We start from the raw sequence: 72,089 nt of genomic DNA, 5'->3' as shown, positions 1-72,089 counted from the left end.
GCTTTCTTAAAAAATATAATACAAACCGAACCTAGCCGAGTAACTCAGGTTTTTTTTTTGGTCAGGTTCGGCTTGCAGTGAAATAATATTATAAGCCGAACCTGAAAAAAAACTCTGGTTTTTTTTTGTCAGGTTCGGCTTTCATCAAAATAATACTCTAAGCCGAACCTGACAGAAAAACTCTGGATTTTCATCACTCTGTCGGGTTCGGCTTTCCTTGAACTAAAGTTACAAGCCGAACCATCTCCTGTGTTCATGGTTCCAGTTTCTAGAAAACAACACGTTCCATAACCAAAAAGTAAATCATTCAAGTATTTCGTTTTGATGGGTACATGTAATTGCAATTCTAGTCAAAATATCATCCTCATCATACACGAAAATCAAAAGACACAAAATACGCGGATAAATCCATGAAACATTTTTATGGAGATCCTAAACGAATCTCATCCTCTTCACTGACCTCTTTCTCATCCTCTTCACTGACCTCATTCTCATCATCTTCACTGACCTCTTGCTTATCATCTTCATCCTCATCACTTGAAAACATAAATTTCCACTTGGAGGCTGCACATTCAAAGATATCCAAAGATCCATTTCCGTCGCATAATTTGCACACCAATCCATCGCAAAATTATTTTCAAATCTAGGCCAAAAGGCTGCACTCATCAAGGGTGGTAATGGGCAAGCGGGTCTAAGTTTGAGGCCGATAAAATGACAATTTTGAACAAATCCAAGAACAAGTCTTCTATCCTTTACACCTTCATTGCAAGGTTTTGTTGGAGGCGCGTAAAGCTACTACCCGTCCATGAGAAACAATGTACGACGCAATCGAATGTCTCCGCTATTAAAAACCCACAAATGGGCATTGACATCCAATGTTCTTCGGTAATGATAAAATCCCCATGCAAAACGTTCGAATGCAATGTACTCCGCTGCCACCCCTGCATTCCTCTTGCACCTGTTCTCATCATTGTCTTATAGAAATCTTTGTTTTTACGTAGGGTTTGTAACATTCGTTGCCGAATATAGTTAACTTCATTTTCAGGGGGCACGGATTGTTCTCTTCCTTAAAAGGACCAAGTTGTTCGCCGTGACGTGATATCCACAATTTCCATCACCTTGCACGTCGTCCATTGCTACAATATGCTCATGAATTATTGGCGATAGATCTTCCAAGTAGTTATCGTATATAAAATTGATAGGCCTCAAATACTTACCGGACTTATCTCTTCTAGGTCCTCTCATCCTACCAATTTCATGTACGGTCCTTTTCTCCTTTATCTTAGTTTGTGAAGGATACATCTTAGCCTTCCTCTTGACATCCTCTTTACTATCCTTTGCTTGTGCCGAACAATCATTATTATTCACCTCTTTGTTACTTGTTTCGGCTTTTTGAATACTTGGACGACCTCGTTTTTTTGGAACTTTGACTTCTTCCTCCTTCATCAACTTCTCAATTTCCTTTTTTGCCTTTTCAATCCTTGCATCATGGTAGTCAACGCCGGATGGATCCCTCTTATTACCCAATAGTTCCTTGTTGGCTTGTCTAGTTTGAAAATTATTCATTTTCTTACTCTTCCTACCTTTCGGTTCACTCTTCTCCAGCTCCAAAATATTTTCTTGGGTGAAAGGATACATGACCGGCATCATGTTGTCCCATAGGAATTTTTTTGACCTCGGCCCATTCCTATACATCTCCGCCAACTTTTTGCCATTTGTCGTGTCCCATATCTCTAGATCATCTTCGTCGTCTTCGGTTGGGAGAGGATCGAAGCTTAATTGTTTCCAAAAATGATCAATATCCTCAAATGGTATGATACCATCCTTGTACCGAAGTAGGACGTGGCGGCATGAAAGTCCCATAGATGTCTTCATTTTACCAACACACTCTTCCTCCAAGTTGGCGCCTAATGTCTTAATCAAATCCACTTTTTCCATCAACAAGTCGATGCATAGATGTGAGACTCTATAAGTTAATTCCCGTAGCCATTTACTACCATAATTCTTGTGTCTGAACATAAGGTTATGCTCGAAGGCGGCTTTAATTCTCACAACATCACTTTTGAAATATTCATCAATTGCAAAAACCGTGACAAAAGTGTCAACACATCCAAAAAGGTTCTTCTTTAACCGATAATGAGACGACTCTACCATACTTGTGGCTTGGTTGTCGAAGTGTTTGTGCCGATTTGTGAAACAAAACACGAACCTTTCTTTATTAGGTTCCAACACATCTTTGACCAAGTAAGTAATGACATCGGGGTAGACGGTCTTCCAATGCTTAATAAGCATTTTAAAATTTTCTTCGTAGACATCCTCGGTGATTGACCATGCCAAAGCTTCCCATTCGCCTTGGAAATAATCCCACAACATTTCATTATGTTCATATTCTTTCAAGAATTCCTTCTTTTTCTTTACCCGTGTCTCCTCCGGTTGGATTTTAGCAATATTTTCTAATTCCTTCAACTTAAGTGGTTGAATTTTCGATTGGCATTTTTTCCTTACATTACACCATATGTGAAACGTACAAAGAAAATTGAATGCATCCGGAAATACCTTCTTAACACCATACATCAACGATGAATCTTGATCGGAAACGAACACTTTAGGAAGAGCACCCTCCCGGAAGATCAACTTCAATTGTTCTGACGCCCAAACATAACTCTCTTTCTTCTCGTTTTTCAACAAACAAAAATCCACGGTGAATGCATTTGTCGAAGTATGCCCCACAATGTTCATCAAAGGCATCTCATATTTATTAGTCTTGTACGTGCAATCCAATATAATAACTTGTGGGAAGCATAGAGCCAATTAGACGCATTCCGGGGGGGGGGGGGGGGGGGGCGGAAGGCAAGGAAAAGGTGTGTGACTTGACCGAACTCATCCAACTTCTTTTGGCAAGTTTAGTTATTCTTCACCCTTAACCACATTACTTGTTGCATCACCATCCTACCTTGCAAATCGAGTCTTCTAATCTTTTGTCTTGCATTGTAGATAGTTTGCATAGTCGACTTGTTATTCTTGTTGTCCGCCTTCAATTTACTAAGAATCCTAGACGGTGGCAAACGTGCTCGTGTCATTTTATCCACTTCTAGCATCTCACCGGGTTTCAGTCGCGCTACTTTCGCATGTCCGTGCAGGTCTTTGGGACGTGGGTGGTTATGACGACAATCCATATCTTTATTCATTATCCAATATTGATCTTCTTTGTTCAAGGACTTATTCTTGAGGTTGAAAACGATCTTGAAAGGACAATTTATTTTCTTCGTCTTCGTCTTATTCTTTCTCCCGGTCTTCCCAACATATACATTACCCTTTTTAACCTTGCTAGCGCCGGTTCCACTACGCTCGCAAATCATTTCAAACCGATCCCATCGGCTTTGTTGTCCTTTAACTAGTACACAATTTATCTTCATTGCGTGTTCCTCAAGCCAATCCAGAACTTCGGGTTTAGTTTTCCATCTCTGCGTTCATTCCAAAACAAGTAATTAGAAAGGTTCATTCCAAAACTTTGGAATATTCCGACAACAATCCAACAACATTAAGTTAAACAAAAGGTTCTTACATACCAAATCATTTTGGAAGTGATCCTTGGTATCCTCATGAATTATGTCTACTGGATCAGGTTGATCGTCCATGGGTACGATCTACAAAGAATATCACAAGGTCCAAATACTTGAAAGGAAAAATAATAGCATTATTCGGCTCATACGATAATCATAGTATGTGCTGAACCCATTTAAAGGTTTCGGCTTATACGATGTTCTCAATATGTGCCGAACCAATAAAAATATTTCGACCCAAAAATTAAAAATTTATGTTCGGCTCATACGATAATCATATTATATGCCGAACTATGAACATTTAGAGGTTTCGGCTTATACGATATTCTCAATATGTGCCGAATCAATAACAATATTTTAACCCAAAAAATAACAAATTGATGTGCGGCTCATACTATTTGCGAAATATAAGCCGAACCAGTAATTATTTTTTTTCTGGGCTATTCAGGATGTTGTTCGGCTTCTTATGAAACTTTCATATAAGCCGAACCGTTCATCAATTGGTAGATTCGGCTCATAGATGTGAGCCGAACCTCAACCTGTTTCGCCGAACCATGATCCAAAAAACCTAACTTTTGATAATTAAGAGCTATAGAAGTGAGATTAAGCATAGAATAGAAGTGTACCTGTGTATCAAAAGCATTAGGTTCCTCATCAATGTCTTCATCATCAGGATTTGGCTCATAAAAATCATCATCTTGAGTTTGAGCTTGAGTTTGAGTGGGTGTAAAATCATTCTCATAATCTAAGAAATCATCCATTTGGGAATCATTGGTGTAGTTGATGTGTATTTTCCTAGGTTTTTTTAGATGAATTATGACCCTCCTCATCCTCCATTGAATCAAGAATTAAAATTTTCTCACTTTCTCCTTCTCTTTCTCTCCTTCTCAATAAAAACTTTGATTTTTTTTCTCCAAAATTTTTCATCTAAACAACCTTTATAATTCTGAAAATTATCTTAATCATTAAATAAAATATTTAATCACTAATCAATATTACTAAAACTAATACATAAAGGGCAGATTTATCATTAAAAAAAATTTGGGTTAAGGGGTTATCTGAATTTGCTATTTCACAACCTTTTTTTGTCTTTATTCAATATGTCTAGAAAGATTTGAGTATGCCCAAAATCATAGTTGTACTTTTAGCCATAATGTATACGGCCCACCAATCTTCGGGTTCTTTAAATCCAACTGACGTGGAATCCATTAAAATTTGAATGATTTGGGCACTACTCAAAAATGATGGGGGACTACTAAGTGATAAATTATCTACCCTATAATTGTAAGGGATGTCCTAAAGTGTGGAAATGACTAACCTGCCGTTAACCTATATATATTTGACCACCTCCTCCCATCATACCACCTATATATATCACCACCGCCGCTCACCACCACCGACCACCTCGAACCACCATCACGGCCACCTCTATATATAACTTAATTTAAATTATTAATAAAACAAAATCAAAATTATAATAAATCCATTAATTGTCATTCGTTTTTGGTTGAAAAAAAATGAGAAATAATCATCAAAATGAGTTGAAAATGGAAGTTGCGGAGAGAAGTTCGGCTAGGAATTATCTGAAAAACTAGCCGAACTCAACTTTAATGGAGGTTTTTCTTTCAGTGAAAAGTTCGGTTACGTCACAATTTTTTTCTCCTAACCGAACTTTTCTTTGAAAACCTATATATTGAGTTCGGTTACGTCGCAAACTTTTTCATTTTATTTTCCCAGCCGAACTTTTAGTTCGGTTACGTCGCGATTTTTTTCTCCTAACCGAACTTTTCTCTGAAAGAAAAAACTCCATTAAAGCTGAGTTCGGCTACCTGTGTTTTTAGAAACATTAGCGGAAATACACTTTCAGATGAGTTCGACTACCTGTTCTTAAAATGTCGTAGCCGAACTTTGTTAACCAAACCAAAATCAATTTGTAAATTGTTCATTTTTAGGAATATTTTGGCCAATTCAAGCACCATTAACTAAATTTGAAGTATCCGTGAGTACCCAAAACATCATACTCTTGTTGTGGCTCTTAAATAAAAAAATTAACTGTTTTTCTTCCAAAACCCTCATTTTCATTATCATTTTCATCTTCTTCTTCTCCCTCTCGATAATTCATCTATTGAAAAAAATCAAATTATTAATTTAATCTCACTAATCATTAATTAACTTACTAATCATTAATTAACTCACTAATCAATACACTAACTAATTTTATTACCAAGGGCAAGTTTGGTATTAAAAAAAATCTAGATAAGGGGTGACTCAAAATTACTTCAAATATCCACCCAAAAAATGAAGAGTAGTCCCCCTCCATTTTTGAGTAGTGCCCAAAAAATCATTCTAAAATTTAAGGAAAACTAGGTTCAGGCCCAAAAAGTATATTTTTCTTGATGTGAGGCCCAAAATATTTTCCAGTTTCGGTAACACCCAACAATTGTTTGAAATTATGAAAAACGTGTGCATATCTCGGCATGCCTCCTATTTTTTTTTAGGAGCATACTTGGCAAGCAAACTAGAACATAGCATATCTTGAAAATTGTACCTTGGAATTTTACAAAGTTTATCTCATTCGGAAGCTTTTAAAAGAATCTGCACAACTGAATACAAACAACAATATCAAATGTAAGTTTAGTACAAACGACAATATCAAATGTAAGTTTTTTGTAATGAAAAATTAGTTTTAACTAAAAACATATCCTACTTTTTCTCCCCAAAAAGCATGAAAACTACTTTTCTTCTAAAAACTAGCCCCCTCCAAATTCCCTTAAAAGCAAAAAAAAACTAGAGATTTTCAAGACGTGGCAAAAAAAGAAGAAGAGCCACATACTTCTACGATGTGGCCTGCTCCGGTTCTTTTAGGTAAAAATTTGGAAAAATGATTACATATTCATTCTGCAGCCACCATAAAGATGCGTAACACAATATGCAGACACCTGAAAAAATGCATAACATATTATATAGCTATGTTTTGGTTCACGCATCCATTAAACGATATATATATATATTTAAAATATATATATATATATATTTAAAATATAACATTCCAACAAAAAAAAATACATATAACGAATTATGTAGCGACCACAAAGGATGCGTAACTCTGTATTCAACCATATTTTATTTTGTGCATCTAGGATTGGCCATGGTTAATGAACCGTCCAAACTGACATAAAAACCTCACAAAAACAGAGACCGAAAAATCCAGCAACCCAAAAACCCAAAACCGAAAAAACCTATTCTAGGTGGTTGGTAACCAAAGACCCAAAAAAATCAATGAAACAAAAAATCCAAAAGTAAGTAATAAAGAACAGATAAAAACCAAAATAATATATAGCCAACTTACCATCATACTATAATATACTCCCTTCGTACCTATTATATAGGCGGAATTTTGATTTTCATTTGTCCCACTAGATAGGCGGAGTCCTATTTCCAACATGAATTTTCTCCTAAATACCCTCATTTATTGTGTATGAAAAATTGTGTTAACAAATAGTACAAAGGGTAAAATAAGAAAAGGTATGAAAAATGAGGAATTCAAAGCAGTTTTCTTAATCTAAGAGAATTTACCCCCTCCGTCTATATATATATGGTACAAAGGGAGTACATAAACTTCAATAAAAATAACTTCAAATAAATAAAGTTTAATTAAAATCAACGATAATATTGAATCATATAAATATAAACATGTATATTCTTCATTGGGATATGATTTGTTTTAGTTTTTATTTTCTCGACTACATAACAGGTTGTGCATCCATTTAGCAAGTACCTTCATGTAGAGCCAGATCTCTTTCTGGATACGGAAAAAAGGAAAAGAATACTTTGAATATTTAGCAAAGAAACTAGCATAACCACAAAATTTTTAAATCCGCAAACAATAAATAAGGTTCCAAAATCATAACATTTCTATCACACATGTCAAAAACATACGCAATGGAACGAGACTATGTCAACAATGATTGATGATTTGAGTTATTTTCGTTAAAATTCAAGACACTTAAGCAACCATTTGATTGTAGTGCACTAATTAATGATGGTAAACTATTAACATACACAAATGCAAAATAAAAAAACACTACCTATTATATTTTGTATGGATGTAGAGAATGAGCAAGATAATCTAACGTCATCCCAAACCATTTTTATCTTTTTCTTTAATTTTTTATTTATCATAGCATAGTTTGGATAACTTTGCCTATGTAAAGAGTGGTTGGGATTTGTCTTTGGGAAAGATAAATCCATGACCGTGGTTTTCCAGACTAAACCCATTTTCTTCACGTGTGCCTTAAGTTTTAGGGAGACGAACCCGTAACCGTGGGGGCTCAATCGTTCTCTACAACTACCCTAAATCCTTTACCCTCGAATTCTTCGTCTTCCTGCCTTCCATCATAAATATGGAACACGAAGGTTCCGTTTCGTTGGTAACCTTGGGGATGTTCACCACGACTTTGATCTTTAGTTTAGTTATCAGCTCAATCAGATTGCAAAACTCATATCCATCTTACACATATAAAGAAAAATCTCAAAAGTCTTTTCCTGCGAAAACGAATCAAGCAGACGAATACACTATTAGTTGTGTTTTTATATCGGGTCGAATCAAACAAGGAAGAACCTAACTGAAACATTAAAAATTTCAGGAAAGATCGTGAAATCTCCATTATCAACCATTGTGATTCACCCAAGACCTTCATTATTTTTAGGTAACCAGTCCCATCTCAAAATTGAAAAAGAGAGATAGAGAGAGAAATATGGAGACAAAACTGTTTAGTTTCTTCACTGATTTTCAACTAGTTCCATCCTGATAATTACTGAAAAGGTTTACCGTGTATGAGCCAAATGTGGAAATAAGTTGGGTTCTGTCCACGGCTCTGACTATGGAACCTCAAGGAATTAATCCATTTATCTTTATTTGATTTTTGTTTCATCTGGTAATTGAATCCTGATTGAAGTAGTATCATACTATTTTGATTTCAGTAAACGTGGCAAGTTTTGATATCTTTAGGGGTCTTTTTATCCTAGCATTTTTAGGAGCCACTCAAAAGGAATTAGGGGCCACTTTTGTTATTCCCATCTAATGAAGAGTGTTAAGGGGTGTCTTGAAAATATAAATTGTCTATGTTGTCCTTCACCTTTACACTAAATCTAAACCTATATCCTTTAATTTCATATCCCCTCTTCTTCTTTTTTCTACTTATCAAACTTTTTTTTCATAGGTTTTATTTTCCTAGCATTTTTAGGGGCCACTCAAGAAGATTTAGGGGCCAACAATAAAACAAAAAAGGTTACCCAAACGTAAAATGTAGCCAGCCCTTATCTCGCGTAATTCGTAATGGCAAAATTTTTGTTACATAATCAGAAGATATTATAACATTTTTTTCCTCCGAATGCATTCGGTAGACAAAATATTACCCAGCCTTCCGATTGTAGTCGGTGCAGTATTAAAATGATTTTTGTTTCATTTTTTTCATTTCTTTTCATTTTTGGGAAAAACAGAGATTTTTCTGGTTTTGAACTTGCAATAATTGGAAGATACGTCATAAACCTAAACTTCTGAATGTATGTTGGCTAACCTTCTATAATGACCTTTGGAACCACCTAGAGCCATGGCATGGTTGGTTTTGAACTTGTCATATTCGGAAGATATGTGATTTCAATAAACTCCCGAATATACGATGGCCCAAAAATCCGAATTTTGGAAAAACAGAGATTTTTCAGGTTTTGAACTTGCAATAATCGGAAGATACGTCATAAACCTAAACCTCTGAATGAGTGTTGGCTAACTTTCTATAATGTCCCTTGGAAACACCTAGAGTCATGGCATGGTTGGTTTTGAACTTGTCATATTCGGAAGATATGTGATTTCAATAAACTCCCGAATATACGATGGCCCAAAAATCAGAATTCGGGAAAAACATAGATTTTTCTGGTTTTGAACTTGCAATAATCGTAAGATACGTCATAAACCTAAACCTACGAATGAGTGTTGGATAAACTTCTAAAATGGCCCTTGGAACCACCCAGAGCCATGGCATGGTTGGTTTTGAGCTTGTCATAATCGGAGGATAAGTCATTTTCATGAACTCCCGAATATACGATGGACAAAAAATCAGAATTTGGGAAAAACAAAGATTTTTATGGTTTTGAACTTGCAATTATCGGAAGATACGTCATAAACCTAAACCTCCGAGTGTGTGTTGGCTAACCTTCTATAATGGCCCTTGGAACCACCTAGAGCCAGGCATGGTTGGTTATGAACTTGTCATATTCGGAAAAGATGTGATTTCAATAAACTCCCGAATATACGATGGCCCAAAAATCAGAATTTGGGAAAAACTGAGATTTTTCTGGTTTTGAACTTGCAATAATCGGAAGATACGTCATAAACCTAAACCTCTGAATGAGTGTTGGCTAACCTTCTATAATGTCCCTCAGAACCACCTAGAGCCATGGCATGGTTGGTTTTGAACTTGTCATATTCGGAGGATAAGTCATTTTCATGAACTCCCGAATATACAATGGCCCAAAAATCAGAATTTGGGAAAAGCGGAGATTTTTCTGGTTTTGAACTTGCAATAATCAGAAGATACGTCATAAACCTAAACCTCCGAATGTATGTTAGCTAACCTTCTATAATGGCCCTTGGAACCACCTAAAGCCATGGCATGGTTTATTTTGAACTTGTCATATTCGGAGGATAACTCATTTTCATGAACTCCCGAATATACGAGGGCCTAAAAATCAGAATTTGGGAAAAACAGAGATTTTTCTGGTTTTGAACTTGCAATAATCGGAAGATACGTCATTAACCTAAACCTCAGAAGGAGTGTTGGCTAACCTTCTATAATGGCCCTTGGAACCAGCTAGAGCCATGGCATGGTTGGTTTTGAACTTGTCATATTTGGAGGATAAGACATTTTCATGAACTCCCGAATATACGATGGCCCAAAAATCAGAATTTGGGAAAAACGGAGATTTTTCTGGTTTTGAACTTGCAATAATCGGAAGATACCCTAAACCTCGGAATGTGTGTTGGCTAACCTTCTATAATGGCCCTTGGAACCACCTAGAGACATGGCATGGTTGGTTTTGAACTTGTCATATTCGGAGGATAAGTCATTTTCATGAACTCCCGAATATACGATGGCTCAAAAATCAGAATTTGGGAAAAATAGAGATTTTTCTGGTTTTGAACTTGCAATAATCGGAAGATACGTCATAAACCTAAACCTTCGAATGAGTGTTGGCTAACCTTCTGTAATGGCCCTTGGAACCACCTAGAGCCATGGCATGGTTGGTTTTGAACTTGTCATATTCAGAAGATATATGATTTCAATAAACCCCCGAATATACGATGGTCCAAAAATCAGAATTTGGGAAAAACAAAGATTTTTATGGTTTTGAACTTGCAATAATCGGAAGATACGTCATAAACCTAAACCTCCGAATGAGTGTTGGCCAACCTTCTATAATGGCTCTTGGAACCACCTAGAGCCATGACAAGGTTGGTTTTGAACTTGTCATATTCGGAAGATATGTGATTTCAATAAACTCCCGAATATACGATGGCCCAAAAATCAGAATTCGGGAAAAACATAGATTTTTCTGGTTTTGAACTTGCAATAATCGGAAGATATGTCATAAATCTAAACCTACGAATGAGTGTTGGCTAACCTTATATAATGTCCGTTAGAACCACCTAAAGCCATGGCATGGTTGGTTTTGAACCTGTCATATTCGGAGGATAAGTCATTTTCATGAACTCCCGAATATATAATGGCCCAAAAATCAGAATTTGGGAAAAACATAGATAATTCTGGTTTTGAACTTGCAATAATCGAAAGACACGTTATAAACCTAAACCTACGAATGAGTGTTGGATAACCTTCTATAATGCCCTTTGGAACCAGCTAGAGCCATGGCATGGTTGGTTTTGAACTTGTCATTTTCGGAGGATAAGTCATTTTCATGAACTCCCGAATATACAATGGCCCAAAAATCAGAATTTGGGAAAAGCGGAGATTTTTTTGGTTTTGAACTTGCAATAATTTGAAGATACGTCATAAACATAAACCTCTAAATGAGTGTTGGATAACCTTCTATAATGGCCCTTGGAACCACCTAGAGCCATGGCATGGTTGGTTTTGAACTTGTCATATTCAGAGGATAAGTCATTTTCATGAACTCCCGAATATACGATGGCCCAAAAATCAGAATTTGGGAAAAACGAAGATTTTTCTGGTTTTGAACTTGCAATAATCGGAAGATACGTCATAAACCTAAACCTCCGAATGAGTGTTGGCTAACCTTCTGTAATGGCCCTTGGAACCACCTAGAGCCATGGCATGGTTGGTTTTGAACTTGTCATATTCGGAAGATATATGATTTCAATAAACCCCCGAATATACGATGGTCCAAAAATCAGAATTTGGGAAAAAAATAAGATTTTTATGGTTTTGAACATGCAATAATCGGAAGATAGTCATAAACCTAAACCTCCGAATGAGTGTTGGCTAACCTTCTATAATGGCTTTTGGAACCACCTAGAGCCATGGCATGGTTGGTTTTGAACTTGTCATATTCGGAAGATATGTGATTTCAATAAACTCCCGAATATACGATGGCCCAAAAATCATAATTCGGGAAAAACATAGATTTTTATGGTTTTGAACTTGTAATAATCGGAAGATAAGTCATAAACCTAAACCTACGAATGAGTGTTGGCTAACCTTCTATAATGTCCCTTGGAACCACCTAGAGCCATGGCATGGTTGGTTTTGAACTTGTCATATTCAGAAGATATGTGATTTAAATAAACTCCCGAATATGCGATGGCCCAAAAATCAGAATTCGGGAAAAACATAGATTTTTCTGGTTTTGAACTTGCAATAATCGAAAGACACGTCATAAACCTAAACCTATGAAAGTGTTGGATAACCTTCTATAATGGCCCTTGGAACCACCTAGAGCCATGGAATGGTTGGTTTTGAACTTGTCATATTCGGAGGATAAGTCATTTTCATGAACTCCTGAATATACAATGGCCCAAAAATCAGAATTCGGGAAAAGCGGAGATTTTTCTGGTTTTGAACTTGCAATAATTGGAAGATACGTCATAAACATAAACCTCTGAATGAGTGTTGGCTAACCTTTTATAATGGCCCTTGGAACCACCTAGAGCCATGACATGGTTGGTTTTGAACTTGTCATATTCGGAGGATAAGTCATTTTCATGAACTCCCGAATATACGATGGCCCAAAAATCAGAATTTGGGAAAAACAGAGATTTTTCTGGTTTTGAACTTGCAATAATCGGAAGATACCCTAAACCTCTGAGTGTGTGTTGGATAACCTTCTATACTGGCCCTTGGAACCACCTAGAGCCATGGCATGGTTAGTTTTGAACTTGTCATATTCGGAGGATAAGTCATTTTCATGAACTCCCGAATATACGATGGCCCAAAAATCAGAATTTGGGAAAAACGGAGATTTTTCTGGTTTTGAACTTGCAATAATCGGAAGATTCGTCATAAACCTAAACCTCCGAATGAGTGTTGGCCAACCTTCTGTAATGGCCCTTGGAACCACCTAGAGCCATGGCATGGTTGGTTTTGAACTTGTCATATTCGGAAGATATATGATTTCAATAAACCCCAGAATATACGATGGTCCAAAAATCAGAATTTGGGAAAAACAAAGATTTTTATGGTTTTGAACTTGCAATAATCGGAAGATACGTCATAAACCTAAACCTCCGAATGAGTGTTGGCTAAACTTCTATAATGGACCTTGGAACCACCTAGATCCATGACATGGTTGGTTTTTAACTTGTCATATTCGGAAGATATGTGATTTCAATAAACTTCCGAATATACGATGGCTCAAAAATTAGAATTTGGGAAAAACAAATATTTTTATGGTTTTGAACTTGTAATAATCGGAAGATACATCATAAACCTAAACCTCCGAATGAGTGTTGGCTAACCTTCTATAATGGCCCTTGGAACCACCTAGAGCCATGGAATGGTTGGTTTTGAATTTGTCATATTCGGAAGATATGTGATTTCAATAAACTCCCGAATATACGATGTCCCAAAAATCAGAATTCGGGAAAAACATAGATTTTTCTGGTTTTGAACTTGCAATAATCGAAAGACACGTCATAAACCTAAACCTACGAATGAGTGTTGGATAACCTTCTATAATGCCCCTTGGAACCACCTAGAGCCATGGCATGGTTGGTTTTGAACTTGTCATATTCCTAGGATAAGTCATTTTCATGAACTCCCGAATATACGATGGCCCAAAAATCAGAATTTGGGAAAAGCGGAGATTTTTCTGGTTTTAAACTTGCAATAATCGGTAGATACGTCATAAACATAAACCTCTGAATGAGTGTTGGCTAACCTTCTATAATGGACCTTGGAACCACCTAGAGCCATGGCATGGTTGGTTTTGAACTTGTCAAATTCGGAGGATAAGTCATTTTCATGGACTACCGAATATACGATGTCCCAAAAATCAGAATTTGAGAAAAACGAAGATTTTTCTGGTTTTGAACTTGCAATAATCGGAAGATACGTCATAAACCTAAACCTTCGAATGAGTGTTGGCTAACCTTCTATAATGACCCTTGGAACCACCTAGAGCCATGTCATGGTTGGTTTTGAACTTGTCATATTCCGAAGATATGTGGTTTCAATAAACTCCCGAATATACGATGATCCAAAAATCAAAATTTGAGAAAAACAAATATTTTTCTTGTTTTGAACTTGCAATAATCGGAAGATATATCGTAAACCTAAACCTCCGAATGAGTGTTGGCTAAACTTCTATAATGGAATTTGGAACCACTAGAGCCATGGCATGGTTGGTTTTGAACTTGTCATATTCGGAAGATATGTGATTTCAATAAACTCCCGAATATACGATGGCCCAAAAATCAGAATTTGGGAAAAACAGAGATTTTTCTGGTTTTGAACTTGCATTAATCGGAAGATACGTCATAAACCTAAACCTCCGAATGTGTGTTGTCTAACCTTCTATAATGGCCCTTGGAACCACCTATAGTCATGGCATGGTTGGTTTTGAACTTGTCATATTCGGAAGATATGTGATTTCATTAAACTCCCGAATATACGATGGCCCAAAAATCAGAATTTGGGAAAAACAGAGATTTTTCTGGTTTTGAACTTGCAATAATCGGAAGTAAATATTGTTATATAAACTTCCGAATGTAAAGTGGCTCAACAATCCAAACCTGCCAAAATCCTTAGGTTTTGGCATTTTGGAACGACCATAATCCTTGGAATTTCGAAATTCTCAACAACTATATTCGGTATTAATTTCAATTTTATGGCTCCCGAATATATTGTTTTCCACATTCGGAAGATATTTAAATTAATAAGTCTCCCGATTGTGCTTCAAAATTCAGAAACCATTGATAAATTCATACACCATTCATAATCCATAAAACTAACCATTCATAATCCATCAAACTAACCATTCACAAACCATAACGTGATTTAAGAACTTAAAATCCGATCCAAACCTTAAAAACGACATAATACAAAACCCAAACTATAAATACAATAAAACGTAAGTTTGTCATTCATTTATTCTTTGATCTGACTTTACGACCGTGACTACCTCCAAGTCCTGCACGAGCACGAGTTTGAGAACCTGCAGCTTCAGCACCTTCAGTTGGAGCGCTCGTAGAAGCTCGAGTTGTTTTACCTGTCTTTGATACTGCCATCTTATCTGTATGCTTCTTCGTGGATTTCACCCCAAATTCTGCTGCATAATCTTCATTATCCATATTATCAACTAGGTCTCTAGCCTTTTTTATCTTCTCAACTGGCACGAGATCTCCGCTCCTCATGCATGCAGTTAACATGTTGGAAACACGCTTGAACCTATTCACCTATTTTTATACATGATGACATAGCATCAAACGGTTATCACATAAGACTTATAACCATAACATCAAAAGTGTTATAAGAATACGTACCAGTCTATCATAATCATTTGGTTTGTCTTTGATGATACATTTATAACTGGACCCCCGCCGAAGTAGTCTTTGATTTAACTTCATGGATAACCAAAGGATGGGATACCTTCCTATACCAACTAATATAGCCTGGAGAATTTTCATCACCTCTAGTGACAGGTCTACCAGTGTTGATAATGAAATCAGTCCTCTTATCCCAGTTATCAAGAACATTAAGTGGGCCTGAGTGAACTATCGTCAGATTGTCACCACTAGAAGAGCACAACTCCTACTCCAATTAGTAGTAATCCCCGAACTCATCCATTGGTTGATGTTGTATATACCAGTGTTGTCGCGTCACCCTAGAGGGGTTGTACATCACATATCCTGTGGGGTGCCACAATGGTCCAAAATAAAGGGACAAGTCCGACCGAACATTTATATGCCCACTATCTCGGTCTTCCTTGTATGGATCAAAGCATACATCCGGGGCCTTCATTTGGTCCAAAATCTCCCTCATGCGAATCAACTGCTGTTCTTTTGATCTAGAACGGTTGTCTTCGAAGATATACTTTGTTCCTCTAGGAGTACCTTTGCGCCACTCCGGGTTCTCTCCGGCCAGCTTCAGAATAGGGAAGTGGTCACAGATCCATGCATATATATATATATAAGAACCATGTATTAGTAAATCATTCTTACAAAACAAATGATTTTGTAACCATCTGACGGTTGTAAAAATGCCATTTAGAGCCATCGACGGCTCTTATTCTTCTCAGACTGAAAAACATAAATCGTGGTTGAGAATCAAGCCCTCTTTTAAACCATAATCTGACGGCTTTTAGAAATTCAAGCATACATTTATTTACCGTTACGAACCAAAAATCATATTCAAAGCGCCATTAACCACTCATTATTCCTCATTCATTAGGAATCAACTCTTATGGTTTTTGAAACGCTCAATCAAATGTTTGAGTATATAAACCACTCATTATTCCTCATTCCCACACGAGTACATCATCGATCCATCTCGACGGAAAGAAGTAATATGCGTTGTCGTTCTTCTTTCTTTTGCAGGTATGTATGAGGTTCCTATGAGTCTCTGACTCATGTACGATTTTGTACATTTTCACCATTTTATTAGTTTTTGTTAACCTTCAATGATGATTTAATCAGGTTTGCCATATTAACTAACCCTCAATGTATTTGTTTAATTGTATGTGTTAGTGTAGATGTTTTTGTTTCTCTAACCCTCATTCGTTTGTTTTCGTTAGTTTTGGGTTCATTTGGTAAGTGAACTTGGGTTTTTGCTTATAGAGATGTAGCATAATACCATTATTAAGTGACTATTTGTGCACTGCAGTGTTTGATAAAATTTTGAAAGATTTTTATAATATATATTGCTAGCAAAGAGGTATCAATTCATAGATCATTTTAGAAGTGCAATCTGTTGATCTATTTTTTTATTTTAGCCAGTGTACAATGTGAAATTTTTTGCCATTTTAATTGTGTGTATCAGCTACTTTTGTTGATTTGTCATTTCACCGTGGAGCTTAGGCGTGAACACTGCTCAATATTATTCGGAAATCTCAATTTGCACAATTGTTCCTCAAGTACAAGGGCTAGGGGGTGAGATTGGATGGACGAACTGATGGAGCGTTATAAGATGACATCTTAGCTTCTTTAGAAAAAGAAGCAGGTACGAGATTTACAAGTTTTATCCATAGATTTATTTTTAGAAAAAGAAGCAGGTACGAGATTTACAAGTTTTATCCATAGATTTATTTTGTTTTTGTTTTTGCTCGGTAAAGAAAGAATTTTATAGAAAGGAGAAAAAAGAACGAAAAATGGTTCATTTGTCCAAATATTTTTAAACATGGTTCAAATGGACGAGTAAAAATTAGTATGGATAAAATGGACACAAAAAAAAAAGCAAGGATGAAACTGGATTCATCCTGACTTAAACTTAAAAAATAATAAGGATGAAACTGGATGCATCCTGGCTATTTTTACATTTTTGTCCATTTAAACAGTATCAAAATCTAAATGTCTTTTTCACCCAGGAATTGTTGGTTTTGGTTTTTTTAACCAATTTTGTGAAAAAAGAATACAAACAATCCAAAAAAACTCCCCCAGATAGACGACCAAGCTTGAACAAGCTTACAAAACGGAAATACATAGTTCAAACAAAAATAAAGAGCTCAAAAGAACCCACAAAGAAGGAACATCAGTGAGAATATAGAAAAAGTGTCCAATCCTTCAAAACAGAACTTACTTCTCGCCCAGTAAAAGCAATCGATTTTGATATCTCTGACAACTTCTTGCTCCCTGAAAAGTTTACTTGAAAAAAATATGGCGTTTCTTGCCTTCCAAATACCCCACATGACTGCCGCAGGAAGTCTTTGACAAAGCTGTTTACATCCATGAAATGTTTGTTCTTCCAACTACTTAATACTTCTTGACTGTACCGGGCACAGAATGTTCGTCTATTGGCACAGATGAAGAAGTAATCCCAAATTTTTCGAACTACATTGCAATGAATAAAGATGTGGTCTACAGTATGAAGGACTGAACTTGACACCTGCTTTGGATGTGCACAGAAGTGTTTATTAATTCCTTCATTAAGAAGTCATTGTTGGGGGGTGGTCGTTCGGTCATGGTAGTATAAGATTTAACTGTCTCGGAAAAAAAAAAGTACGAAGGAATGAACTCCAAAATAGTGATTAATGTATTTTTAAATCTCGAATCTTTGATTTTAGGGCTTTTCACAAAAATATGTCCGTTTTTTTGGTACTTTTCATTTTTAGGTCACTTTTTTTATTTATTGCTAGACTAGGCAAGTTTTGACCAAAAGTGATGGATGGAAAGTTAGCACCGTTAGGTGCACTTAAAAAGACCTAAAAGTCCTTTGAATCGGTTATTTCGACCCAACCAGCTACTATGACTCTTTATACGTCATCACCCAGTGCGTACGTGGCAAGGCCCACGTGACACCGCTTACGTGGCACTCTTATCTTCTTCCTTTGATACTTTCACTTTCAGTTAACGAAAAATAAATGTGGATAACAAGTTATGCAGTACAAAAATAAATGTGGATAACAAGTTATGCAGTAAAAAAAAAAATGCATAACTAGTTATGCAGTACAAAGAAAATGTGCATAACAAGTTATGCAGTACAAAAAAATGTGCATAACCAGTTATGCAGATGCATAACTTGTTATGTGGCACAAAAATAAATGTGCATAACCAGTTATGCAGATGCATAACTAGTTATGTAGTACAAAAAAAATGTGCATAACTAGTTATGCAGTATAAAGAAAATGTGCATAACCAGTTATGCAGATGCGTAAGACATTATGCAGTACAGAACAATGTGCATAACTAGTTATGCAGATGCATAAGACATTATGCAGTACAGAACAATGTGCATAACTAGTTATGCAGATGCATAAGACATTATGCAATACAGAAACCCTAGTTTTATTGAGAAGATTATTCAATATCAACATTATCACCATCACTTGCAGCATCATTATCAACATTATCACCATCACTTCTCTCACTTGCAGTACCCTTAAACTCAAAACACATAGCAGTGTTGATTAGATCCTTCACCTTAATATTTCTGGTTGGAAATATGTCCTGTTGAACCTCTTTAACCACTTTAACCACTTGCTTTCTACAATTAAGAACCACAAAATATATATCAGACAAATTTATGGAAAACCCATCTCAGACAAATTCTAGAACCATAAAAACCCTAGAAATCAATTATCACACAAACCATAAAAAACCCTAGAAATGAATTTCAGTTAATCATTATCAGCAGAACCCAATTTTGAAATTAAGAAACCCTAGAAATTTATCAGTAGAACTTCATTATCAGCAGAACAAATTCGAACTTCATAAAAATTCTATAAACAAAGAAAACCCTAGAAATTCGACAAACCCAAATAAATCAACCTTACAAACAAAACCCATAATAAGTTCATCACTGAAACGTTAAAATCAACAGAGAAACCTCAAAAAACATATTAGTGTTTTTTGTTACCTCTCTGTAGAACGCTTCTTCCTTCTCGTCATCTTCACCGGCAGGAAATGTTCAATTTGTTCTTCGAATCTCAACTAACAAAACACTGTTTCACTGATTTATCTAAAAACCCTCTCTGAAGAACCCTCTCTGAAGAACAAAAGAGAAGAAGAAACTAAATGAATCGATTTCTCAATCCAAGAATCTTCTGTTATTCCTTACACCTTCTCGCGCTGTCGATAATAACAATGAAGAACTATCTTGGCCGTTCAATTCATCCTCGAGATTTCGTGTTACTTAGATTTGGCTCTCAGATAGCAACACGTGGAGATCTTATCGAGATAGGTGGACATCTAAACGTGTGTGACTGACACACACGTGTGAAGGACATTTAAGTAATCTTACCACATGTATGAGATCTCCCTATATAATATTTTGGCGAGATATTGACAAGCCAACGCGATAAATTGACCGAGATGGTTAAAGTGGATGGAATCCGTTTAACTTGCCTAGTTTTGCAAGAAATAAAAAAAGTGGCCTAGAAATGAAAGTGAGGGTCCAGACGAGGCCTACTTCTGCGAGTTGGTCGTAGGAGTTGATGGAGTCTGGCGATAGATTATCAAACCAAGACAATGCCGATCCCTTCAGGCTTGATGGGAAGTATCTACAGAGTACGGCGTCGTTCTGACTCCATCTATCTAAGACACGGTTATAATACCGAATATGTGCAGCGGGATCACTGGATCCGTCATAGCATTCGAATGTCGGGACAGGGCACTTCAGTGGAATAGGGGTGTTGGCCAGGCGATGAGTAAGGGGCGTGGAGTTAGCCTCTCTCATGACCTCTTCTAACCTTCCCACGCCTTGTCTACTTTTTAATTGCCTGATCTCTGCCATCATTTCATCACGCAGCTCTTCCATCGCGCGGTGGTGCCCTACGCTATTCTGCTCGTGATAGCCTGACTCTCCGTCGTTATAATCCGGGTCGGATGCGCTACTTCCCTTAGCCGCGTTTTCATTAGCTGCTACGATGACTCTTCGGTCTCGGTTTGGTTCTGGTGCCTTTGAATTTGCTTCATCGAGTTGTTGGCTTGTCTTTGTGCTTAGGGCAATCCGGTCTTTTAAATCCTGGTTTTCTCTGGCCAGCAGAGCTACAACATCTGCGTAAACCTTCTGGCTCTTCTTCAATTCTTCGAGCTCGGCCATCAATCGATGTGATTGGTTTGACCCCTGATTGGGAGTCCCAGCTCGTGCTACTACGTCCATGGTGCGGCCTTCTTCTATGGTTTGCACTAAAGGTGGGGGAGGTTCAGCTTCGATTGTTGGAATTTCCAAATCGGGACGAGTGCCCATCTGCGGTGTTAGAGCCGCCGACACAGTTTGATTCTGCTCGTTTGTTGATGGCATTCCGAAGGTTGGAGGGTGCATGGGTTGGTGTGTTCTGGATTCATCCACCCTTTCTTTTGGTTGGTGAAATTGATTCGCAGCAAAAGTTTTGCTGGCTTCCGCAGCCTTTAAGGCTGCCGCTTCCGTACTATACTTTGTTGCCGCTGCTCTGAGGGCCGCGGCCGCAACGGAGTTAGCGTTCATAGGCGAAGTGATTTCCGCAGTATCCTGCCTCTGATTGGTCATTTTGGTTTTGTCTCCTTTCTGGTTGCTCCGGGTGATGACCGGGGTTGTCCTTGGTGCTTCCTTTGACGAGGCTTTGGATTTTCCAGCTTCCTGCATCTTTTCCATCGTGGTTCCTTTTGTCGCTTTCTTTCTGCACAAGGGAATTTCAAACAGCGAGAAACAGAAGTGTCCATGCGGATCGGGTTAGTTTACGAAATTCCTTACTCCAAGACAGGAAAAAACTGCCCGAGGGCCACAAAGAATTTTTTTTTTTTTTAAAAGCGGGTTCATTGAAGGTACGCGGAAATGTGAAAGGATTCCCTTGAAAATGCACGTAGATCTTTTTGAAAATTTTCGAAAACCCATCGGAAAGACAGGTCCGTACGAGATCTAAAAAATGGAAATCCATGGATCTAAGCAATAAATCTTTTAACCAGTTTAAATTGCTTCGACAGATACTGCCAGAGCTATCGAAGATAACGGGTGCGTTTTTTAATACGGTAAAGTTAACAAAAGATAAATACTGTTAGATCTAATGAAGTAGAGCAATCATATGCTAATTTAATATGAAATCACAGGATAAGATAAATCTTTTACCGGGACGAAGTCCCTGTTTCTAGCGCCAAATTGTGAACACATAAATCACGCAGGCATCGATATGTTCACAAACAATGTTCGCACTCTAGGTACAGACTCACACGGATAATACAATTGTATTGATTCCTTGGCTCAAAACCTTCGGGTTTATCATAGCCTCATCCAATAACATCGCGAGGGGCGTTTACGCAGGGGAAGATAAAGAAAACGAAGTATAAAAATAAAACCCATGGAGCGTTAGGCGAATATAAGTGCTGAAATGTAAATAAGACTGGGATTTACGTGGTTCAGCACTAAGGCCTACATCCACGAGGTTGTTGTTTCACTATCTACTTGATGGTTACAGAGATAGTCGAGTGACTTTGGAGTTTACATAGGTCTGTATATTGTAAAGGACAAACTTACACTCACAATATTTCTCTCTCCTTCTCTCCCTAATTTTTCCCGATCCCCTCACTCTTGGTGGAGAGGGGGTATTTATAGGGTTAGAGTGTGGGACCCATTTCTGAGGTCCATTGGAACCTTATCTTCTTGTGCTTTGTGTCCATCACGCGGAGGTATTCGTTCATTGCTTGATCACGCAGAGTCATCCTCGTTCGTTCCACGGGCTGATCGACACGTACACTGCTCAGAGTGTTTAATGCGGGTAGTTGAGGCGCTGCTCGTGTCAGACAAGTATCTTCTGCCCCTGTCGCGTCCATGTCAGTTCACCTTCTCTCCACCGTTGATCTTGGCTTCTTTTGGGGATGATATAAAGTAACTCTTCGGGAGTTATTTGGTGCTCCGCAGTACATCGTGTTTTCGGTACATCTTAACTTCTGCCCTTATATTTGTTCGGGCAAGGATCCGACGTCGATGGGATGGGCTTCTTGGCTATGGGTGTGTGTCATCATGTTTTGATGACTTTGTCCGCATGCTCTCCACGTATCTTCCTATATACACGTGTTTGATGATGAAATATGTACACACAATTTGCCCATTTTCTTCGGGCTTGAGTGTTTAGTGGGAGCATTGAAGAAAACAGTCGTTACATATTCTTTCTCTCTCCTAATAACTTCTCCTATATACTTGGGCATGTTTCTTATTCGTGTATTAACTGCTCATTTAATGGGCACGTTTCCCATTCCTCCATTAGCTTTTCTTTCTTTCGAGTATATTAAGGAGGGGAGAAAAATTAATTTCATTCTCCCTGTCAGTCTTCATTCTATGTTCTTCAACCATTAAATTATCTGTCTTAGCATTTATCACGCTCGTTTCTTCTTTGTTTCTGATTTGCTGTCTTCTTTCGGGATTTCGTTTGTGGTGGTAAGGTTTCTTTTCTTTGTTTCTGTTGTTTTAAGTAGTGTTGATTGTAAATTTTCTGCTGTTGATCGTATCGGAGCCTCCCACTTCTGCTGCTGTCGTCCCTTGTTTGTGATGAAGAACATCTTTTGATGCATGTATGCTAGTTTGCCCCTGTTCTTCGTATCAAGTCACGGAGGCCATTGTTTTACTTGTATTGGTTGGACTTTTAAGTTTAGGGTTTTAGGGGATTCAAGCATGTATGCTAGTTTTAGGGTTTCTCTGCTGTGTTGAGATGGACTGGTAATTTTGTTGTATCTTTGGTGATGCCCTCGTGTTTTCTTCTAAATTGTTTTTGTTGTACCTCTTCGCATCCATGTCTGACCGTCCGCGGCTTCCTTATCAAACTACGGCTTCTAGTCTACCGAGATCCCCTCCACACAGAGAGTCTGATACATATCTCACTAGAAGGCCTCTCCTCCTAGGAAAGGGGATCCCTCGAAAAATCCTTCCGGGTCTCGATACAATGCCGATCGTGCGGTTTCTCGTCCTCGTGATGACTCTAGGTGTACGCAGACACCTCATCGTGGTGGCGCCTTCGATGTTCCTCCTCTTCGTTCTGTAGTGCCTGTGCAGCACCCTCTGCCGCCGCCTCCAGTACTTTATTTCAAAGGGAAGAACTCCAAAGGTGGTGTCCCGAGGGCTGAATCGTTTAAGAATCCTTCTTTGAAAAGAAGAGCTTCCGAGGCTTTTGTTGGTTCGTCCGATCCCGCGGAAGAGGATACGCAACGTTTCGGTCAGCAAGAAGAAAGTCACGTTCAAGCACATTGACCTTGAAGTTTTCAAGAAAAAGCATGAGCTTCAAGCCTTCGAGGTTCGTTTCTATGCCCCTGAGGATGATATTACTTACGAGCTCATCTCGAAGTATCAGTTTGATGAGTTTCACCTGTTGACTACGGTTGGAGCCTTCGAGGCGGGTCTTATGCTGCCGTTGTACAAGTCTGGTGATTCATTTTATTACGATGTGCTGGCTGGTCGTGAAGGTTCTTCCACCAATACTCACAGTCGTTCCGTGTCGCAATTATCAGGGAATTATCTCCGTGCACTGAGGAAATGTTATCTGCGGAGTAAGGGGGAGACGACGATGACGTGTTACGTTCCAAATCCCGCTGAGTGGGAATGGTATACTCCTGAAAACTTCAACAACTCCTTTGGTGATTATGTCAATAGTAGGAACCGTAAACCGTGGAGTGTTAGCCTTCGGAACCTCGCTGCTCCTCGGGGCGAAATTCGTCTGTTAAGTGAGGTGAGCGATGCCAAACTGAAGTATGTTCCAGGCACCGAGGGGTCTAGTCAGCGGTAACTTTTTTCCCGCGCGTGAAAGGATCAAGCGTGACCATGATTATGAGTGGCACGCCACTTTTATTGAAATTGGTGGTCCTTGGGCGTACGGTTTGATTCCCGGTCCGCGCGGTTGGCGTCCTTCTGAGAGCAGCAGGCCACGTGAATCTCCTCCTGCTCGTTATGGAGATTTCTGTCCCTGGCGTTTAAATTTCGAAGGCATGAAATTTCCTTATGCCCTCGACGTCGTTGAAGGAGACGAGGAGGAAGGTTCTGGTGTTATACTTCCACCGAAGAGTGCCACTACTGCCAAGGTATGGTTTTTGCAGATTCTGGCCGCGCCCCTCCTTTTTTGAAAATCAAACTGTGTAAAAAAATAACTCTTTTTGTGGAACGTGTGTTGGTTTGCAGGTGTCGAAGAAGAAAAAGATTGGGCCGAAGCAGTCTTCTACCATTGTGACGGGTGAGGCTGAGGTTCATGAAGAAGTTACCAGTCCGGTGAACGAATAGTTTTCCGAGGATGAGGAAATGTCTGATGGGGAAGAACGCACTGATACTTCCCCACCTAATGTCGAGGAAGAGATTGGTGCGGGTTGTGATGGTGTTGTAGTGAGAAATAATACCGTGGTGGTTTATGGCAGTGTTATCGCTGATATGTCTGCTCCTGCTGGTGAGGCTGCGGAAACTCTCCCCACCACTTCTCAAGAGTTCTCCTTTGACAATGCTCTCGATTTTCCTGAAGATTTTTCTTTGCTTTCCCCCAATGATGATTGGGATGTGCTCGGGGGTTCTGGTAAGGAAGACGCTGTTGTTCAGATTGAGGGCACGGATGACCGCAATGCGCATGTTGATGCCGAAACTTGTGCCGATGGGGCAATATCATCAAAGGAAAAGTCTGTGGTTGACTCGCCTGTCGAGGATTTCCCTCATTCGCTGACGTTTGAGGGTGAGATGCCATAATGGATTGGCTCAAGAAAAAGGGTCTGCTGTTTGTCCCCCATCCTGCCCCGGTGGTTGCTGGTGAGAAGGACTCCGATGCTTATACCCGTCGGATGATGGAACTTTCTTCCGAGGCGCGCGTATCTGAGATGTGGGGGAAAAGCTTGAGTGTTCCCGAAGCTACCCTCGTATCAGAGCCTCCCACTTCTGTTGCGGACATTATGGACATATCCGATGGGTACCAATATGGTTATCCCAGCAGCGTGTCTTGGAGGTAAGTCTTCGTACATATCTCTTCGTGACATTGAATCCTTCGGTGTAATAATGTTTGTCGTTTGATGTGTAGATGATGAGGAGTGAGCATTGTAACCATGTGATGTATCAATCTTTAAGCGAAATCTTTGAAGATGGAGGCTAAGCTTCGTCACAGAGAAAAGGAATTATCTGCGGCTGAGGTGGAAATAGAAGAACTGAAGAAAAGCCTTAAGAGAAAAAAAGGCTGGGTGAAGCGGAGGCTGGTCTTCGTTCAGAGCTTGCTGCCGTTCGCGCTGAGTTAGAGCAAACTCGCGGCCAAGTTTCAGCTTTCACAGGTTTGGTTCTTTTTCCTCTTTTACCCCGCAGTTCGTAATTCCTCCATACTACTTAGTTTTCTGTCTGAGTCTCCCCACCCTATCTCCAGTGGGTGGCGTCCCCGAGCTGATATGGCTTCGAAACGAAAGGGCACGGCAAAAATCTCGTATCAAAGAGCTGGTCGAGAAAATTAAGAGCGAAGCCAAAAAGTGGGACGCTCGGGCTGAGGGATGGCGCGCAAGGCATGTTCAAATGGTTGATATGCAGAATCTGTATAACCATGACCGTACTTTGTTCAATGGTACGCTGCTGTGGACACGTGAGAATCTGCGGGAATCCCGTGAGCGCACTTCATTGTTGGAGTCTAGGATACATCTTCTGGAAGAGGAATTACGAAAGGCTCGCTCCCTTCCTTTTCCGGGAGTTAAGGAGAGCATGTTGTCTTACCAGAGAAAGGGACGATGCCAGAGCCGAAGTTGGGGCTAAGCAAAGCCCTTGCTGCGTCTCGCGCTGAAATAGCCCGCCAGGCTGAGTCTGAGAGAAATCTCGAAGTATGTATGTACAGACTTAGCAAAGGGTATCAGAGATAAACAACGAAGTCAACCACCTTCGTCACATGGATTTGATGAAGCAGGTAGAATTAGATGCCAGTCAATTTACTCTCACCAACCAACCCTTCAACTAGATTATAAGAAATTATCCGCGGAATATGACCATCTTGATGAAGCGCGAGATGCGGTTGTTAATGAGTATGAAGAGGCTTCGGCTTGTGTCGAAGGTATAACCCTATTTCATCGAGTGTGATTGTCTTTTCTGTGCTAACTCCCTTGTGTTGTCTTTTTCAGAGCTCGAGGGACAACTCCGCGTTGCAAATGAAAATTTGAAAAGGCTCAATCTTCCTTAGCGCAGCAGGAAGAACAGACTAATCATTTTAAGAGTTTGGCGGCATCCCGCGAGGAGGCCGTTGGTGCTGCTTCTAAAGAAGTGAATCGTCTATCTTCGTTGTTATCCCAAGCCCACAGCGGACGACAGTTATTATGCATAAGGCTCGGTGTCAATTGGCTGAGGAGACAAACAAGATGCTGGAGAAGATTGAGCTTGGCCTTAAGACCGAGCATGGCCTCGTGAAGAGCTATCCGCGTCGTCCAGTACCTGCTCCTTGCCTGGCTCCTCGGGACCCTCATCTGGTGGGAGCGTCCCTTCAACTCTTCGGAACAACCCTGCTGATGGGGCGCATCATCTAAGTAGAGACCGCGGCATCATTATCCTTCCGTTAGATTTTGCTAGTATTTTGTAAAAAGAATATTTTTGATGTGTATTCCTTGTATTGGCCTTGCCGCTTTTTGTAACCAACCTTTATGAAATGGATCATTTTTTTGATATACCTGCAATATCAGTTTGTTGTTTATTTTAAGCATTGTGAGGAAGACACTAAAAACAAAAGAAGAGTTTTTTAAGTGTTTGGGTGCGATACCGAAGGGAGGTACCTTCGTGATCGTCTTGAGACCTGTCACCCCGCTGGCGAACCCTTGGCCAGAGGATTCCCAGACGGTGGGGGCCGAGGCAACGTTCTAGGATATGGGGTTAAAATATTTACATACACCCATTCCGTCGACCCGTTGCCTTAAGATTGGTTGGGTATCTCTTTCTGCTGGGTGCCTTCCCCCTGGTCTTACACTTATGGACACTGATGGGGGAGCCCTGAGAGATTGTAGATTAACTACTTTCCCCAATATTGTTGATAGGTTTTGTTTACTTGAATTTTAGAAAGCTTGTTTGATTGATAGGTTGAGGCCTGCAATTCCTCGTCCAGAGATAGAAACATGTAGAGCGGTCACGCTGCCTTCTTCTTCTGGTCTTCTTCACGCAGATGCAAAGCTGCGTTGCTCCTATGGGTAATATGGTTTAAGCCACTTAGCATTCCAAGGATGCCGGAGGACCTCGCCTTTCAGATTGCGAAGGTAGTAGGAACCGTTTCCCGCAATGTCGTGTATTTAAAAGGTCCTCCCCACGTAGGTGCTAACTTTCCCCATCTCTTTTCTCGTTGATACTGTGGGATTGTTCTCAACACATACTGCCCCTCTACAAAATTTCGAAGCTTTACCTTTTTGTTGTACTCCCTTGCTAGTCTTCGTTGATAATTTTCCATCTTCTGCAATGCTGCTTCCCTTCTTCCTTCTAGATCGTCCAATCTCTCTAACATCATGTCTGTTGTGAGATTTTTCTCCCATGCTTCGGTCTTTGTGGTTGGCATGAGGATCTCTGTTGGGATGACTGCTTCAGCTCCATAAGTGAGGAGAAACGGGGATTCCCCAGTGGCAGATCTTCGTGTTGTTCTGTATGCCCATAACACATTGTGCAACTGTTCACACCATCGCCCCTTATGTTCGTCTAATTGTTTTTTGAGGATAAGGGCGAGGGTCTTGTTAGTGGCTTCCGCTGTCCATTGCTTTGAGGGTATATGGGGGTGGATTTGTTCTTCCTTATTTTGAAAGTATCGAAGAGCATGTCTATGTTTTTCCCCTGTAATTGCTTACCATTATCGGACACGATTTCTGCTGGTATGCCGAACCTGCAAATGATGTTCTGGAATATGAAAGTAAACACATCCACGTCTCTGATCCTGGCTAAGGCTTTAGCTTCCACCCATTTACTGAAGTAGTCCGTGGCTACTATCAAAAATCGTCTTTTCCCTGATCCTTCGACGAAAGGCCCGACGATATCTATGCCCCATTTGCAAATGGCCACGGGCTATCTACAGAATTTAACATTGTTGCCGGCGCGTGTATCTTTTTGGCGAAGCGCTGACATTCTTCACACCGTCGGGACATCTTGCGGCATCCTGTATCATTGTGGGCCAGTAATATCCTTGCGTTTTTGCTTTGTCGGCTAGTGATCTCATGCCGCTATGATTCCCTGCGTCACCATAATGGATGTCGTTTAGAATTCGATGCCCCTCTTTCCGGGATAAGCAACGTAGTAACGGTCCGAGGAAGGATTTCTTGTACAGGACCCCATCCCGAAGATCATATCTTCCTACTTTGGAGAGTATTTTCCTAGCTTGTTTATGTCCGCGGGTAGCTTCCCTTTTCGAGAAACGCATGGATCACCATTCTCCAATCATCTTCGTTGCTGAAGTCTTCGTCTTGATTTGCTCTTGACAGGATATCTTCTTCGTCAAAATCGTTATGGATGTCTTCTCCTACCTGGTCTTCGATATTTTCTTCCACTGTATCTTGATTGGTAGCGAAGGAGAATTGAGATGCAATCGAAGGCTCGTATACCCTTGTTATTTTAATAGCTTCGACGCTTTTATCCTTCAGCATGGATGATATATATGCTAGGGCATCCGCGTGCCTGAGATCCTTCTGCATAAGTGCCGGAACTTGATGTTCGGAATTTGTGATGCCAATGTTTGGACCAAGGCCATGTAAGCTGAGAGGGTGTCATCGTACACATTGTACTCGAGCCCTATTTTCGTATGACAAGCTGCGAATCACTTGTCAGTCTTACATCGGTTACCCCCATTCTATTATTACACGGAGGGCATGTACGACTGCCTCGTATTCGACGATGTTGTTGGTATGCTCTTTGAATTCTAACCTGAGTGCCTGTACAATCCTTTCTCCGGTTGGGGTGGTGATGACAATGCCTATTCCTGCTCCTTCCTTATTTTTGGAACCATCGACGAAGACTTCCCATTGTCTTTGACTCGCGGGTTCGAGGATATCCATTGGATCTTGCTTTCTTCCTCGGCTTCTGGTATTCCCTTAATCTCTTCGTCGTTGTCCAGGGGGAGGTCTGCTAAGAAATCCGCCAAAACTTGGGATTTTCGAGAATGTTGAATTTCATGAATGATGTTGAATTGGTCCAGGTGGGTGTTCCACTTGGCTATTCTGCCCACTTTTCCCGCGCTTTTGAGGACTGCTTCCAGTGGTGCTTTGCATGGGACCCGGATGAAGTGAGTTAGGAAGTAGGTTCTCAGCTTTTGAGTAGCCCATACCAATGCTAGGATAAGTGTTCGATCTTTGTGTAGTTCCTTTCCGCAGAATTGAGGGTCTTACTGACGTAATAGATAGGCTGTTCTATCTTCGTATTGGTTTTGACCAACACTGCGCTGACTGCGTCTTCTGTTGCTGCTATGTATAATGCCAAAACCTCATCAGGATCCGGCTTCTGCAGGATCGGAATTGAAGCTAGGTGTTCTTTGATTTTTTGGAAGGCTTCTTCGCATTCTGCGGTCCATTCAAACTTACTCCCTTTTTTGAGAATATTGAAGAAATGTTTGCATTTGTCCGAGGATCGGGCAATAAATCTGCCCAAGGCTGCGATGGACCCATTGAGTTTCTGCACTTCTTTTAAATTCTTCGGGGATGGCATTTCTACTATGGCCTGAATCTTACTGGGTCTACCTCAATGCCCCTTTTTGTTACCAGATACCCGAGGAATTTCCCCGAGGTGACACCGAAAGTACATTTCTCTGGATTCACTTTCATGTGATTTCTCATTGCTTCGAAGATATCTCTCAGATCCTGGTGGTGATTTTGCGCAGCTTACTTTTGACGAGCATATCGTCAACGTAACTTCTAAGGTACTACCAATCCATGGCCTGAAGATAGCATCGACCATTCTTTGGTATGTTGCCCCTGCGTTTCGAAGTCCGAAGGGCATTCTAGTGTAGCAATAAAGGCCATGGGGGTGTAGAACGCTGTGTGTGGCTGATCTTCTTCTGCCAGGGCTACTTGGTTGTAGCCAGAATGTCCATCCATGAATGACAGTTCTTCATATCCTTCTACGCTTCTACCAGCTGATCTATGCTTGGCAGGGGATAGCTGTCCTTTGGACATGCCTTGTTGAGGTTAGTAAAATCGATGCATATCCTAACCCCTCCATTTTTCTTAGGAACGACGACCATGTTGGAGATCCATGTAGGGTACTTGACTTCCTTGATGAAACCTGCGTCTAGTAGTTTCCGAAGTTCTTTTTCCAGCCTTATGATACTCCGGTGCAACTTTTCTATTTTCTGCCTGAAGGGGTGTGCCTGGTTTGATGCGTAGCTCGTGTTGGATTACTTTGGGTCAATCCCGGCATATCTCCTATTTCCAGGCGAATACATCCGCGTATTCTTTAAGTAATTTGGTTAGAGAATCTTCTCTTTTTCGTCCATTATGGTCCCTACTTTGATCATCTTCGGGTTTTCTTCCGTTCCTATGTTGATTTCTTTTACGGGCTCTACTGGCGTGAACCCGGCTTCGGTCCCCGAGACTGGGACGTTCTTTGATTGCTATTTGGTATGTTTCTGTCCTTCGTTGGCTGCTGAAGTACTTGTCTCTGTGTTTAGGACATTATCATTTTGTCAAACCCCTTCCTGTAGTTTCCTTGAGGAACAGGTCTATGGCCTTCTCTTTCGCGGCTTCTTTATTTTTAATTCTTCGGGTTTTTCGCTGCTCTTCTTGTTCGTTGTTGATACGATCCTGAGTGGCTTGGCACTCTCTTGCAGAGACCCGATCTCCCTTGATTTCCATTACTCCCTCAGGTGTAGGGAATCTGAGATATTGGTAGTAGTTGCCGCCACTCCCTTGAGTTTATGTACCACTTTCGTCCAATAATGGCGTTGTAGGGGGATGGGGCGTACCACGCTGAATCGTGTTTCTACTTTCATGGGTCCGGCGTTAACTGCAACACGATGTCTCCCAATGGCTTGTGGGGCTCCATTGAATCCGTAGATGGTGTAATAAGAGGTCATCAGCTGTTCTTCATGGAGCTTCATTCGTTTGAATGCGTCGTAGAATAGAACGTTCACTGAGCTTCCCCCGTCTATGAGGATCTTTTTAAGGTTACATCCAGCCACTGGTAGTGTGAGGACCAGGGGGTCGTTATGGTCTTCCATATCTTCTTCGATATCTTCAGCATCGAAATAATAGGTGAGTCCATCCACTCTTCGTGCTCGTCCACCTCTATCCCATCGATCTTATACAATTCGCAGCGGTCTCGAACTGCTTCCGTAACCTCTTTCCTATCTGTGCTGTAAGTGAGGGCCCTGCGGCTTCAGAACACGAGATGGTGTTGATTGTGCGGTTCCCTTCTGGAAGTTGGACTGGCTTGGTTCGTTTGGATCTATCCTCGGCGACATCCTTTCGTATGTAATGTTTGAGCTCGCCAGCATCAATAATTTTTGGATCATTATTTTGAGGTTTTTACATTTTTCGGTCTGGTGTCCGTTGAAGCAGTGATATTCACAGTAATCTTTAGACTTCTCGGTTCTGGGGGCTGTTTTCCCTTAGACCATGGCCACTCCATTTTCCCTTCCTTTGATCTCTCGCAGGATCCGAGCATAGCTAGCATTGAGCTTCGTGTAAACTTGATCTTCGAATTTTCGGTCGTCTTTCGTCGTTCATCCCTTCGTTCCTTCCTGTCTTCGTGAGGCCGTTCCACTGAGCAATTCCTTTTGGCCCCATTGGTTTGTTCTGCTGAATTGGTACGGTGAGACCTCTGCGGTACGCCCTCGGGTTTTCACGCTGGATTTCTTCAAGACGAGCGTGCTTTTCAATAATTATTCGAAGATCTCCCTCTGTCTTAGGCACGCTTCCATGAATCTCAACAAATAGTGGACTCATTCGGTCTAATCCCCACTTGTAGCAGTTGATACTTACCACTGGGTCCACACTTCCTATGGCTTGGCAGACTTGTGCCATCTGTTAGTGTATTCCCTCGTGGTTTCCTTGTAGCCAATTGCCAGTGAAAAGAGCTTATCCATTCCGGTGTTAACAGCCTTGTTGTACATGTAAGTTCTTAAGAACTTTTCTGCGAGTTGGTCGTAGGAGTGGATGGAGTCTGGCGGAGATTATCAAACCAAGACAATGCCGATCCCTTCAGGCTTGATGGGAAGTATCTACAGAGTACGGCGTCGTTTGACTCCATCTAAGACACGGTTATAATACCGAATATGTGCAGCGGGATCACTGGATCCGTCATAGCATTCGAATGTCGGGACAGGGCACTTCAGTGGAATAGGGGTGTTGGCCAGGCGATGAGTAGGGGCGTGGAGTTAGCCTCTCTCATGACCTCTTCTAACCTTCCCCCGCCTTGTCTACTTTTTAATTGCCTGATCTCTGCCATCATTTCATCACGCAGCTCTTCCATCGCGCGGTGGTGCCCTACGCTATTCTGCTCGTGATCTGACTCTCCGTCGTTATAATCCGGGTCGGATGCGCTACTTCCCTTAGCCGCGTTTCCATTAGCTGCTACGATGACTCTTCGGTCTCGGTTTGGTTCTGGTGCCTTTGAATTTGCTTCATCGAGTGTTGGCTTTTGTGCTTAGGGCAATCCGGTCTTTTAAATCCTGGTTTTCTCTGGCCAGCAGAGCTACAACATCTGCGTAAACCTTCTGGCTCTTCTTCAATTCTTCGAGCTCGGCCATCAATCGATGTGATTGGTTTGACCCCTGATTGGGAGTCCCAGCTCGTGCTACTACGGCCATGGTGCCGCCTTCTTCTATGGTTTGCACTAAAGGTGGGGGAGGTTCAGCTTCGATTGTTGGCATTTCCAATCGGGCGGAGTGCCCATCTGCGGTGTTAGAGCCGCCGCACAGTTTGATTCTGCTCGTTTGTTGATGGCATTCCGAAGGTTGGAGGGTGCATGGGTTGGTGTGTTCTGGATTCATCCACCCTTTCTTTTGGTTGGTGAAATTGATTCGCAGCAAAAGTTTTGCTGGCTTCCGCAGCCTTTGAGGCTGCCGCTTCCGTACTATACTTTGTTGCCGCTGCTCTGAGGGCCGCGGCCGCAACGGAGTTAGCGTTCATAGGCGAAGTGATTTCCGCAGTATCCTGCCTCTGATTGGTCATTTTGGTTTTGTCTCCTTTCTGGTTGCTCCGGGTGATGACCGGGGTTGTCCTTGGTGCTTCCTTTGACGAGGCTTTGGATTTTCCAGCTTCCTGCATCTTTTCCATCGTGGTTCCTTTTGTCGCTTTCTTTCTGCACAAGGGAATTTCAAACAGCGAGAAACAGAAGTGTCCATGCGGATCGGGTTAGTTTACGAAATTCCTTACTCCAAGACAGGAAAAAACTGCCCGAGGGCCACAAAGAATTTTTTTTTTTTAAAAGCGGGTTCATTGAAGGTACGCGGAAATGTGAAAGGATTCCCTTGAAAATGCACGTAGATCTTTTTGAAAATTTTCGAAAACCCATCGGAAAGACAGGTCCGTACGAGATCTAAAAAATGGAAATCCATGGATCTAAGCAATAAATCTTTTAACCAGTTTAAATTGCTTCGACAGATACTGCCAGAGCTATCGAAGATAACGGGTGCGTTTTTTAATACGGTAAAGTTAACAAAAGATAAATACTGTTAGAGCTAATGAAGTAGAGCAATCATATGCTAATTTAATATGAAATCACAGGATAAGATAAATCTTTTACCGGGACGAAGTCCCTGTTTCTAGCGCCAAATTGTGAACACATAATTCACGCAGGCATCGATATGTTCACAAACAATGTTCGCACTCTAGGTATAGACTCACACGGATAATACAATTGTATTGATTCCTTGGCTCAAAACCTTCGGGTTTATCATAGCCTCATCCAATAACATCGCGAGGGGCGTTTACGCAGGGGAAGATAAAGAAAACGAAGTATAAAAATAAAACCCATGGAGCGTTAGGCGAATATAAGTGCTGAAATGTAAATAAGACTGGGATTTACGTGGTTCAGCACTAAGGCCTACATCCACGGGGTTGTTGTTTCACTATCTACTTGATGGTTACAGAGATAGTCGAGTGACTTTGGAGTTTACATAGGTCTGTATATTGTAAAGGACAAACTTACACTCACAATATTTCTCTCTCCTTCTCTCCCTAATTTTTCCCGATCCCCTCACTCTTGGTGGAGAGGGGGTATTTATAGGGTTAGAGTGTGGGACCCATTTCTGAGGTCCATTGGAACCTTATCTTCTTGTGCTTTGTGTCCATCACGCGGAGGTATTCGTTCATTGCTTGATCACGCAGAGTCATCCTCGTTCGTTCCACGGGCTGATCGACACGTACACTGCTCAGAGTGTTTAATGCGGGCAGTTGAGGCGCTGCTCGTGTCAGACAAGTTTCTTCTGCCCCTGTCGCGTCCATGTCAGTTCACCTTCTCTCCACCGTTGATCTTGGCTTCTTTTGGGGATGATATAAAGTAACTCTTCGGGAGTTATTTGGTGCTCCGCAGTACATCGTGTTTTCGGTACATCTTAACTTCTGCCCTTATATTTGTTCGGGCAAGGATCCGACGTCGATGGGATGGGCTTCTTGGCTATGGGTGTGTGTCATCATGTTTTGATGACTTTGTCCGCATGCTCTCCACGTATCTTCCTATATACACGTGTTTGATGATGAAATATGTACACACGGACAAAGAACAAGGTTTCTTAAGTTCCCTATCAGAAACTGCGAGCATGTTGCTTCAATGAAGAGGGTTTAAATCCCCTCATACACACGGCTAAAATTGAACATGCGGAAGTTGCAAGGATGCTGCTAGAACATGGTGCCCCATGGAATGCTTTATCTCCTTATAATCTCTGTTGACGCCACATTTCCAAGAGAGAAAAAGGACCAAATATTTGTTTATGAAGTTCCCTTATTCCGCTTTGGGCTTAACTTTCAATCTGAGATTTGTGTTTCAGCGCTTGAATCATTTTTGACGTTGAATTAACAAAACTCCTGCGGCTGTGGTTTGTGAGTTACTATAACACTTGGGTGTTTTAGCTCTTATATTTGCTTAGTTAGCATTTGGGTCTTGCATTTCCGCACGACCATTTTAAGGCAATTTAGTTGGTCACAGTGTGAATTGTTACCGAACTTTGTTCTTTTCTGTTGGTTGTGTTCAATGTTTGCATGTTTTAGTTAGGCTAGGTTCATGTCTACTTCCTACGCGCTTGAGTTATTATTATTTCTGTTGTGAGCCTATGCATGATACCTAGGTTCTTGCCATCATTGTAACATTGATACAATGGATGAATTCCAACTTGAATCGTAGCGTGTACATAATAATTTGTGTATTACTTCGGTTTATAATAAGTTTCTCAAGCATAACGCATAATTGGTGAATCTGGTCTTTGTCATTCCTATATAGTGTGCAGTTATGGGTTGTCTTTTAAAACCAGTAGGCAGTACTTACCATAATGCATAATTAGATTCATATAGGAAGTTACCATTATTATTGTGTCAAGCCAACTACATACGCATTTTAGAAAACGACAACCACTGTGGGTGGATATTAAAGAAAGCAGAGAAGAAAAAAAATGAATGTGGGGTAGTCCCCTGTGCATGAGAATGGTGAGTGGTGACCCAAACCTTTCGATTTGGATATAGGAGTCCGGTATGGAAAAAGAACTCAAAGAGCTCCCCCGTGTAATCCGTTAAAATTACTGTAGAATGATTCCTGTAAGATGATTTTCCATGCTTTCTATACCATTTAAATAAAACCATCTTTCCATTTTGTAAAATGATACCTGAAAAAATTTATGTCGGGAGTGTCCCATCCAATACCTGTAGTAGCCAGTATCAAAAATTAATTATACACTGAACAGGACAAGCGTACAAACAAATACGATGAGAAGCTAGCATTCAGCGCTAACGGCACGAGTCATTTTACTACTCTCCATTAGCAGGTTTTTGATGCAACCATTTTAGGGAAATCAAATACCCTGTTTATTTAGTAAATAAAGTTTTTTTTATCAAGGATTCAGGAGGTTGCAACTTGCTAACCATGTGCAATTACTTATAGTCAATCTATTTTCTCATAGTTAAGCTTTGGAGAGTTGCTGTCACCTAATTAATGAAGGACATTTAAATTAAGGACATTGTTGGTTCACCAGGAAGTACCACAGTGAAATATTTTAAATGGCCCCTCAAAGTTCGAAAATTTTATGATTTTGACAAAATCTCATTTTGGGGCCAATTCACATTCGGAAGTTAAATTAACTACCGATTATGATAGTACTAAAATTCGAAAACTGAATATATTCGGAGGTTAAAGTAACACCATTTATTACCGATTATGGTAGTACCAAAGTTCGAAAATTATAGGATTTTGGAAAAATCTCATTTTGGGGCCGATATACATTCGGAAGTTAAATTAACACAATTTACTACCGATTATGTTAGCACCAAAATTCGGAAATGTAAAAAAAAAAAAAAAAACAACTCAAATAATTCTCGTAACACTAACTAAATATATACTAACTACCGAATTCCTATTTAACCTCCGATTATTGAACGACAATTTGGCCATTATGAAAAAAATAAAATAAGGGGTGAACTCAACTTAGGTTTGGGTGACCTTTTTTGTTTTTATTATTGGTCCCTAATTCCTTTTGAGTGGCCCCTAAAAATGCTAGGCTTTTTATGGGTGGTTTGAAGTGGGTATAAGATTGCATTTTGTTTTGAAGGTTTTTGAAATATCAATCATCATCACAAAAAAGGTACAATAAACTACATAATATGAAACCCTTGGTGGTGCTGAATCTCACGATGAAGTTTGGGATGGTCAATTCAAAAATATTAAATGCATTAACTTGATTTTTCAGAAAAAAATATTTCAGGTTCGGACTTTTGATAAGTCTTTAGTTTCAATTGAATCTCAATTCCTGAATTATTAGATGCATTTCATTGGAGCTCATCTAATCCTCTGTTTGTGTGTAAAGTTACGGATTTTATGGAAAATCTATCGAAAATTGAGTTTCTTTGTTAAGTTGATCCGTTATTAGTTGCATTTTAAATTTCAGAATTACTTGATGCATTGTCCTGAAGAGCACCAAATATCGAAGAAAGGGAGGTGCACTTATCGACCGAAGAATCAAATAAGTACGTACAGACGACATTATCGATATACCCATCATTGTTGCATTCATCTTTAATCTGAATTAAAGAAAGTACACCACTTTTGCACATAATTGAATAATAATGTGGTTAAATTTGTATAATTTTTGTTGATAATTGTTTAGTTTCTGACACAGTTAGAGAAAAAATCTCATATAACTAAAATTTAGTTGAAATTATGAACGGCCAAATGAGACCAAATTGTGAAAACTTTGATGATGTTTATGAACTTGCGGAGGCAGCTGAAACTGCGAAAACATAAAGGTGATCTCATTTCCTTAGATTTTCTTTTTCACTGGGCTTTTATCCGATTTTGATTTGTCATCGGGTAATATTTTTAGTACAACCAAGAAAATGGCGGCGAGTAATTCCATACTCGAAAATTTTATTGTGGACTCAATACCTTCATATATGTGTCTTTTAAAAGATGTTTCATGAACTTTTCACTTTGTTTCAGTTTTACATGTTTGCAGGATATATCTGGTTGAAATTGGATTGATGTAATAATCTTCCTAAGAATGTAGTGGGTTCCCGTTGTCTTAAACACTACTGTGGTCATAATCTTTGTACTTTCTTTTGGTTATATAATCCATGTTTTGGCCTTTTGATTCAGATTACGCACACAATACTTGGCGATATTCACATTAAACTGTACCCAGAAGAATGCTCAAAAACTATGGAGAACCTCACCACTGGCTAAAGTAATGGTTATTATTATGATAATCTAATCTTCCTTCTGGATAATTATCAGAGGCTTTATGATACATACTGGAGATCCCCCGGGAGACGGCGATGGTGGGAAGTCTATTTAGGGTAGGGAATTCGAGGATGAATTCTACAAAAGGTGACTCTTATTACTGATTAACAATAGTCTGCTACAAATTTCATTCGGTTTTCTTCTAGGATCATATGATTAGGAGCTTATAACGCTGGAGTTCTCTTTTATTTCCTCCCCGTCTCATATTGTTATCATTATCTGTTCATTCTATAATCAGGTTCTTATTTGTGACGAAGAGCTTACATATGAGAAATGGTTATTTTTTCTAATTTGCATTTAAAGGCATAATAGACCTTTCACACTGTCCATGGATAATTAATGTGCGGTAAGATACTAATGCCGCTCAGTTCTTTGTAACTATTGTAGCAACACCATGGCTGGATAATAAGCATGCAATATTCGATAAAGTTATGAAGGAAATGGGCGTGGTGCAGGTATATTTATTTTTGTATCTTTACTCTTTCCCTAGAACTCTCTTCATGTGTTTGCAATCATCAAGTTAATTAATGATCCATGTATGAAATCTTGATACTTAACCGCATTCAACAAAATAGGACATTTTCACATATTTTTATAAAAATCCCATAACTTCTCAATCTCTCTATTTAATTTTGTTAAATTATCCACCATTGCAAGTTTGTTGACACAGTAGGCATCTTACAGTTTGTTGTTTGAGTTCCTACTTGCGAAATACCCATTGCGATAGTATGTTTTCCATGAAATACGCTTGCTTAAACATTTCCAATTTTGTGACTATCTATTTACAAACTAAAAGTTATCGCAGAAGTAACTTTAATCATATCTATTGTGGGTTCTTGATGGTTTGTCTCTGAAACACAGTATGTGAAAGATTTTAGAAGTTAAGATGTCTTCTAGGTTGTTTCGAAGTTCAAACCCGCCGCAAATTTACGGAATCGCACAGCAACTACAATGTCATGTTCGAAGAACATGTTAATTAAGGTTTAATACTTAAACTTTTGTATTTGCTGGCGTTTTTTCTTTTACTATGTTCTTTACTAGATATGTTAGGACCTGTACTGCCGGTATCTGATTGTTTTCAAAATTTTACTAGATGAATCCGCTGGTCAGCCAGATAACTAAGTGGAGTTATAACTGGATGAACTGAATTTAATCAAGTGGGCTCTTCTTATACCCCCGATAAATAAGTTGTAAAAGTTTATTTGTCAAACATGAACTATAAATCATTTGTGATTGAGGAAACTAAGCGAGCTGCAAAACTAAATCTTTCTCTATGTGTTTATATACAATTTAGTGTGATGTCTTTACTTCCACCTATGTATACGTTTTCTCCTTACAAAGTCATCAATGGACTCATTACCCTTTTTCCAAGATAAAAGTCCTGTAACGGATTCCCTTTGATCGGTGATGTAAATTTTGAGTTAAATGATGCATAGAGTCTTTGTTATTGTTGATCATTTGCTAAGGTGGCATGGATGGCGAACTTTTTCTTTTCTTCTCTAAATAATTTGGTTGTTGGTGTTTTTTTGTTTGTTTTTTGGATTGGGGTAGAATAGTTAAACCATAAACCCGGGGTTTTCTTTGGCATGGTCAAATGAATGTGATTGTTATCACTGCATTAATTTTAGTTTGTTACCGCATCATACTTATGTCAGCTTATATGTGTAGTGCTTAGTAATTTCCAAGCACGGTCTTCTACTTCTACTTGCTTAGACAATGGTATATGATTGTTGGCTTAGCCAAGAACTGTTAACGTTTGACCATATTGGAGATGTGGATGTGCTTTTTGAATATTCTGAGATATTTATAGAAAGAACTCAGTGGTTTGTATATCATTATTGATATCTACAATGAACTTATGTGACTGCCTCATATGCATAACAGTTTCATTCATGTTCTGTACAAGTAGACAAACAGTATAGCATAACTGATTATTTTTCTTGGACGCAATTTTTTGTGTAATGCAGGTTTGTAACATTACAAGTGAAACAACAACTAAGAAGCCAGCTATTGTAGTTTCAACCTTAGCTTTTGTTAAAGAGTTAAGGACACCTTTTGAAGATGTGGTGGAAAAGTTAAGATCATCCAACGAACTAATTCAAAAATTGGTTGCAGCAGCCTGCTCCAGTTTACACACTTTTTTTTTCATTATTTTGAAGGTCACAATCTAACTATTTTGATCGACATTAGTGTATAATGAGTGCTTCTTGCGGGCGCGTGTGGTTCCAAGACGATGTGTAGCGATATATTAGTAGTGGGATGTTTAACTTCATTTTCTTGAAAGTCATGTGTGTTATTACTTACCCTATTTAAAAGGAAAGATCTATCCTCATGATTAATGCATTACCAAAAATAAAGTAAACATGCCCATGCCCTTACAGCCATGTTTCACTTGGAGCCTATGATAGCTTTCATGTTGACGGTATTAATTATCATTTCAACCTACAAGTACGTATAAAAACTTAAAATAGAGTTATAGACATGTTGATTAATTTCTTGAGACATAGCTATACTAGCAGAAAAATTCAAATTGTTTGTCGGCGGTACTCAAATACTGTTAGTTTTTGGATACCAATTTTAGATGGTTTTTTCTTTTTTGCTCGATAAAGATAAATTTATTAGAAAACGAAGGAATGTTAAAACAACAACCAAGTAACCAACCACCAAAGGAAAAAACAAAGGAAGGGAAAGGCCAAGGCCAAAGAACCCAAAGAGCAGAGAAAAAAACAATCAAGGAGGGTTAAAAAACAACTCCCCCAGTTAGAAATTACATCACTAATAACTATCCCTTCCATACAAGGAGAGTAAGCATCCCATTTACTTGTCGATAATTTGATGTCAGTTATCAGATATTCAACTTTCCGATCTTTTTTGTCGAAGGTGTTGTTCCGCTCCAGCCAAATAACCCAAAAAGTTGCCGCATATAGACGACTCTAGATTTCTTTACCACGGGATGATGAACGAGTTGTTGTCCAGTTCACAATAAAGTCTGCATTTTAGATAGTCTTTTTCTTATACTCTCTTATTTCACATCCATTTTGGTGATTATTCCACCCTTTCTTTTGGTATACTGTAGTTGATGTTTGTCATATAGTAAGTTGTTACTAAATAGTGTACATATAAATTAAAATGATCATAGTTTGAATTGGTTTATACTTGATTATATAAACTTGATTCCAGACTGAACAACTTCTAATAATGCTCAACACAACAATCATTGGATCCAGATCTAGAAATAAATGCATGCCCGTGTTGTTACGGCACGAGTTAAGATCTAGTTACATTACATATCATAGACGTTTTCCAAATTTGGACACTAATAAAGATTCACGCTAGATAACAGTATAATTTTAAATGTTGAATAAAAAATATAACTGAAAAGTATAATCAAAATCATGATCCAATTTTTATCATTCGAAAATAGCCTGGAACGGTGATTGTGTCATTGATGTTATTAGGGAATGTTTCGAATCGATTTAGAGAGAAATATAAAACTATTATATATTCAGATACAAGATAGTGGTATCAGTTTTACAAACTGGGAAAACTTTTATATGCCTGAACCCGTATTACATGTACTCGTACACGTAGCGAAGTAGCTATATATATATCGACTTACAGATTTGTGATACGCATATTCTTATGCACATCATATGAAAATCTTTTTAACTCGTGAACCGGATCGGTATGCATACTCATATGAAAACCATTCTTGAACTGTGGTTACGGAACCGGGGTGAGTATCCGAACCAGTACGCAAACTAAATCAGTTACGTGTTCCTGAACTCGGCATCGCTTCCAAACCGGTACGCAAACCGATTTAGTTCTCTGAACTCCGGAACCGGCGACAGTCTTAAGGTTTCCAAACCGGTAAGCAAACCTAAAAAGTTCTGTAAACTCCAGAACTTTGGTTTGGTTAAAAGTTTACAAACCGGTATGTGTACTATGACTAAACCGACTCATGAACGACAATGGTATTTGTACCTTGTACACCTACTAACCATGTCGATTATATTTTGAAGTGTGTTTAAATTATTTATACGAGACAATTAGAATTTGATTAACTATCTAAAAACATTAGACTTATTTGATCACATGTTTGTGACTTAGACTTAATGTCTTATGTGTTCATGAAAATGAAGATTAAGCTTTTAAGTTCAAACCGGCTAGTTTCAACTAACCGTGTTGAACATAGTCTTTGTACACGGTTCGGTTACGGTTTCACCTAACTAGAGTGTATATCTTGCTTACGTAAATAAGACTCAAAGATTCATCTAACGATAAATATTGTTTTCTTTGGTCCAAAGATATCTTAGATTAAACCTAAAGCAACCTATGTTTTGAATTTCTATAAAAGGGTTTAGACACTACTTTTTTGTGTGTCCTAACTAGTTGTATCTAGAGTCGTCCTCTTCCTAACCCTTTTAGGGTTTAGCGACTATAAGGTCTTCATAGGGATTCGTGAAGCCAGGTCCAGTTATCTTTCCTTGCTAACTTGAGTATCCTGATCTTTATTATTTGTAGAGATTTTTCCATTGATCAAGATAGATAGAAATCATCAAAGTTCCTTCTTCTCAAACTTTGTAGATTCCACATGTTTTATACTTGTGAGATGAATAATAATCTAGGCTGCATTTCAGGTTGCATAAATCCGGACTTTGAGGTTAGCTAGACTTTGTCTATTTCTATCGATTTCCACACCTTTGATCAAGCCTTTTTATTATAAAATTAAATCACATATAGGCTTAATCTGTGGGAGGCAAATTTGGTTTAAAGTCTTCAATTGAGTTGAAGCAACTCTTAGTTGGTGTGGCGTCATCAAAGGGAATTAATTGCGCGAAGTCCTGTTGGGATTCAAGAGGCGTAAGGAGCGTGACTGTAACTTAATCGGTCGGATACCTTTTAGGGCTCAACTACATTCCAGTCCGAATTTAATTGGTAGTAGGCTAGTGTCTGTAGCTGCTTAATACAGTTTGATGCTCAATCTGGACTAGGTCCCGAGGTTTTTCTGCATTTGCGGTTTCCTCGTTAACAAAACTTCTGGTGTATGTGTTATTTATTTTCCCCATTATATTGTTTATCTTTATAATTGAAATATCACAGGTTGTACGTTGATCATTCTTAGTAGATACATCCGACCTAGTTTGTTAGATATGATTAGATTGATTCTTGGACAATTGGTGTTTGGCACCGTCCAAGTAAATCTCTTTGTGATTAGGTTCACAGACTTGTTTCTGTAAACATTCTAGCTGCAAGAGAGAGAGAGAGAGAGAAAGAGAGAGATAACTCTAGATATTATTCCTTGATTGAGATTAATTCTCAGAGTTGTATTGAGTTTGTCCCGCGTTTTCATTTACAAATATCAACTCAAGAATAACTCCCAGACAATCATCCTACTTACTAAGGAGGTAATTGTAGCGGAAATCAAACAAGCCGTATTCTCCATAAATTTAGAGAGTGTTCCTGGTCCAGATGGTTATACAAGTAAGTTTTTCAAAGTTTTCTGGGAAAAAACTCACCCTCAATTGATAGCAATGGTTCAAATCTTTTTCAATGATATTAATATGCATCCTCTCATGAATCACACAAACATAACACTCATACCTAAAGTAGATCATCCATCAAAAATTTCAGACCCATAGGGCTATGCAACGTCACATATAAAATCATTGCAAAAATCCTAGTTAATCGAAATAGACCCCTACTCCCTTTCTTAATAAGCCAATTTCAAAGTGCGTTTGTACCATGATGTGATTTTTAATTGAGTTGTAGTAAAAAGTTCGTTGAGACTTGTGAAAGCAAAATATTTTAGATTTAATGAAATTTAAGAACAAACAAGAATTAATTCAAGATTATTAGGAATAACCAAGACACTGATTCCACTATCACACATGAATAAACTATGGCAAATAATCCAAAACTTTAATTATCTTTTAAGTCCCTTATTTCTTAGTTCACAATTAATCAAAAATATTCTCAAATATCAATTGTATTCCCCAAGCATAGACTATCAATTTATTAAACAAAGTATAATCTATCAAATTGAATCACAAGTAATTAAGAAAATTATGTAAACATTTAAAAACTCTGCAAGAGCAGTGATTGAGTAAATTATAATTAAAAATTAGAGAAAATGAAATAGTTACCATTATTCATGCGTGAATAGCTTCCTCATTGCCCTGATTGTGGGAGAATTAGCTCATCATGTTGGAAACACACTCAAAATTCATTTTTATTGCTCAAAGGGTGTTTACAAAGATGATATGGAGAAAAACTATTAAAAACTGGGTTTGCAACAGTTATAAGTGTTACAAACTGACAAGAATGATAGAACAGTATCGTCGCTGATTCTGTAGCTCTCGGCCCACGCCTGAGTGTCGTTTCCATTGTTGAAAAAACGACTGCCTTGGATGGTTTATTCTTCGTGTTCTTCAGATGAGCAGCAGCAGAAAAATATTTCTGGAACTTGATTTTCTCGACTCTATGATGCTCTATAATCTCCCAAACTCTCAGTAACCCCTCTAAGATGCCATAACACGCTTTATATACACAACAACTTCAAAATATCTCGTAATAATGTCTTCAAATTCTCTCACAGCAAAGCCATTACTCGGGAATATTTCCAAAGTTATGGTTTTAAATCCTTCTTTACGTCCTTCACGCGTCTATTGCAACTCAGAGTTCTCCATACACGTGCAGTACACGAATTAGAGTCCCAGCAGCACACGAAATTCATAGCAAGTCCCGTGAAAACTCTCCCACGAACGTGTTTCTCTGATTGCTTGAAACCCACGATGCAGCCAACTCTAATCGAAACCATCGACCATACCATCCCTGTTTGGTCCAAACAGGCCCAAAACAACCAAACCCAGTGATTGATTCTCGCTCAAACTCCTCGGAATTTAAAACAGAGCTTTCTGTTTGAAGATAAACCCGAGATTGTTTTTTTCTTCAACTCCACCATTATAGCCAATTCTGGTCGAAACCATTGATCATAGCATGCCTGTTAAGCTTAAACATGCCTTCCCAAGAAGTTTCAGTCATTGAGTTCTCCATGAATCCACTCCAAAAGCCGAACCCTAATTCTGCAAGTTACTGCCGTAAATTTCCCGCCAAATTTTTTTTTGAAATGTTGAAGATGAAGTGCCCCTATCCTTTTCTGGGGTGCGAATAGCAGATGGGTGCTGAGGACAAATTTGGGTGCTTAGGATGAATTTTGGCTACGCATAACATTGGGTGCCCCTTAGCCAAATCTGGGGTCCATAAAGCAAATGTCCTCCAGGGGTCCAAATAGCACTTTTTGAGCAACTTTTTCCACACAAGTGTATTTCTCCAAAAACACCTACACAAACATAAAAACACCATACTAAGTACAAAATCAAGCACTAGCAATAGAGACACTGAGGACAACTCAGACACAAAAATGTGCCTATCAAATACCCCCAAACTTATTATTTGCTAGTCCTCGAGCAAATCTAATATAAAATGACTACACTTAGCACGTGCAGCAAGCCGTTAAACCGCTAGGTGGCCCTAGCGGCAGAGTGTTGTCTCCGGAGGGTTTACCAAAGGTGTACCCACAAAACCTTTACTCCAGACCTTAGCTATCTACGCAGAACCTTGGAAGGCACTAAAGAATCTCCTTGGTTGGCATACAATCATTGACTGTAGGAGGAAGTACCCTGATGCGAAATTCCAATTGTTGTACACGAGTTTGCACTCAACATACTATAATTCATATATAAGTGTCAGAGCTCTACTCAGATGGTTTCTAGACATCATAACCTGAGTCAACCAATCATATGGAAAAATTAAGAAGATGGATAAAGAGAAAAATAAATGGTTAAAGTGAACGGTGTTTCCCATATCTGTCTGAAGGCCTCTGCCAAGATGATCCTATCCTAATGGACTGAGATACCGGTCTGACTAATATCAACACAGCTGGCAAATACAAGGGAACCAATGGTCGATAAACCTAACTCTAGGTCAACACAACTGGCATATACAAGGGCACCAGTGGTCGACTTTATTGAATTTATTCCAGTTGGTCTAATGGTCTGGTCTCAAACTTCTTTTTTTTTGTTATCTCAATCACCCTATTTCACCCTAGTAATGGTAACAACTTGAGTCGTGTGCCCCACCAAATCACTTAAGAAATAAAAACAAAAGGGATTAGGATTCAACGAGTTATGGCGAAACTACCATGTTTTTTTTTAATTCTAACACCTGAGCTCTGTGCTTTTATGAATAGACTCTTTAGATGTTTCCATCTAATCAGATTGGTTCCTCAACCCCTACAACCAAGATGTTCCCATCCACTTAGATTGGTTAGTGCCAACCTTAATAAGCATAAATTTCTAGGCTCTGGAGTTTATTTATTGCAATTAAAATCTAACAAAAAGTTTCTTCCCCACCCCCAAACTTAAATCTAACATTGTCCTCAATGTTTCTCATGAAAGAGCAATACCAAAAAGCAAAGTAACATGAGGAATCAGTAAAGAGAGAAGTCGGAAAGATAGTACCTGGGTGAAGAGAGAAATAAAAAACTAATATACAACATACAATTGCCTCGATGGTCAATCAAGGGTAAACAGGGTCCTCCAGAGGGACCTCCTCAACATCACCTATAGGAAAGGGCTCTAAAAAGGGTTTCAATCTCTGACCGTTAACCTTCGAAGAACTACTACCATCTGGTGTATCGATCTCAACAGCTCCATGAGGAAAGACAGTGCGAACAATAAAAGGACCCGTCCACCGAGAGCGTAACTTCCCAGGGAAAAGATGCAAGCGGGTATCATACAGAAGAACTTTTTGACCTGGAGAGAATGACTTTCTTAAAATATTCTTATCATGTACAAGTTTCATTTTGTTCTTATACTCCTTCGCACTATCGTAAGCATCTATACGAATCTCTTCCAACTCATTGAGCTGGAGTTTCCTATGGACTCCTGCCTTGTCAAGTGAAAAATTTAGCTGCTTAACAGCCCAATAAGCTCTATGTTCTAACTCAACAGGTAAATGACATACCTTGCCATACACAAGCCGATAAGGCGACATTTCAATGGGGGTCTTAAACGCAGTACGGTAAGCCCATAAGGCATCAGTAAGCCTAGACGACCAGTCTTTCCGATTAGGATTAACTGTTTTCTCTAATATACACTTTATCTCCCTATTGGAAATCTCTACCTGAACACTAGTCTGTGGATGATATGGGGTATCTACCTTATGTGTAATACCATATTTCTTCATCAAAAGCCTAAAAGGTCCATTACAAAAGTGCGTCCCTCCATCACTAATTATAGCTCGCGGTGTACCAAAACGTGTAAGTATATTATTTTTCAAGAACTCAATCATAACCCTATGGTCATTTGTTTTACACGCAACCGCCTCAATCCACTTAGAGACGTAGTCTACAACGACAAGTATGTAAAGGTTACCAAAAGAATTAGGAAACGGATCCATAAAGTCAATACCCCACACATCAAAGACCTCAACAACTAAAATAGAGTTCAAGGGCATCATGTTCCTACGGGAAATGGTTCCTAATTTCTGGCAACGCTCACAAGTAACACAGTGACTATGAGAGTCTTTAAACAACGAAGGCCAATAGAATCCACACTGCAATATCTTAGCAGCAGTCTTCTTATCACAAAAGTGACCCCCACAAGCATGATCATGACAAAAGGAAATAATACTGGACTGGTCACTCTCAGGTATACATCTGCTAATAATCTGTTCTGTACAATACTTAAACAAATAAGGATCATCCCAAAAGAAGTGTTTCACCTCGGCTAAAAACCTAGAACGATCTTGTTTACCCCAATGTTGGGGCATTCGACCAGTAACAAGATAATTCACTATATTCGCATACCAAGGTGCTTGGGTAACAAATAACAGTTGTTTATCAGGAAAACTATCCCTAACAGGAAGAGAATCATTAAAGGTATACACAACAAGCCTAGACAAGTGGTCTGCTACTACATTTTTTACACCTATTTTATCTCTAATGTCTAAGGAAAATTCCTGCAACAATAGGATCCATCTAATCAATCTAGGTTTAGTATCCTTCTTGGAAAGAAGATACTTCAAAGTAGCATGATCAGTAAAGATTATGACCTTAGAACCTAAGAGGTAGGATCTAAACTTGTCTAAGGCAAACACAATAGCTAATAGTTCCTTCTCTGTAGTGGTATAGTTCAACTGGGCATCATTCAGAGTTTTTCTAGCATAGTAAATCACATGAAGTAACTTATTTTCTCGCTGACCTAACACAACACCAGTAGCATAATCTGTAGCATCACACATGATCTCAAAGGGTAGGTTCCAGTTGGGTGCCTGGACAATTGGGGGCGGTAGTGAGTAAATTCTTAAGCTTCTAAAAAGCCTCTAAACAAGCACCATCAAAGACAAACTTAACGTCTTTTGTAAGCAAATTGCAAAGAGCTCTAGAAATTAAGCTAAAATCCTTAATGAATCGACGATAAAAATCTGCATGCCCTAAGAATGACCTAATATCTCTTTTTTGGGACCTGTAAAGTTTTAATAAGGTCAACTTTGGCTCTCTGTACCTCTATACCCTTCGAAGATACGACATGCCCTAGAACAATTCCTGATCGAACCATGAAGTGACATTTCTCCCAATTAAGGACTAAATTCTTTTCCTTACACCTAGTCAAAACTAATGACAAATGATGCAAGCACTCATCGAAAGACGAACCAAACACTGAAAAATCATCCATAAAGACTTCTAAGAACCGTTCTACCATGTCATAAAATATGCTCAACATACAACGCTGAAAGGTCGCAGGGGAATTACATATCCCAAAAGGCATGCGTCTATACACAAAGGTGCCAAAGGGACAGGTGAAAGTAGTTTTCTCTTGGTCTTCTGGGGCAATAACAACCTGATTATAACCGTACTATCCATCTAAAAAGCAATAATGACTACGTCCAACTAATCTCTCTAGTATTTGGTCGATGAAGGGAAGGGGAAAGTGGTCCTTCCTAGTTACCTTGTTCAATTTCCTATAATCAATACAGACACGCCAACCTGTGATCACCCGGGTTGGGATTAACTCATTGTTATCATTCTGGACTGCAGTAATGCCGGATTTCTTGGGAACATCCTGAACGGGGCTGACCCACTTACTGTCTGAAATGGGGTAGATAATGCCTGCATCTAACAGCTTAAGAACCTCGGTTCGAACTACTTATTTCATATTAGGGTTCAGTCGACGTTGCATCTCCCTAGAAGGTTTGGTGTCACTCTCTAAATAGATATGATGCATACAATCAGTAGGACTTATACCCTTAAAGTCTCTATGGTCCACCCTAATGCTTCCTTGTTATTCTGAAGGATGGTCACTAGCCTACTTTCCTGACCACTATCCAAGTCGGATGCTATAACCACAAGTAAAGTTTCAGATGGGCCTAAAAACACATACTTCAGGGAATCTGGTAATGGTTTAAGGTCAAACTTAGGAGGCTTTTCAAACGAAGGAACTAGGGTAGACTCAGAAACGGGTAGAGGTTCGAACTTAGGTTTCCAGCCATTACTAGTGTCTATCAAAGGGGTTGAATCTAACAAAGCATTTACCTCATTAATCACATCGTCATCATCAAAATTAATACCAAAGTGGGCTAGGAATTTTTCTAATGGATCTTCTAACAAAGTGTTTGGTAATGACTCCTCGACTAATGTTCCTATCATGTTCACCTCTTCTATGTTCGAGTCATCTAGTTCAGAGGGTAGCTTACTAATATTAAAAATGTTCAACTCAATAGTCATATTACCAAAAGACAAATTCATAATACCATTTCGACAGTTAATGATCGCATTGTATGTAGCTAAAAACGGGAAACCTAAAATCACTGGTATTTGGTTCTCTGGATCAGGGACAGGTTGGGTATCTAGGATAACAAAATCCACTGGATACATAAACTTGTCGACCTCAATAAGAACGTCCTCGATCACGCCACGAGGAATTTTAACGGACCTATCAGCTAACTGAAGTGTCATCTGGGTAGGTTTCATCTCACCAAGTCCTAGCTTAAGGTACACATGGTATGTCAGTAAGTTCACACTGGCTCCTAAGTCAAGCAAAGCTTTCTCGACACGGTATTTACCTATTGTGCAAGAAATAGTAGGGGACCCTGGGTCTTTATACTTAGGAGTAGTGGTATTCTAAATAATAGAACTCACATGACTAGCTAGGAAGGCTTTCTTCTGGACACTAAGTTTTCGCTTTCGCGTACACATGGCATAAGCGGGAATCTGCTTAATCGCATCTAACAATGGGAGGTTGATAGTGACCTGCTTAGAAACCTCCAATATATCATTAAAGTTGGACTCCCTCTTAGTTGAAACTAGCAGTTAGGGGAACGGGGCTTTGGGAACAAAGTCGGGCTCAGCATGACCCTCATTGGTCTCTTTGGAGACTCTATCAGTCTCCTCATTTTCTGGCTCAGAAGGGTGAACTACAGCGTGTTCACTATCAGGCATGGCAACCTTATTGTCAAATTTCTTTCCACTCCTAAGGGTTGTTATAGAATTCACATGATTGTACGATTTCTCTCCTTTAGGGTTAGGATCAGTTTGACTAGGGAATCTTCCATCTTCTGTTTCACTAAGAAACTTAGCTATTTGGCCGCTTAAAGTTCTAAGTTAGCAAGAGACTGGGAATTATTCTTAAAATTTTGTCTGGTTTCTTCTTGAAAACCACAGTGGTTCTTTGATAACATCTCATGGTTCTTTGCTAACATAGTAAGGGTTTCTTCTAAGGTGGAGATCTTTTTCTCATTCTGAAACTGGGGTTGACCTGAAGAGTTCTTAGCATAACCAAAACCTGGGGGAGGCTGAGAATTACTAGACTGCCCTTGATTCTGACCCTTAGACCAAGAAAAATTAGGATGGTTTCTCCAACCAGGGTTGTAAGTCTCTGAGTATGGGTCAAACTTCTGACGGTTCTCAAACCTAGCATTGTTATAGCCAGCATGGGCTTGCTCTTCACTAACCTGACCTTCCCAAAACGATTTATTGGATTCTACTCCACAACTAGACACTTGAGAGGCTCTAAACCTATCATCAGGTTCAACAAGAGACCTATGTTTAGGATGATTCAATTCTAAAGCTTCTAACCTTCTAGACAAAGCAGCAAACTTAGCATCAGACCCGAAGCTTGTATCTACCACATTGGTGCTACCTCTATTGACCAAGAGTCTTTTTGGGGTTCAACACAAGACTCCCACTGTTGGGATTTTTCAGCAACATCTCCTAAGAAGGTGAAAGCATCATCAGCACTTTTACTAGTGAACTCACCAGGGCACATAGACTCAACCATGGCTTTGGTTGAATAGTCTAAACCATCATAAATAATCTCTACGAGTTTCATCTTATCAAATCCATGGTAAGGACGTTGGGATAGGATATCATTGAATCTCTCTAAAAACCTATAAAGAGACTCTCCCTCTTGTTGCACACTAGCACTAATTTTCTTCCTAATAGACGCAGTTTTATGCTTAGGGTAGAATTTCGTAGAGAAAGCAGCAATAAGTTCCTGCCATGTTTCAATGGATTCAGATGATAGGTTTTTCAGCCATGTCTTGGATTTATCTCTTAAGAAAAAGGGAAACATCTTAAGTTTCAAGACTTCATCAGTAAGGTCTTTTATTCTAATTGTCCCACAAATTTCCTCAAAGTCCCTAATATGAAAATAAGGGTTCTCATCATCTTTCCCTAAGAATATAGGGATCATCTGAAGAATACTAGGTTTTATCTCGAAATTATCCGTAGTAGCTGGCAATTTAATGCACGAAGCTCGGGTGGACCTAGTTGGGAACATGTAATCTTTCAAAGTTGTCATTGCTGGCAAAGTTGAAGTACTAGGGGTATTTTCCTCACGAAGAGACATATTCTCAAAACTGAAGTTTCCAAAAACAGGGCTCTCAAAAGAAGAGTCTTCGAGCTCCCCGCCTTCAAATGAAGAACTACTAGGTTTATCACTAATCAAACGACCTAGAGTGTTTCTTTTCCAAGCCCGCTCTTTAATTGAGTTGTAGTAAAAATTTCGTTGAGACTTGTGAAAGAAAAAGATTTTAGATTTAATGAAACTTAAAACAAACAAGAATTAATTCAAGATTATTAGGAATAACCAAGACACTGATTCCACTATCACACATGAATAAATTATGGAAAATAATCCAAAACTCTAATTATCTTTTTAAGTCCCTTATTTCTTAATTCACAATTAATCAAACATATTCTCAAATATTAATTGTATTCCCCAAGCATAGACTATCAATTGATTAAACAAAGTATAATCTATCAAATAGAATCACAAGTAATTAAGAAAATTATGTAAACATTTAAAAACTCTGCAAGAGCAGTGATTGAGTAAATTATAGTTAAAAATTAGAGAAAATGAAATAGTTACCCATTATTCATGCGTGAATAACTTCCTCATTGCCCTGGTTGTGGGAGAATTAGCTCATCATCATGTTGGAAACACATTCAAAATTCATTTCTATTGCTCAAAGGGTGTTTACAAAAATGATATGGAGAAAAACTATTAAAAAACGGGTTTGCAACAGTTATAAGTGTTACAAACTGAAAATAATGATAGAACAGTATTGTCGTTGATTCTGTAGCTCTCGACCCACGCCTGTGTGTCGTTTCCACTGTTGAAAAAACGACTTCCTTGGATGGTCTGTTCTTTGTGTTCTTCAGATGAGCAGCAGCAGAAAAATATTTCTGGAACTTGATTTTCTCGACTCTGTGATGCTCTATAATCTCCCAAACTCTCAGTAACCCCTCTAAGATTCCAGAACATGCTTTATATACACAACAGCTTCAAAATATCTCGTAATAATGTCTCCAAATTCTCTCACAGCAAAGCCATTACTCGGGAATATATTATTTCCAAAGTTATGGTTTTAAATCCTTCTTTACGCCCTTCACGCGTCTATTGCAACTCAGAGTTCTCCATACATGTGCAGTACACGAATCAGAGTCCCAACAACACACGAAATTCATAGCAAGTCCCTTGAAAACTCTCCCACGAACGTGTTGCTCTTTTTGCTTCAAAGCCACGATGCAGCCAACTCTAATCGAAACCATCGACCATACCATCCCTGTTTGGTCCAAACAGGCCCAAAGCAACCAAACCCAGTGATTGATTCTCGCTCAAACTCCTCGGAATTCAAAACAGAGCTTTCCGTTTGAAGATAAACCCGAGATTCTGTTTTTCTTCAACTCCTCCATTATAGCCAATTCTGGTCGAAACCATTGATCATAGCATGCCTGTTAAGCTTAAACATGCCTTCCCAAGAAGTTTCAGTCATTGAGTCTCCATGAATCCACTCCAAAAGCCGAACTCTAATTCTGCAAGTTACTGCCGCAAATTTCCCGCCAAATTTATTTTTGAAATGTTGAAGATGAAGTGCCCCTATCCTTTTCTGGGGTGCGAATAGCAGATGGGTGCTAAGGAAAAATTTGGGTGTTGAGGATGAATTTGGGCTACGCATAACCTTGGGTGCCCCTTAGCCAAATCTGGGGTCCGTATAGCAAATGTTTTCTAGGGGTCCAAATAACACTTTTTGAGCAACTTTTTCCACACAAGTGTATTTCTCCAAAAACACCTACACAAACATAAAAACACCATACTAAGTACAAAATCAAGAACTATCAATAGAGACACTGAGGACAATTCAGACACAAAAATGTGTCTATCATACCACAAAGATCGATTCACGATAACAAAGAAATCGTTGGAGAGATATTCCACTATATTAGAACCTCAAGCCTCACTAAAGATCCGAAAGTAGCTCTCAAACTGGATATCCTGAAAGCCTACGATAGTTTAGACTTGGGATTCATCAAAACTGCTTTTACAAGGCTTGGATTTCCTACCACCTTTATAGATTACATCATGTTATGCATCACATCTGTTACATACTCGATCAACATAAATGGTACACCTCATGGTTACATCAACCCAACAAGAGGTATCAGACAAGGAGACCCGCTTTCTTCCTATATTTTTATAATATGTGCAGAAATCCTGTCCACAAATTTAGGAAACCTTCAAAACCAAAAGCTGATTCGAGGACTTAACATATCAAAAAAAAAACACCTCTCATTAGTCATCTGATATATGATGATGACCTACTAATCACTTACAAAGCCTCTTCCTAGAGTAACCTCCATCTTAAAAACCCGCTTCACTCTTATGGCACTTTGGCGGGACAGGTAATCAATACTTCCAAATAAGTAATCATTCATCACCCGAGATTGGATCCGATCAACGTGAGTAACCTTCAAAAAAATTTCGAGATGCCAACAACATCAAAACCTTCAACCTATCTACGTGTCCAATTGAAACAAGGAAGATCATCTAATCACGCCTTCACGCCTCTCCTTCAAATTAGCTCGAAAAGCTAAAGGATGGATGACAAAATGTCTAAATCAAGCCGGAAGACTCATCCTTATTAAAACCTCCCTAATCCCCACCTCAAACCACCTTATGCAAACACACCCATCAATGTCCATAAACAAATAGATCTAATCACCAAAAAAATTCTGTGGACATGATTCGTTAATCAAAATACTTCATCTCATTGGTTGGGATAAAGTAAAAAAACCGATATCTGAAGGAGCGCTAGGAAGAAGAAAAAACAGTGATCATAACAAGGATCTTCTCATGAAAAGAATTTGGAACTTGCATGAACAACCTAACTCCATCTGTGGAAGTCTTTTCAATGAGAAATATCTAGATCAACAACCAATTATACACGCCATCGATATTATACCTTCTTTGTCAAACGTTCAATGGAGACTATTGGCATCAATCGTCCCTACCATGCAATAATTGATATATCATCACATTGGAAATGGATTATCAACACCAATAGAAGCCAATTGGATTCCACACTCCCCAAATTTGGACCCAACACAATATTACCCGATCCGAAAGGTAGCTGATCTCATTGATCCAATCTCTAATAATTGGAACCATGAAAAATTAAACACCCTTCCCAATCGTGTAGCCAAAAAATCATAAGCATCCACCTTCCCCAAGATAACCCCAAAGACAAAATAATATGGTCGCACTCAAAATCAGGAAAATACGCTACTTCATCGGGATACGAATATCTAACCCATGGTCAACCTACTCATACCCCCCTCCCCATACTAAATTTCTGTGGAATTTACCGTGTCCACCAAAAATTCAGGTTTTCTTGTGGAAAGCAATCAATGAAGGTCTACCAACCTTCTCACTCATACATCACATCCATTTCACCAACTCTGACATTTTCCCCAGATGTAACGCTGATCCTAAGTTAGCAGTTCACCTTTTAATTCACTGCCCAATAGCGACTACATCTTGGAACACCTTACTCACTCAAATCTAAACCACATCAAACTCCAACCACACCCCCACTTAACTCCTCAGACAACCATTTCCCAGATTTTACAACAATCAGCACCAACATCTGTTATCTCTTCTTTCTGTTTTCTATTATGAACCTTACGGTTGGCCAGGAATGACCTAATATACCGCCAAAAGCAAACATCATCAAATGAAATCTTAGTTTGGTCTCAAAGATAACAACAAGAATATTCTGCAGCGCAAGATTCCTTACCTCCAGTCCTACCATAAAATTTACTGATGCTTAACCACTTGAGAAGCAACAATAGGATTTCAATAATATCAGTAGGATGGTCAACCCCAAACATGAACTGGATTAAGATTAACACAGATGGAGCGGCCAGGGATCATCCGGGTTTCTCCGGTGCAGGTTTCATTTGCAGGAACTCCAACACACAAATTGTTATGGCACTAGCTCAACCACTAGGAATTACGACGGCATTAACTACATAAACTTGGGCTATGCTTTTGGCATCAAGAACAACAACATAAAGGCAATGGCCTAAAGTTGTATTCGAGACGGACTCAGAAAACCTTTTTCGCTTCACCACATCCCCTACTCCCCCACCTTGGCACATCTCAGGGATGATCGAGGAAATAAAAAATAGAATGCAACAGATTGCGTAGGCTGCTACCCAAAACAACTGCAGATAAGGAAATCAAGAAGCAAATGCAAGTCTGATGATATTTTATATAGTGGTAAGAAGGTTGTCGTTCACTCGGACTTGATGAGATTCATTTTAAGAATTAATAAACTATAATAAAAGAAAAATATATACAAAATATTCTCACAAGATGAAGAGAGTTACTGGGACTAGGATTTCGTCGAATTCATAACATAGGGTTCGATTTATTTATTCTCAACAATTAAAGATCAATAGATAAAATTAACATGGACTCAGATTTTGCCAAGGTAAATTCTCAAAAGATTAGTTGTAAATCCTAAGCATGATGTATCAAAACATTTAATCTAAGCATACTTCATCAAATTAAATGACAACCAATTAATTCAAATCATATTTCAATTAAAATTAATGCAAAAGTCTTAAAAATAATTAAATAATTTTACCCATGTATGACACTCGTCTTCCTCCGTCGTCCCGGTGTTGGAGATTAGCTCACCACGTCAAAAACACACTTAAAATATTTATTCATGGCTCAAAAAGTGGTTTACAAATGATGAAAATGTGAGAAAATTACTAAAGCTGTGATTTTCTTTTCTCTCCAAAACTCCCCCCAAATGTGCTCTCTAGCTCTCTATTTATACATACAAATACACATCACTCAAATATATTCTTCCATAACTCCAAAATCTTCTTCTTTTTAATTAAAAATATCTTCAGGAATTTTTCCTTCTATTTATTCTATATATGTCTTTACTAAACCCATATCTTCTTTAATTCGCATAATAAAATCCAAGATAAAATCTTCTAAGGATATCTTTCTTGTTTAATACAAGATAACTTCCTTTTTCTTCAAAACTTCATGTTTGTAAGGAAAGAAGATATTCTTATCTTAAAGATAATAAATCCTTTACCGTTGAAACCAAATTTCCCGCCAATTTTTCTTTTCTAATCAAGGAAGAAGATGGAGCCCCCTTAACCAGTAATGGGGTGCGATTAGTAGTTGACTCCATGGGGTGCCCCTTATTCAAAACTGAGAGTCCGAATAACATGTGTCCTCTTGGTGCCTATACCAACTTTTCGAGCCGAAGTTTCCAAAAATGTTTATTTTCCAAAAATACCTACAAACACATAAACACCATAATAAATAGAAAATCGAGTACCAACAATACTGAAAATTGAGGACAATTCGGTCACAAAAATATGTCTATCAAATACCCCCAAACTTATTATTTGCTAGTCCTCGAGCAAATATAATCTAGAAAAATAAAAATGACTACACTTAGCACTGCAGCAAGTCGTTAAACCGCTAGGTGGCTCTAGCGGCGGAGTGTTGTCTCTGGAGGGTTTACTAGAGGTGTACCCACAAAACCTTTACTCCGGACCCTAGCTATCTACGAAAAACCTTGGAAGTCACTAAATAATCTCCTTGGTTGGCATACTCTCATTGACTACAGGAGGAAATACCCTGCTGCGAAATTCCAACTGATGTACACGAGTTTGCACTCAAGCATACTAAAATTCATATAAGTGACAGAGCTCTACTCAGATAGTTTGTGTACATCATAACCGGAGTCAACCAATCAAATGGAAATATTAAGAAGATGGATGTAGATAAAAACATAGATGGTTTTGATGTTGACTAAGGTGAACCTATTCTAATGGACTGAGATACCGGTCTGACTAATATCAACATAGCTGGCATATACAAGGGAACCAGCGGGTCATAATCCTAACTCTAGGTCAACATAACTGGTATATACAAGGGCTCCAATGATCGAATTTATTGAATTTATTTCGGTTGGTCTGATGGTATGGTCTCATTTTTTTTTTCGTATCTCAATCACTCTATTTTACCCAATCACTTATAAGAAAATAAAAACAGATGGTGAAAAGGATTCAACGAGATATGGCGAAACTACCATGTTTTAAAAAAAAAAATTCTAACACCTGAGCTCTGTGCTTTTATGAATAGACTCTTTAGATGTTTCCATCTAATCAGATTGGTTCCTCAACTCCTATAACCAAGATGCTTCCATCCACTTAGATTGGTTAGTGTCATCCTTAATAAACATAAATTTCTAGGCTCTGGAGTTTGTTTATTGCAACTAAAAAGTTTTCCCATATCCCCAAACTTAAATCTAACATTGTCCTCAATGTTTTAAAGATAAAATTAAAAGCATACGAACAAGGAGAAACCGTTACCATTTGAAGCAAAAGAGTTAAGGAAAGATATTACCATATTGTATGAGATTGGGTTACCTCCCAAGAAGTGCTAAGTTTAACGTCTTCAGCCAGACCAAGAAAGGATCAGTCCACCTTATAGAATAATAAAGTAATAGCTGGAATAACTGCGGATCACCAAAACCAAATAGAGCTATCACAAGTAAACGGAATCTGCAACATGCCAAGAAAATTAACAAATAAAGCACAACCTTGTCTAGTTTCCTGTTTAAGACAACTACATCTAGCTGTGGTTCAGGTTCAGGTTCTATAACAGGGTCTAGATAAAATATTTCCATGGGTTGCATTTCCTCATAAGTTAGATCTGAATGTTCGGGTTCTAGAGTCTGGAAAAACTCAAATAAAAACTTAGAAGCACATAATAATAACCTGAATAACTGGGGATCCTCTAAGTCAATCAGATTTGACTCACACATATGACCACAATGAGAGTAGTGGTGTTCCCTAAACAAATGTGTCGACCCTAATCTCCTAAAGTAATTAGGTTTAGTCTCAAAACTCAATAACTGACACATTTCAAATTCAAGCGTTCCCACAATTGGAATAAAAGTTTTTGGTCGGAAAACAAAATCAATCTGGCCATCATAGCCTGGGTAAACCACATCAACTAAAGGATGGGTTTCTAACAACTGAACTTCTTCCTGGACATTATTAGGTTCCGGAGAGCTAGTATGACGGTAATTTGGCACAATGGTTAAGGCACATATATCAAGTCCCAAGTGAGGGACATTTATAAGAGTTAAAGCACACAGAAAATGATAATCACCCCCAAACTTAGAGTTTTCAGTGTCTCTAGAAAGACTAGTCACAACTTCCCTAATTTCTAGGTCATCAGATTCATGGAAATGGTCAATTGATTCTTCTAAGTCAGGTTCATCCTCACTCATCTCTACGAGTTCACTTTCTTTGTCTAAGACTATTGTTTCTAAATCGCTAGACTCAAAATAAACTCGTTCCTATAAACCTTCGTTGGTTTCGTGAAAAAGAAAAACTACATCGTCTAAAACAGGGATATTTCTAGTCAAATCCTCGTCCTTTTGAATAGGTGAATAATTATTAAAATTATTTGGATTTGTATTAGAAATAATATTATCATTATAAAGCTCAACCGGAGTAACAAATTCCTGATCACTATGCCTACATATTTCGGATTCTTCATCAATATTATGCTCATCATAATCATCACTATATGAAAATGATCGAACCTCATCTAAACAAGTAGTGTTACCAATTATAACCTCGTCATCTTGATTATGTGAATAAAAACTATCCCTATTTTGAAGGGTGGTATTGGGAACACTATATTGGAATTTAAGACTATCTTGAGCAAATTTTTCCACAATCCTATTTGTACTCTCAGTAAATTGCTTGAGGGACTCTTCTAGAGACATCTTAATTTACTGCTCTACGGACTCTTCTGGAAGCGGAATATTATAAGTCTCCTTCATAAATAAGTGAAACTTCTGTGTTGAGTCATTGAAACTCTTGAGAGACTCTTCTAGAGAAATAGGAGGATCGTTTTGCTCGTATAACCCGGGGGTGTGCGAATATTAATTTGGCTCACCATGGTATGAGAAACTTTCAATAGGTTGATGTTCCCAATCACTATTCACACTATGGTCAAAGTAGTAATGTCCATTTTGTTAAGTCGGATATTCGTTGTATTGGCTATTATAATACCATTTCGACGTTCTTAACATAGAATAAAACCCACTGACGGGGGATTTGTGGGTGGATAGAGTCTTACCTTCTGTACCAGACGGGTGATGAACCGTTGAAGTCGACGCAGGCCACCAACTTCAATATCAGTGTACGAATCTGAGGGGCCGAGACAGTATCGTAACTGTCTTCCTTCCCTGCAAAAGTTTTGCTTAAATAAACCCTTCCTTAGAGTTTTAAAAATAATAATGTCCAATGTTCCAAAAATAAAGTTCAAAAGGTCCAAAAATAAAAAAATTACAAAAATTAATTCTCTATTTACAGTTTCTAAAAATAAAATAAAATATCTATATACAAAAAATCTTCTTCTTCACTCCTTTTGGATTCCTCTTTTCTTTCCTTCTTTGGTTTCGCTTTTGTTTTCAGCACTTTCTCTCTTTTTCTTTAGCTCAGCTCCAAATCTGAAAACAAACAAGAAATACCAAAAGGCGTAAAAAAGAACAAAAATAATAAAAATAAAACCTAAAAACAAATCTATAAACAAGCCCGCGTCGGCGGCGCAAAAAATTGTTGATATTTTATATAGTGGTAAGAAGGTTGTCGTTCACTCGGACTTGATGAGATTGATTTTAAGAATTAATAAACTAAAATAAAAGAAAATTATATACAAAATATTGTCACAAGATGAAGAGAGTTACTGGGACTAGGATTTCGTCGAATTCATAACATAGGGTTCGATTTATTTATTCTCAACAATTAAAGCTCAATAAATAAAATTAACATGGACTCTGATTTTGCCAAGGTAAATTCTCAAAAGATTAGTTGTAAATCCTAAGCATGGTGTATCAAAACATTTAAGCTAAGCATACTTCATCAAATTAAATGACAACCAATTAATTCAAATCATATTTCAATTAAAATTAATGCAAAAGTCTTAAAAAAATTGAATAATTTTACCCATGTATGATACTCGTCTTCCTCCGTCGTCTCAGTGTTGGGAATTAGCTCATCACGTCGAAAACACACTTAAAATATTTATTCATGGCTCAAAAAGTGGTTTACAAATGATGAAAATGTGAGAAAATTACTAAAGCTGTGATTTTCTTTTCTCTCCAAAACTCCCCCCAAATGTGCTCTCTAGCTCTCTATTTATACACACAAATACACATCACTCAAATATATTCTTCCATAACTCCAAAATCTTCTTCTTTTTAATTAAAAATATCTTCAGGAATTTTTCCTTCTCTTTATTCTATATATGCCTTTACTAAACCCATATCTTCTTTAATTCGCAGAATAAAATCCAAGATAAAATTTTCTAAGGATATCATTCTTGTTTAATACAAGATAACTTCCTTTTTCTTCAAAACTTCATTTTTGTAAGGCAAGAAGATATTCTTATCTTAAAGATAATAAATCCTTTACCGTTGAAACCAAATTTCCCGCCAATTTTTCTTTTCTAATCAAGGAAGAATATGGAGCCCCCTTAACCAGTAATGGGGTGTGATAGACACATTTTTGTGTCCGATTTGTCTCGATTCTATATATTGTTAGGGCTCATTTTTGTACTTATTATTGTGTTTTACTTATTTGTAGGTATTTTTGGCCAATAAACATTTTTGGGAAAAATTGGTTCGAAAAGTTGTCGGAAAGCACCCGGAGGACACTTGCTATTCGGACCCCCGGTTTAGATAAGGGGCACCCCCAGGACACCCCTTAAGGCAACTGCTAAAGGCACCCCTACTCTGGATAGGGGGCTCCCTTCTTCTTCACGGTTTGAAATTCCAGTAACAACGTACTTCATTGTATTGGGTTCTGGCAATGGTATCTCGGGTTTCTTTGTGGATTTGGGTACATATGGGCCTAGTTGGATGAAACAGGGAAGGTGGTTGGAAGACGAGAAAAAAAAAGATATCAAATCTCCGTAGTTTTGGAAGTTATCAAAAACAATATGGAAGAAAAATATCTACAGAAACATGGAAGTAAACCCGATCCTGTTTGATTCTACATGGAAGTTACGTGGGATTAAAAGGGAAGATATGTATCCCATAAGATTTTATTACGTCACAGAGACAATTTGGGAGGTTTAAAACAATCCAGAAACGTGTAAGGTGAAGCAGCAAAGGAAGGAAAGACCGTGTCTTGTGGAGAAAGAAAAAGGGAAGATTTATCGGGATTTAATAACCCTTTGTGTATATAAATACTATAGGAGAGTATCAAAGGGGTATCGGGAGTTTGGGGGTAGGTTTAGAGGCAGAGAATCACGCTACAGGTGGAGTTGCAGCAGCAACAGAGAATAGGAAGAAGAAGAGTTGCAGACGGCATATAGAAAGTGTCGTTCTCAAGAACCCTAAGTTGAAGGACATAAAGCTGTGAAGGACAGTCGTATTTTAGGGTCTTAAATTTCTGATCCTGTAACAGTTGATTAGTAACGTATATCTTCAGTATTGCAACACCAACTGTAACGGTGATTTCTGTAACATCTATACACCGTTGCAGATTTGTTGTTTTATATATTCTCTTCAATAAAAACACCTTTTGAGCCATGATTTATTATTTTGAACCTGTTTTTGATATGAGGAGCTAAACCCCATTGCTGAGGCGATAGAGGAAGATATTTTTCCAACAAAAAGTGGTACAATCTATTTTATTTAATTAATTGCAATTATTATTATGATTATTTGCCTTGAACTATTATTGAATATGATTTTTATTTGAGTGATTGTGATCTATTTTGATGGAGTATGCTTAGTTTATAGACTCTTGATGCTTCATGCTTGGTATTTACAATTATTGCTTTTGAAAATCTATTTGTTGCAATAGTAAGAATCAAATTGAACAAGAAAATTGCATGAATACAAAGATTGGATTAAATCACCTTAAACTTGGAAAATAGTGGAATCTTAGCCTCAGTGTTCTTTTAATATTGATACCAACTTTGTCAGTGATTGTTATAATTATTAGTGAGTTTCTATTTAGTTTTGAATTTAAGTCTAAAGTTATCCTTCACAAGTTCGAGAATCGAATCACTTTTTACCACTATCTACAAATTACATCAATTTTTGGCGCCGCCGAAGCGGACTTGTTTTTAGGGTTTTAGATTTATATTTTTTATTTTATTTTTAATTATTTTTATTTATTTATTTATTTATTTATTTATTTTTTTATTTATTTTTTGTCCTTTTTTATGTTTTTGGGTATTTATCTTGTGTCTACAGGTTCTGGATCATAAAGAAAACTGAGCCAAAGAGTTTGGTGATTTCATAGAGACTTGGAGCTAAAGATTAAAGCAAAAAGAACAGAAAAGAAGACAATTTTATTTTAGGGTTTGTTTATTTTCTTTCTTTTTTAAAAAAAAAAGTATTAAGGTTTATTATTTTTGTAACTTTTCTTTACTTTTTTTTTGGACTTTTGGACTTTGGGACATTATTTTTTATTACTCTACGGAAGGGTACTTTAAATATAAACTGTTTGCAGAGAAGGAGGACAATTACGATATTGTCTCTGCACCTTGGGTTCGTACACTAGACATCGGAGTCAGTAGCCCGAGTCGACTACAACCGATTCATCCCCCGTCTGGAACGGGAGGTAAGATTCTAAACACTCGCGAATCCCTTGTCAACGAGTTAATGGACTCCTTCGTATGCATATATGTTGAGGACTGAATACGGACATTTATCTTTCTAGTAAAGGGCAAGGCCTGGCCATACAAGATAAGGGTTCGGATTTCATCATCGTTCTATTCTTTCCCGTTTTAGGAACACATAACCTACGCGAACCTAAGCCTAAAATTTTGACTAGAACGAGACCGATAGGGTAACGAGCTTAACAGGAAAGTCATTCAAAAAATATTGGTTACTCTTTTAAGCATACTTCGAAGTTCTTGACGGTTTCTGTAAGTTGAATGCGTGACTGCGCCACCTTGTAATACTGGTGAGGCCTTGGGTATCAAAGCTCCACCAAGCTTCCCTCGCCTCTATTCAACTTACGTTAACTCGGATTGATTTCAGAGGGGTTTGCTTAAATTGTAACGAATTCCCGTTCGAAGGATTAGAAGCTGGTCTAGAAACAATCTAAGTGGAGCCATCATGCTTTTTGTTTGCTAGAAATCAATAGGTTTGATTTGGTTGAGTCGTCCTTGATCTTTGTTTGCTTAGCCTTCCAATTTAGAAAATTTTACTATATGCCTGAACGTAAAAGAGACGCACTAGGTAGATTTGTTAAATGCAAACCTAGTAGTTCGAAGCGTCTCGATTACCTTAATCTAGAAAGTACGACTTTTGAAGAGTCTGTTTTTGAACGTCCTTTGACTGAGGAGAGAATCCATGTTGCTCCGATAGCGCCAAAAATGGCAACTTTGAAAGCTTTGTTGAATCCAGCTAGGACTACTCGTCCTTCGTGTATTAAGTTAGCTGAAACGGAGGCACCCTATGAACTGAAACCTGGGACCTTACAGATGCTCCCAATATTTTTAGGGAAAGAAAATGAAAACCCTTATTACCATGTTAGGGATTTTGAGGAAATTTGTAGTACTCTAAGGATAAGAGGCTTAGATGATGATGCTTTGAACTTAGGTTATTCCCATTTTCCCTGAAAGATAAGGCCAAGTCTTGGTTGTATAGTTTGGACTCCGAGTCAATTGAGACATATGAACAACTTACATCTTCCTTTTTCAATAAGTTTTTCCCTAGCCACAAACCATCGTATATTAGGACGCAAATATGCACATTTTCACAACAAGAGGGAGAATCTTTATATAGGCATTTGGAAAGGTTCAATGATTTATTATCCCAGTGTCCTCATCATGGTTTAGAAAAGGTTAGGCTAGTTCAGATCCTTTATGAGGGTTTAGATTATTCCAAGACGACCATGGTTGAGTCTCTATGCACTGGTGGATTTGAAAACCAAACTGTTGATGCGGCGATAGAATTATTGAATGAATCGCCGAAAAAACCCAGCAATGGGAAAATAGTAGGGCACCCCAGAAAAAAATTCTTTTAAGTATAGGAAACGTTAATAGGTTAGAAGGAGGCTATGAATCAGATGCCAAAATTGCTGCTATAGCAAAAAGGTTAGAAGCCTTCGAAGTGGGCCGGACTAGTGGTAGAGTGGAGCCTTTTTGGGAAGGCCAGAATATTGAAGAGCAGGATCTTTATAATAACACTAGATTTGATAACCGTCAAAAGATTGACCCATATTCGGAAACCTATAATCCTGGTTGGAGAAACCATCCGAACCTTTCGTGGTCTAAGGGCCAAAGTCAAGGTCATTTTAGTAATTCTAATACTCCCCCAGGTTTTGGCTATACTAAGAATCCTTCAAGACTAGCTCAGTTTCAGAATCATTCAGATAAGAAAATCCTAAGTTTGGAGGAATCTCTCGCCTTGTTAACTCAGCAAACTGCAAAATTTCAGTTATCCGTAGAACAGAGCCTACAAGCTAGTAACAGGATAGGACAAGAAAATAGTCAGGCTATTTCTGAGTTAAAAACCCAGGTTTGTCTGATAAGTGATTCTTTGAGAGAAAAAGGTAAGTTTCCTAGTCAAACACAACCCAACCCTAGAAGAGTTCATGAATTAGGTGCAAAAACATCAAATCAATTGAATGCTGTTAGAACCCTTAGAAGTGGTAGAGTTGTAGACAATAAGGTAACCATGCCCGATAGTGAACATACTGTAGTTCACCCCTCAGGATCTCACCTATCAGGACCAGTAGCTGAAGAGACTGATAAAGTTTCTGATGATGTGAATTCGGTTCCTGAAAGGTCTGATTTTATGCCTAGAGCCCCATTTCCTCAGCTATTAGTACCAACAAAGAAGGAATCGAACTTTAATGACATAGTGGAGGTTTTTAAGAAAGTTACCATAAACCTTCCCTTATTAGATGCAATTAGGAAAATTCCTGCTTATGCCAAGTTCCTTAAGGATATGTGTACGCGAAAGCGAAAACTTAGCGTCCATAAGAAAGCCTTTTTAGCTAGTCACGTAAGTTCAATCATTCAGAACACCACAACTCCAAAGTACAAAGACCCAGGTTCTCCTACCATTGCTTGCACAATAGGTAACTTCCGGGTAGAAAAATCTTTACTTGAGTTAGGAGCCAGTGTGAACTTACTGCCATTCCATGTATACTTACAGCTAGGACTTGGTGAAATGAAACCTACTCATATTTAAAATCCCTCGAGGTGTTATCGAGGATGTTCTTATTGAGGTCGACAAGTTTATTTATCCAGTGGATTTCGTGGTCCTAGATACCCAACCTATCCCTGACCCAGAGAACCATATACCTGTGATTTTAGGTCGCCCATTTTTAGCTACGTCTAATGCGATCATTAACTGTCGAAATGGTGTGATGATTTTATCTTTTGGTAATATGACTATGGAGATGAACATTTTTAATGTCAGTAAGCAACCTCATGAGCTAGATGACACATGTGCTGAAGAGGTGAACACGATAGAAGCCTTAGTTCAGGAGTCATTACCAAAAATTTTGTCTGAAGACCCATTAGAAAGTTGTTTATCCCATTTTGGTTTAGATTTTGACGACGATAGCACTATTGAACAGGTGAATGCTCTATTAGATTCTACCCCTGTGTTAGACACTGATAGATGGAAAGCTAGGTTCGAACCGTTGCCAGTTTCTAAGACTACCCTAATTCCTTCTTTAGAAGAGCCCCCAAAGTTGGACCTTAAACCACTACCCGATACTCTAAAGTATGTGTTTTTAGGCCCATCTGAGATTTTACCTGTGATTGTAGCTTCCGATTTGGATAGTGATCAGGAAAGTAGGCTAGTAAATGTACTTCAAGACAATAAGGAAGCTTTAGGATGGACTATAGCAGACATTAAGGGTATAAGTCCTACTATGTGTATGCATCAGATTCATTTAGAGGAAGACTCCAAACCTTCTAGGGAGATTCAACGTCGACTGAACCCTAACATGAAAGAGGTAGTTCGAAAAGAGGTGCTTAAGTTGTTAGATACGGGTATTATTTACCCAATTTCAGACAGTAAGTGGGTCAGCCCTGTTCAGGTTGTCCCCAAGAAATCAGGTATCACTGTAGTCCAGAATGATAATAATGAATTAATCCCAACCCGAGTGACCACGGGATGGCGTGTGTGTATTGACTATAGAAAATTGAACAAGGTCACAAGGAAGGATCACTTCCCCTTCCTTTTATCGACCAAATGCTAGAGCGATTAGCTGGACATAGTCACCATTGCTTCTTAGATGGCTACTCCGGTTATAATCAGATCGTTATTGCCCCAGAAAACCAAGATAAAACCACTTTATTTGTCCCTTTGGTACCTTTGCGTATAGACGCATGCCTTTCGGGCTATGTAATGCCCCTGCAACTTTTCAGCGTTGTATGATGAGCATATTTTCTTATATGGTAGAACGGTTCTTAGAGGTCTTTATGGATGATTTTTCAGTGTTTGGTTCATCTTTCGATGAGTGCTTGCATCATTTGACATTAGTGTTGACTAGGTGTAAGGAAAAAAAATTTAGTGCTTAATTGGGAAAAATTCCATTTCATGGTTAAATCAGGAATTGTGTTAGGGCACATCGTCTCTTCAAAGGGTATAGAGGTAGAAAAAGCCAAAGTTGACCTTATTAAGACTTGATTTCTAGACCTCTTTGCAATTTGCTTGCTAAAGATGTTAAGTTTGTCTTTGATGATGCTTGTTTAGAGGCTTTTGAGAAGCTTAAGACTTTACTCACTACTGCCCCGATAGTCCAGGAACCTAACTGGAACCTACCCTTTGAGATTATGTGTGATTCTTCAGATTATGCTATAGGCGTCGTTTTAGGACAACGAGAAAACAAATTACTTCATGTGATTTATTATGCTAGCAAAACTCTGAATGATGCCCAAATGAACTACACAACTACCGAGAAGGAACTTTTAGCCATCGTGTTTGCCTTGGATAAGTTTAGGTCCTACCTATTAGGTTCTAAGATCATAATCTATACAGATCATGCTACTTTGAAATACCTTTTCTCTAAGAAGGATACCAAACCTAGATTGATTAGATGGATCCTATTGTTACAGGAATTTTCCCCAGACATTAGAGACAAAAAGGGTGCAGAAAATGTAGTAGCAGACCACTTGTCTAGGCTAGTTGTTAGTTCCCCTAGTGATTCCCTTCCTATAAGGGATAGCTTTCTTGATGAACAATTGTTCTATGTTTCCCAATCACCTTGGTATGCAAATATAGTGAATTATCTTGTTACTGGTCGAACCCCTCAACATTGGGGTAAACAAGATCATTCTAGGTTTTTAGCCGAGGTTAAGCATTTCTTTTGGGATGATCCTTATCTGTTTAAGTATTGTCCGGACCAGATTATTAGGAGATGTGTATCTGAGAGTGACCAGTCTAGTATTATCTCCTTTTGTCATGAACATGCATGTGGGGGTCATTTTAGTGCTAAGAAGACTGCTGCTAAGATTTTGCAGTATGGATTTTACTGGCCTTCGTTGTTTAAAGATTCCCATAGTCATTGTGTTTCTTGTGAGCGTTGCCAGAAGTTAGGAACCATTTCCCGTAGAAATATGATGCCTTTGAACCCTATTTTAGTGATTGAGGTCTTTGATGTGTGGGGCATTGATTTTATGGGTCCATTTCCTATTTCGTTTGGTTATGTTTACATACTTGTTACTGTAGACTATGTGTCTAAGTGGGTTGAGACGGTTCTGTGTAAAACGAATGACCACGGGGTCGTAGTCCATTTTTTAAAAGAGAATATACTTACACGTTTTGGTACGTCGCGAGCTATAATTAGTGATGGAGGTTCACACTTTTGTAATAGACCGTTTGCTCTTTTAATGAAACAATACGGTATTACCCATAAAGTAGCAACCCCATATCACCCTCAGACTAGTGGTCAGGTAGAGGTTTCCAATAGGGAAATTAAACGTATTCTAGAGAAAACGGTTAATCCAAATAGGAAATACGGGTCGTCGAGGCTTACTGATGCCTTATGGGCTTACCGTACTGCGTTTAAGACACCCATTGGAATGTCACCTTATCGTTTAGTGTTTGGCAAGGAATGTCACATGCCTGTTGAGTTAGAGCATCGAGCCTATTGGGATATTAAGAACTTAAACTTTTCACTTCAAGGCAGGAGCTCAAAGAAAGCTCTAGCTCAATGAGTTGGACGAGATTCGTAGAGATGCATACGATAGTGCTAAGGAGTATAAGAACAAAATGAAACTTGTGCATGATAGGAATATTTTACTAAAGTCATTTTCTCCAGGTCAAAAAGTTCTTCTGTATGACACTCGTTTGCATCTATTCCACGGGAAGTTGCGCTCTCGGTGGACCGGTCATTTTGTGGTCCGTACTGTTTTTCCTCATGGCGCTGTTGAGATTGAGACACCAGATGGTAGTAGTTCTTCGAAGGTTAACGGTCAGCGATTGAATCCATTTTTAGAGCCTTTTCCTACAGGTGATGTTGAGGAGGTCCCTCTGGAGGACCCTGTTTACCTTGATTGACCATTGATTATAATTTTTCGTGGGTTGTAGTAATGAGGTTCAAACTCTCGGACTTGTGAAGGATAATTTTTTAAACTTAATAAAAAAGATAAATATATACAATAAAAATATTAACACTGGTGCGAGAAACTGGGACTAAAGATTCGACCATTTTTCATTTTCAAGTGGTTCAGAATTTAATTCTAGGCAATTATAGTTCAAAACAAAACAAATATTAACTCTATTCTTTGCCAAAGTAGATTCTATAAAATATTACTTGTATTTTATGAGCATGGCGCATCAAGAATCCCTAAGACTAAGCATGCTCCATCAAATAAAATCACAAATAATTAATTAAAATCTTAATTCAATTAAAATTGGTGTAAAAAGTAAATAAAGAATTAATTTAAATTACCACATGGATGAAACACGGCCTCCTCCGTCGTCCCAGTGCTTGGGGTTTAACTCGTCATATTAATCATGTTCTCAAAATACATAACTGATGCTCAAAATTTGATTAAAAGAGTGAAAAAGTATAAAACAATGAATCTACGACCCACAAAAGGCGTCCAGAAATCAACGATAGAAGTTTACTGCTGTAAAACAACGATACTTAGCTGTTGTTGACACTGTTGAAGAACGACGGTCCTGGGGCGTCTGTTCTTCGTCTTCTCCTTCTTCTTCAACAGCAGCAGGAAACTTTCCTGCAGTTCTTCTCTTCGCCTCTGCAACCTCCATGTGGTCTCCCAATCGACCCCAAACTCTCGACACCCTTTCTCTGACCTCCAAGGACTATATTTAAACCCGAAGCATGCATCGAATCTCCTCCATAACTCCACAAATCCTCGGCAGTGAAAGAAAATATTTTCGGATATTTTCTTTCATGTTTTAGCTTTTCACGCGTTTTCTCTGGTCCAGCACGCTCCAATTCGATTACACATGCTCCAACAGGTTGCTCGATGCATGAAACACGAGCAGAACAACACAAAATCTTCCAGAAGTCGTAGAGAAACTCTTCTGCATGTGTTTTACCTGTTTTGAGACCGTGAATTGGATAGCCAATTCTAGCCAAATTTGAGCTAAGAGAACACTCACAACATCTTTTCCATGTTAAATCACAACTTCTCACCAATTTTCAGCGATTGAATCGCACTAGAATACCTTCATTTTGCTGATTGAAAATCTGTCAGGAGTGAAAATGGTTTTCCCGCCAAAACACGAATTTGAATGTTGAAGATGATATGCTCCCTATCCTGAACTAGGGTGCGAATAGCAGATGCCTTGGGGGTGACCTGTGGGTGCCCCTTAGTAATTAGGTTACCCCTTATCCAAAAGCGAGATTCCGAATAACACTTGTCCTCCGGGTGCCAAAATCAACTTTTCGAGCCGAATTTTCCAAAAATGTTTATTTCCTAAAAATACATAAAAACGCAATATTAGTACAAAATAGAGTTCCAACAATACAGACATTGAGGACAAAGTAGGCACAAAAATGTGTCTATCAAATACCCCCAAACCTATTATTTGCTAGTCCTCGAGCAAATCTAATCTAAAAAATAAAATGACTACACTTAGCACGTGCAGTAAGCCGTTAAACCACTAGGTGGCCCTAGTGGCGGAGTGTTGTCTCCGGAGGGTTTACCAGAGGTGTACCCACAAAACCTTCATACTCCAAACCCTAGCTATCTATGTCGAACCTTGGAAGGCACTAAAGAATCTCCTTGGTTGGCTTACAATCACTGACTACAGGAGGAAGTACCCTGATGCAAAATTCCAATTGATGTACACGAGTTTACACTCAAGCATACTAAAATTCATATAAAGTGACAGAGCTCTACTCAGATAGTTGCACTATGGACATCATATTCGGAGTCAAACTAATCATATGGATAGAAAAAGGAGATGGAAATAGAAAAATGTAGATGGTTTTGATGTTAACCAAATGATCGATGTTTCACATATCTGTCTGAAGTCCACTGCCAGAATGAACCTATCCTAATGGACTGAGATACCGGTCTGACTAATATCAACACAACTGGCATATACAAGGGAACCAATGGTCAATAACTTAAATCTAGATCAACAAACTGGCAAATACAAGGGAACCAGCAGTTGACTACAC

The 72,089-nt window shown here is 38.7% G+C and overlaps 1 long non-coding RNA gene and 1 pseudogene across 2 annotated transcripts; one reads left to right on the top strand and one right to left on the bottom strand.

The window, feature by feature from the left end:
- Positions 1 to 37,363: 37,363 nt before the first annotated feature.
- LOC113302977 lies at positions 37,364 to 40,817 on the top strand. Of its 2 annotated transcripts, none has more exons than XR_003337244.1 (5): positions 37,364 to 37,505; positions 37,689 to 37,767; positions 38,396 to 38,626; positions 38,927 to 38,994; positions 40,507 to 40,817. It is a non-coding gene; the product is annotated as an uncharacterized LOC113302977 (long non-coding RNA). The 2 variants fall into 2 exon arrangements; XR_003337245.1 differs by having other exon boundaries at positions 38,908 to 38,994.
- Positions 40,818 to 65,202: 24,385 nt separating this feature from the next.
- LOC113307124 lies at positions 65,203 to 65,302 on the bottom strand (annotated as a pseudogene).
- Between the last annotated feature and the right edge of the window lie 6,787 nt (positions 65,303 to 72,089).

Source organism: Papaver somniferum, chromosome 8, assembly GCF_003573695.1.
Source record: "Papaver somniferum cultivar HN1 chromosome 8, ASM357369v1, whole genome shotgun sequence".
Taxonomy (NCBI): Eukaryota; Viridiplantae; Streptophyta; class Magnoliopsida; order Ranunculales; family Papaveraceae; genus Papaver; species Papaver somniferum.
This window is presented reverse-complemented; position numbering and strand designations above follow the sequence as displayed.